Source organism: Salminus brasiliensis, chromosome 24 (assembly GCF_030463535.1).
Source record: "Salminus brasiliensis chromosome 24, fSalBra1.hap2, whole genome shotgun sequence".
Lineage (NCBI taxonomy): Eukaryota > Metazoa > Chordata > Actinopteri > Characiformes > Bryconidae > Salminus > Salminus brasiliensis.
The window spans coordinates 23586244-23658332 of NC_132901.1; the positions used below are offsets into that span (position 1 = coordinate 23586244).

The 72089-nt window shown below is 38.3% G+C and overlaps 2 protein-coding genes and 2 non-coding genes across 4 annotated transcripts; all 4 read left to right on the plus strand.

Annotated features, from left to right (window-relative positions):
• The first annotated feature begins 3222 nt into the window (after nucleotides 1–3222).
• On the plus strand, nucleotides 3223–11474 carry btr01 (bloodthirsty-related gene family, member 1). Its single transcript, XM_072670057.1, has 7 exons — nucleotides 3223–3834; nucleotides 5465–5560; nucleotides 5645–5878; nucleotides 7758–7905; nucleotides 9229–9267; nucleotides 9877–9903; nucleotides 10930–11474. Exons 1-7 carry the CDS (start codon nucleotides 3223–3225, stop codon nucleotides 11472–11474), a joined length of 1701 nt encoding a protein of 566 aa, XP_072526158.1.
• Nucleotides 11475–15279: 3805 nt separating this feature from the next.
• On the plus strand, nucleotides 15280–34436 carry LOC140546776 (adipose secreted signaling protein). The gene is made up of 6 exons (XM_072670175.1): nucleotides 15280–15352; nucleotides 22309–22414; nucleotides 24913–25049; nucleotides 25758–25908; nucleotides 29036–29161; nucleotides 31854–34436. Exons 2-6 carry the CDS (start codon nucleotides 22396–22398, stop codon nucleotides 31949–31951), a joined length of 531 nt encoding a protein of 176 aa, XP_072526276.1. The 5' UTR covers nucleotides 15280–15352; nucleotides 22309–22395; the 3' UTR covers nucleotides 31952–34436.
• A 2190-nt stretch (nucleotides 34437–36626) lies between these two features.
• trnal-cag (transfer RNA leucine (anticodon CAG)) lies at nucleotides 36627–36709 on the plus strand. Its single transcript has one exon. It is a non-coding gene; the product is annotated as a tRNA-Leu (tRNA).
• Nucleotides 36710–37997: 1288 nt separating this feature from the next.
• On the plus strand, nucleotides 37998–38080 carry trnal-cag (transfer RNA leucine (anticodon CAG)). The gene has a single exon. It is a non-coding gene; the product is annotated as a tRNA-Leu (tRNA).
• The last annotated feature ends 34009 nt before the right edge of the window (nucleotides 38081–72089 follow it).

Below are 72089 nucleotides of genomic sequence, written 5' to 3' on the forward strand. Positions count from 1 at the left end.
TGGAGCTATTCTAGGTAATAGAAGTTTGTAATGACACTTTTTAAGGGGTTATGGAAATGCAATCATGGTACAATTAAGAAAATGTATGAATAAGGCCTATAAAAAGGATAAAGTCCTTTTTAACTGCATTTAGAAATCATTGCTTTTTAGTGTCTTTCTGTGCTGCCGTAATATCTGGGATCTATCTGTCTATACTAAATGTAGTTGGCTTTCCATAATATAAGCTCCTTAAAAACAGTCCAGCAGTGTTAAACACATGGCTTCATTTCTTACTCAGCCAGTTACAGTCTAAATGTGCTGATTGGTTGTGACTACGGGATGGAGGGATGGGACGATGTGACAGAACTAAGAAAGAGTTCATGGATGATTACACCTGTCAGACTGGTTGGTCTGGTGGTCAGGTGTGTGTGTGTGTGTATGGGTCTGTGTCTGTATGTGTGTATGTGTGTATACACCGTGTGCAGAGGTATGCAGACACACCCTCTTTCACAAAAGTTTTCTTAATCGCCAGCCAAGAAGAGTATCGAGAGAGGAGAGCCGCATGGGTGAGGAAAGAGAGAGAGGGTGAAAAGACAGACGGAGCACATGGGAATAAGAGTGACGCCATTTCTGTCTTTGTAATAGGAGTGAGTAAGATAGCCAGAGAGAGAGAGAGAGAGAGAGCGAGAGAGAGAGAGAGAGAGAGAGAGAGAGAGAGAGAGAGAGAGAGAGAGAGAGAGAGAGAGAGAAGGAAAGAATCTAAAAATATCAAACTTGTTTAATAGTGGAGGTCCACTGAAACAGCATAAGCACAGGTAAGCTGATTTTCATGCCTCATTACCACATAATCAGTGTTCTGATTTATTTAACATTAAAATACTGATTATAACTGAATTGTCTCGAACCCTTTAAATATGCCCTAGCGTGTACTAAGCCTTTCTGCATTAAGGGGCATTACTTTGACTTTTTGCAGTGACTTTCATCCACTACTGATCTGAAATCAGACTGGTACGTTTTGTACAGGGTCACTTTCCCAAGTTCACACCTTAGAATTAGACAGGCCATTTTTGCTGTGCTTTTAAGGCGGACTTGTGGAAATAACCTCGTTTTTAATGTCTGATTCCTTCAGGATTAAAAAAAGGTGCTGTAGACTGAGCCTAGACTGACATGGCATCACAGTCATGACATATTGAACATAAGTGAATGAAGCTTGGTTTATATTTTGTTGCCAAAATAGTAACTTTACTGGGAAAGTCATGTTCATAATGTTTCTAATGTTTAACCCCTTAACACCCCCAGGCTTATTACACACTGGTGTATTATGTGTATTATTCAGTAACTACAGGGACTTCTGTACAAACTTATAGGGCTATTCTTTGATAATGGGTCCATAGGCTGTTTAAGGGGCTAATGTAATTCAGTGGTAAAGAGATTTTATTCCAAGAGAGTTAAGAGCATTTCTACTGGCACATTCATCAGAACATGTACAGTATATTATCACTGTCAAGCAAAAACCTTGTGTTTTCAAAACAGCAACTTTACAGGTGAAGGAAAAAACATTCTTTCAATGGAAGTCAATGTAAAATATCTTACTCCAAGTCGTTTAAGAGCATTAAAAGACCTGCTATAATTGAACACACACCATAACTTTATGTTGTTGTTTTTTTGTTTTTTTTTGCTGTGCACATTGGAAGCAAACACTGGTCTGAAACCAGTTTTTTTTTTACCAGTGATGATCTATAAAGACTGAACATCTGTCAGTGCCCAGGCCTCTTGTCTGCACAGTTTGTGGCTGGTCAGGCTTCATTCCAGAGTTTTCATCAGATTTACGTAACAAAACAAACTGTTCTTTATCTTGTCAATCTGCAAATGCCTGTGAATGCTTCTGATACAGCTGGCTTTTACAGGACACTCATTGGATAGTTAAGAATTCTTGTGTTTTAGACAGATGGTGCTGTGGATATGAGGGGTACAATCTATCAGCAGCTGTGTGCCTCTCAAGTACTGTGATGAGTGGTCAGTGCTTAGATTTGGAGTTTTAATGTTTTCATATGCCAAGTTATCTCCACACATTGTCAAATAGTGATGGTTTGACCATGAATCAACACCATTTCCACTATTTTTGCCCATATTTATGAGGCTAATGTAGCTAAAATGTAGTGAGAGCTTATACCCACCAGTTTATAGCCACCAGATTTTCAGTTTTATTTACCCCTCAACAGTTCAAGGCTTATTACACACTAAGGCATATTACTTAGTAATTACAGGTATTTCTGTACAAACTGATGGAGCTATTCTCTGGTAATAGAAGTTTGTAATGACACTCATGGTACAATTAAGAAAATGTATGATCAAGCCCTATAAAAAGGATAAAGTCCTGCAAAGTTAACTGCATTTAGAAATCATTTATTAATAGAAGGTTTCTTAGAAATGTAGGAACACTATATAAAATCTAGCTACAAAACATATTTCAAAAAGAGATTTGAATATCAAATCTTTGTCCAATGAATAAACCAGCTGTGGAAATGTATAAACTAGTTCATTTAAAATTACATATAGTATTTATATCCTTTCGGATCAGTCAATATCTGATTAATATTCAAGAGCAAAATGGGCATTTTACTTGAGCCCTGCTGCTAGGGCTGCACAATACATCGTTTCAGCAATACATCGAGTCACATCACAGGATGCACAGTGTCATGTAAGGCAAATTAGATCGTACACATCGTGGTACATCTGCATCTACATCTGCACTGTTCATTTTCCATGACATATCAAACAGATGCATTGCAATTTATTGTATTGCAATGTCACTATTGCAATATTCTGCAGGCCTATCTGCTACACAACATGGATGTAACCATGCTATAGATATGTTATGACTGATGTCATACCCTGTCATAACTTGTCATGTCTTGTCATTTTTATAATCTCATCAAGATACTCTTTATAGACCTAGCCTGTCATGACAGCATAATACATCTGCCATGACATGGTTATGTCAATGTACAAGTTTTACCATTTGGAGATTCTGAAATCACTATTAATCAATCAAGTAAATAGACATGCCTTAGGTTGAAAGGCGGTGTGGAAAGATCCTTATATGGTTCTTGTTCACAATACAGTACAGTACAAAAGTACAGATAAAATGAAGGCTTCAATGTCAGATAGTCTATGATATCCCTCTTAACTTAAACCCTATTCTATTCCACAGTCTTCGACAGCTTGTCTACTACACCTGCCATGTCCATTCCTGTAGACTTGCTGTCAGAGGAGCAGTTTTCCTGCCCCATATGTCTGGACATCTTCACCAACCCAGTGTCCACACCCTGTGGCCACAGCTTCTGCTTGGCCTGCATAACCTCGTACTGGGATGGTCGGGGCAAGGCCTGCATCTGCCCCCTCTGCAAGGAGAGCTTCCGCAAGCGTCCTGACCTACACATCAACCGCACCCTCAAGGAGATCACTGAGCAGTTCAAGCGCATGGCTGACAGCTCCGAAAGCACAGCCATAAATCCTCAAGCGCCCTCCAGCACCGACCAGAGGCCTGGTGTTCCCCTTCGACCAGGGGAGCTACCTGGAAGTCTACTGACAGAGATGAAGAGCAGGTTCCAGAGAACGTCATCCAGTGGGAATTTGCTGGCATCACCGCCACCATATGACTCCTGCCAGCGGAGGTTCAGCACTAGCGGGTTCAGTGTGGGTGGCTCGACCGGGTCGCCGTGCCCCAGGCATGGACTGAGCCTAGATTTGTTCTGCAAAAATGACCAAATGTGTGTGTGTGCAATGTGCATTGAGGGGGAGCATTACGGGCATTCTGCAATCCCAGCTAAGCGGGAGATGAACATAAAGAAGGTGAGTGTTTGCTGTGTGTGGAGTTGGGAGAAACAATGTGAGTATAATGGGTGTAAAATGCCAATAATATATGGAGGACAAATCTATGCAAACGAAACCCCTGAGAAACACCATTTATTGTATTTTTACTAAAAATGAAATAAGCATTTAAACAGCTTCTGTCTCAAATTGCTGCTGGGAAATAATACAGTGAGATACAGTAATCCATCACAAATCCACATTTGTATACATATGCTACCAAATATAACTTCAAGGACCTAGGTGAAGGGATCTAGGTGAAGGTAAATAATAGAGTACACTCCCAAAAGGAATGCAAGTAAAAAATGTGGGTCTAAATGGTAAAGACCCATCAAGACCTTTATAAGTTTCTTCACACTCATGCATCTGTATCACAAAAGGGGTTATTTATGGAACCAAAAGTGTTCATTCTATGGTAGCACTCAAATAATTATTTGAATCACATTTTCTTAACAGTGCAGTGCTGACTTTATATTACATATCCCAGCTTAGAAATCCAGAGTCAGTCATGCTACAACACACCTGGTGCAAAATCAACCCCACAACCCTGATCAATAACCAATCACTCTAACCATAGGGCCACATTCTGACAGACGCCCCTCTCAATTATAAAGATTGCATGCCTAAAGTTCCACACAAACGCCCCCATTAGGTGAAAGCCGAACTGTTAATAATGGGTCAGTATCAGCCGATCTGTTAAAAATGGTAGCCTGAAATGCCATAAACTGATGTGACACTGTTGGCTCTGTATTTCTATATGTGGAGTAGAGGAGTGTTTGAGTAGAGTGGTTGAGCATAATAGCCTGCTTTTAGATGCTTATCTTGAAAGCTTAGTAGCCTTTGTGGTCTATTGCATGGGCCATGAGTTGCAAAAGCTTGGAAATCCCTGGTCTAGCTGTACCCATCTACAGTTTCCATGCATATGCTGGAAACAGGTTTGACTTCATAGCCATTTTCTGCATAGATGGGTAAACAGTGTGCCCAAGTTTGTGGTTGTTAAGGTTCCAATTCCTTGTGGTGAACTCAGAAATGCTTGAAAAGTTTGAGGAAAACGTCCCAACACACCAGTTTTGTTTTCTGGAGTCACAAGCAGTCCCATGGGTATCTTTTGTGCTTTCAGCTTTAAGCTAATGTAACACATCTGCTTGCATATTTAAGTAAATCCATTTATACTGTATTAGGAAATTAGCCAATATAAATAAACAAAGACGACATGTTTAATCCATTAGTTATGCCTGAATAATGAAGTTTGAGTTGTATTAGTTAACTAGGAGTGTTAATGAATGTGCTATAAAGGTTTCTTTGAGTAATAAATCCATAAAGGAAGCACTTTCCAAAAATGGTTTCCATAAAGAACCAAGCCTTTTTTAGGAAACCTCACATGATGAAGAGGCTGTTTGCCAATGTGAAGGTTCCTCACACTCACACATATCATTTACAAGCTTGGTTCTTCATGGAACCAAAAATGCTTCTTCTATGGCATTGCTCAAAGAAGTAGCGCTGTAGGAGGATGTGCATTTGTATGACCTTACCGGAGAACGTATGTGCAGTTGGAGAGTGTGTGGTTTCTGAAAATGGAAATGATTGTATGTGATCTTTATATCTTGCTCAGTCTCAACTGGGAATCATGGAGGGAGAGCTGCAGGGTTTAATCACGGCCCGAGAAAAGAAGATAGAGGAAATTCAGATTTCACTGGCAGACATACAGGTGTGTATCTCAATGTCAAACTCGTCTTTTGCAGAATCTCACTAAAATGACTAAAGTTGGTTTACTTTGCACCCTGTTCCTCAGGCGAATGCCCAGCAAGAGGCAGAGGTCACGGTCAGTATGTTCCGTGTCCTGCTCAACTCTATGGAGAGGTGTCAAGCTGAGCTACTAGAGGTGGTGCAGATGGGCCGCATGGCTGCAGAACTCCGCTCCCAGGCCCTCATCCGAGACCTTCAGGAGGAAATAGCTGAACTGAAGAAGAGGAGCAGTACCCTCACCCAACTCACACAGTCCACTGACCAAATCAGCTTCTTCAAGGTCAGTTTTTTTCTGACCGCAAATCCAGGAGATTCTTTTTTATTTTAAGCTTCCAAGCTACTAAGCAGGTTAGAGTTCCTGTTCATCTGGCACCACTGCATGTCTCCCCTCAAAGGTAGTTAGTGAAATATGTGATCTTTGAACCTTTAACCCATGGAAAGTTCTAGACATTATAGATGAGCTCAATGCTGATCCTGTCTGTCAATCACTTGATTTCTAAGTGTAACCTCGCCTTCTTACGATAAGGGTATTAAAAAAAGGAAAATAAAAAATGGGCCACTAATAGCACTGGGGAAACGAACTGAAATTAGACACTGGAGATGGAAAGACAGTCGAGAGGAGGAAAATGAGATGGAAAATGGGCTGTTTTGTCATTAAAACACATGGGAATGAGTGGAGCCACACACATCACCCTGCAACCAGCCAGCAGAGGTGCTAGACCTGTGGTTGCTTCACTTTTGAGAGACGTTGCACTTTCCATGTTTTCTGCAGTCACTGGCCTAACCAATTACATTGAAAAATATAAAATGATTAAGAAAAGTAAAATGTCTAAGTCCATCTGAACTTACTGTCTACAAATGTACCTCATCTGCTTATTTTCATTAAGAGTTAAAGTACTGTGTTAAAAAGCTGCATCTCCTTCCTGGCAGCTTCTATTTCAGTTAAAGTGAGGATGACTCAGCTCCTTTCACAGCTTCCTCATTTACTTCTACCTTTCCCACCTCCTCAAGGTTACAGCTGTCATCGCATTCATTTCAGTGCTTTATCTGTGTGATTATCTTTTTCCATAATCTAAAACGCTGGTCTTGCCAGCTCTGCTTGAAGAATGACTCACACTCTTCTTGTATACATGTTTTGAAAAAGATAATATTAGAAAATATTACCCTAAATCTCTTCTTTTGGGAAATCTGTAATTGCTTATGAGATGCTGTGGGCTACTCTATTACTGGTGATTTTATTTGTACCTATACTTGATCAGACCCCTGACAACAATGCTGAAGATGCCTGTAGACATAGTTGAAGCCATTCCCGCTGCTAAATTTAAGTAAGTCTTTTACTCAAAAGCACTTCTGGTATGGTTGGAATTTCACAAAGTATACCCAGACCCAGTCCACATTCAACCTTCTTCTTATCTGCTTCTTCCTGGTCAAGGTCAAGGGCAATCCACAGCCTGCCCAGAACAATTGGGCACAAAGCATATTATTTTTTTTCGTTGCAAGAGTGTTAAGTCATACATGCTTATTGTGGTTGTAACATGGTGCCATCCCTTAAGAGATAAGAGAATCTCTAATTTACTCTTTAGGTTGGACATAAGCATGCTGGATTTTGCTCTACATAAACGGCCATCGCCCTCTCAAGGCCTTGCAGGCTTAGGGCCTAGTCTTGAATTGTATTTCCTTTTAATGGAAATTTTCTATTTATAATGTTATGTAGCCAAAGCAAAGAAGCGAACCTGCTCTGTGCGCTAGACCTGTGGTTACTTTTGAGAGACGTTGCAGTGTCCATGTTTTCTACAGTCATTGGCCTAACCAATCACATTGTAAAATTCTACCAGATCTTTTAGTCTGAAGGTTAATCCTTTAGACTGGACCAATCTAAGCATAATCAAAGAACTAACTGAGAAAAAAACCCCCATAAATCTCTATTTCCTCTTTATGTTGGGCATAATTTGAATTTTGCTCTACATAAATAGCTATTGCCCTCTCCACCTGCAGGCTCAGGGCCTAGACCTAGTCATGATGAACTACTTTGCCTTTTAATGAAACATTTCTATTTATAATTTTTTCAATTTTTGTTTTTTGCATTTTTAAATGTAAAGTCACTTTTAAAAGTTGATTTTTATACACACACTTATCTTTTTTGGTCTCTCTCTCTGCAGACCTATTCTTCCCTGTGTAGTCCTCCTCCAATGAAGACCTGGACGGAAGTGACCTTGACCCCTGAACCAACAGCAGGAGCTGTGCTGAGGAATGCCACTCAAATGGTGGAAAACCTCCAGGAGGAGCTGAAGAGGCTGCCACAAATCTGTGAGACAGAAATATTTAACATCATTACTAATAATTTAATTCGGATTTACTATATTATCATCCACTCACCAGTCAATACAGTTCATTTTTGGAGCTAAAGGGGAGATTCCACTGATTTCCCAAAGTATTAACATGTAAGACTAAAGAAAGTTTGGTGTGAAATGGCACTTTGTAGAGATACTAACTTGAATTTCTTTACAGTGGTGATGATAGGAACCAGGGGTTACCATGACAACACAAATACTCAGGTTTATTAACTATTCTTTAGTAAACATTGAATTGAGGAAATGCATTACAAGCTGCTAAACCCTTCAATTTATACCACACTACAGCATGAGTACACAAGTATCATGATTCAAATTCAGTGGGTAAACTGAGTGAGCTTTGTTCAGACATAATTCAAAACATAATTCAGGTCTCTTCAACCTCATCACTCTAACCTCTCACAACAGCTTACGAGAGCCCTTTATGTTTACTGATCTGCAAGCAATTACAGTCCTTTTGTGAGTGTATAAAAGGATTAATATCCTTAAGCAGCTTGAAGGACTCTATGGCAGTGAGTTGTGTGGAATTGTGAATGTAAATATGCAGCACATAACCTTCCTATTATGATTGAATAAAAATGAACTCACCAGTAAGAACACAAACCTGGACTAGAGGGGTATGCAGCCCCCCAGCATTGAGCTGTGGAGCAGTGGAGAACTGTGTTCTCTGGAATGATGAATGGAGCTCCATCCAATATTTTTTTGGGATGAGCTGGGGAGTTGGCAGTAAAGTGGGGTGGTGATCATCCAACATCCTGACCTTGCAGAATGCAATCAAATCCTAACAGCAATGCTCCAAAATCTAGAAGGAAGTTTTCCATGGACAGTAGAGACACTTACTCCAACAAAAGCAGGATAAACTCTTTTTAATATCCTTGATTTACAAAGAAACAAGCAGGTGAATGAGCAGGTGTCCCAATACTTTTGTCTATATAATGTACAAATAATGTGTTATTTGCATGAATTACATGTAAACATTAATTATGACAGAAATGGCATAAATTAACCTTGCATAATAATATAAAATATAAGATAGTGACCCTTTAATACATTCAATCTCAACCTTACATTGAAGTTTGTGTTTAGTCTCTGCATTTGGCTGAACCTTTCTCTTTATATCCTTTAAAACATGTCTATACTTTGTCACCAAAGCAGATCCAATGCTTGACTCGTCCCTGAAATATTTACAGTATGTTTACTGTGCACAGTCTTGTCATGCTGTCCATGGGTCATAGTGTCATGACGTCACACACTGGTATGTGCTTGTTGTGTTACACAGGTTTGCGCTCAGCAGATTCGTCCCCAAACCGTCAACCAAGTGAGTGTCAGCTATTTGAATGACTAAGTAGACAATCAGCATAAAATCTTAAAGGACCAAATCATGCAAATTAAATTTTTCCTCTCTTTTTTTTTGTAAATTTTGCTTAAAGAAAGGCATTGATGTAGTATGTGAACAATGTTCAAGGTCCTAAACTAGTCCTTACAGTCCATACATGGAAACTAAGCTGCAAAGCATTATTGTAATAATATTTAATTAATTGATTAATTAATAATGATTTAATTAATTTCTTCTTTGATGTTACAAAAAACAATACTTTCACATATACTTTTTGAGTGAGGTACCTGGCAGACTGTCTAACTGTAAATTATGAAATGTTAAAAAGAAATGTAAACATGTACAAATTCAATATGACAGTAATAATGAATAATAGTAATAAAAAACACAAGAAAAATACATGATATGGACCCTTAAGACATTTTATCTTCATTCAGTTTCAACACTTGCAGAATTAGCACCCCCTTGTGGTACCTTTAATATGTTATACACAACAGCAGAACTTTTTACAGATGACCTGTTTTAACATTTAAGGATGTGATGATCTGATATTTTACCCAATACCCCTCATATCTCTTCTCTGGCTTGCAGAAGCGTGGAAAGTGGAAGAGTATGCATGTAAGAGTTTGCTTTCTTTACTTTCTTCTGCTTGATCATAAAGATACACCTACTTTACTGGACAGATCTCTTTGGTCATATTAGAAAAGAAATAATATTATATAAAGCTGTTTGCTTATCTGGGTTGTAAACAATTCTTTGCTTGTTATTTTTGCATACTTATTTGTAATTATGTGTTATTTATTTAAAGTTATAAAGTTAATTTCAGTTCATTTACTTGCTTGCTTACACATTTGGTTATTTGTAGATTATTCTGTGTATTTCATAGAATAATCTACATATACAAAAATAACATTTTTCATCTAGAGTTTTCTATTTTTAGTGAAATATCTCGTGATAAAATTAAAGATTCATTTATTTTCCTGTAAGCAATTGTAATTCAATTTATGACAAATATGTTAATGAGGGCCTGTATGGGTAGCCCAACCAGAAAGTATTGTACTCAGGTTCCACATTGGCCTCATATATGAATGCCCTCCAGGGTCAGTAATAAGACAAGAAGGGATTAAACATGAACCCCATCTGGGTTGTACACTGCATACAGGGCCTAGATGGGATTAATGTGGGCTGCCTATTTGGGAAAACCCAACTGGGTCTCAGTAACAACACATTTCCAACCCCTTTCAGAGCCCTGTGTTTCCATTTAAACTCTAACAGAACATTAGAAATTAATGATTGGGCTGGTTTTCCCCCACAAAGTTAAGTATTTCATTATAAAATTATATATTTTTTCTCATATAATTTTAATAATTTCAATATTTCCTTAGTTAGAATTAGCATATCTGTAAGGTTACCACCAAAATAACTGCTCACATAAACTTTAAACACTACTGTGCTGTGATTAAAAACTGCTATCATTAGTTTTGGATTGTTTCTCATGCAGTAATACCACAAACTACCCCAACTGCTGTTGGGCATGTGATGTCGGGTGTGATGTTTAGCTGCTAACTTCTGAAAATTCATAAATCAATTAAATTAACCTTTAAACTTGAGAACTAGAAATATTATTTCTTGATTGTTTTTTAGTGGATGTCACTCTGGATCGAAACACTGCCCACCCACGGTTGATCATCTCCGAAGACTCTAAGCAGGTGTTCTGCAGCGACCGCTATCACACAGTGGCGGACACTCCGGAGCGTTTTGACCGCGTGGTGTGTGTACTGGGACACCAAGGCTTCAATTCAGGTCGCCATTACTGGGAGGTCCTAGTGGGAGAAAAGACGGACTGGGACTTGGGCATAGCCAGGCGCTCCATCAACCGGAAAGGGAAGATCTCCGTCAGCCCGGCCAACGGCTACTGGTTCCTGAGCCTGCGTGACAACAACGAGTATGCCTTTCGCACCGATCCATCTACACCAATTTCTTTAAACCCCAAGCCCCAGAAGATTGGTATCTATGTTGACTATGAGCAGGGCCAGTTGTCTTTCTATAGTGTAGACGCCAAGGCAATTATTTTCACCTATGTGGACTCCTTTACTGATACGTTACATCCTTTCTTCAGTCCCTGCACTAACAAATCAGGCAAAAACGAAGCACCCCTCATTATATGTCCCATCAGTCCAGCTCACTGAGGCTTAGCTAAATAGCTAAAGCCTTGAGAGAAAACTTTGGCCTATCCACTCTTGATACAGGCCCACACTAATCTCTGCCTTGCAAGCCTAGACTACTGGACCTTCAGTTTGAGACAAAATGCCAAAACACACAAAAAAACCCACCTTTAGTAAAATGGAAATGTTGGGGACACAACTATGGGATTCTAGTAGCATGTTAGCACCAATGTAACATTTTAGATGTTTTAGTAAAATACCTTCAATGTTTTATTTGAAGCTTAATATAATGTTAGAACAGATATACAAACCTATATTTAACTATACCCTGTAGTAGTTTAGGGAGACTCCTTCAGGACAGAGCCCAGAACTGCCTACTGACTGAAACCTGGTTACACCAGGTTCATATTCAAAGTCAGTGATGTAGAGTGACTTTTCTCACAAAATTAGGTCCTACCCACTGGAAACCAGACATACCTGGTAGCTTTCTAATTATATTGATGTGTAATTTGACTCATCAGGCCTTCAAGGCCAGCACCTTAAAAGAACTGATCAGCTCACCAGCCCTTACAGAACTCTTTAGCCATAATGCTGGTGGCAGTTTAAAATACATCCAGTAGGCGGCATCCGTGTATTAACAGTGTTTGTCAGTGTTGGTGCAAATGAACTGAAATAAGACACTAATGGTGTTTACATGCGTTCAAAAATCCGTTCATCTTCATCTAAGGACAGCTGGATTTTAGCTCAGTAATCAGATTTCTCAGTGCATGTACACTCTTTGAGTAGAGTTGTCTCGGATTTCTCGGCGACAAGACACTTTTGGAGCGACGCTGAAGCCAGCAACATGATCATGATGATGAACAATCAATATTCTTATTAAATATTCTTCATCTTCTCAATGATGTGTGGTAATATTGTGGCTCATTGTGCAAAGGAGCTGTAGCTGTGACAGTAAATCACAGAGCATAATGTGTAAGGTGTGTAAACCAAGAAACCAAGAAGGGGTCAAAATGATGTGTTCAGAAATCGGCTGATCCAGCTGGATAACACTTTAGAATAAGCTACTAATTAATGCCAACGCTAAATATTACAGAAAAAAATACAATATTATTACATTTATTGTGACTTACTGAAGATGCCATGTTTACGGAGCCGGGTTGAAGGTCCTGTTTGGTACCTGGTGAGAGATGTGGAGATTTAAGCTCCACATCTGGGTGTTTGCCAGCCACGACTTGAAGGATGAATGTCATGTTTATAGCAGGAAAAGCCTGTTTTATGGGTCATGCTGATGGACAAATCATGCACTAACAAATATCTGTAGTTTTCACAGCTACTGTATAATGAACACATTCATACTGTAGAACATGAATACAGCATGTTACTGTAGACCTGCAAAGATCTAAAGATCCTGTAAATCACAACACTGTAATTGTTATCTGGACTGTTGTCAGCAGTCTCTCTTGCTAATGCTGCATGTTTCGTTATTTCCAACTTTATTTTTTATTGTCACGCAGACAGAAGGACGTCTTCATACCCTCCATAACTATATATAAACTCTGCTGGGGCAGTGATGGCTTAGCAGTTAGAGCACCAGGATGTTAACCGGGTTGTGGGTGCCACTGTTGGGTCCTTGGGCAAGGCCTTTAACCCTCTCTGCTCCCGGGCACAACAACGATGGCGTTCACTGTCACTGTGTGTTTGTTCATGGATAGTATAAAGGCCAAATTCCATCTGTGTCATCTTCACTAATGTTGAAGATTGTAGTCTGATAAGTTAGAGGATATACAGAAAAAGGCACCCAGTCTTTTAGATAAACAGACATATGCTAGTGATCTGTTAGTGCTAGCTACCTCAGCTTGCTAACAATACTACCCAAGCCTTTTTCAGCTTTTGTCTTTAAGCTGGTAAACAGTCAGTCTGTAAAGATGTAAAGATGAAAAGAAGCATTTAAACCTTTTATGTCCGTCAGTTTATACGAGTAGCAAGTGATAAGGAACTTGAACTCGAGCTTGAACTGGAGCTCCCCCTGTCGCCATTCTGTGGTACTGCATTGCTACGTATCGCTAGCTACACAGCACTTAGCTAGCACGCTAGTGTGCACAGCATTACATTATCATCAGTTTGGTGTAGGAGTAACATTACTGGATGAATGTTTGTGTATGTGCTCGTGTGCATAGCTGGCTAGCTACATGTGTTAGCTAGCACTAGCTTGTGAAGCATGTCACATGTTTTTCTCTTGCTAGCTCCAACAGAATCTATGAATCTTAGTATCTATGTATTATTATTTTTTTAATGTAAAAAATGAGACAATAAATGTTTGTGGCAAAAACAGTGTCTTTATTTGACATTATAGAATTACTTTAAAAAAGGTAAAGGTGCACGTATTTGTCACTGTACACTGTACAGCGAAATGTGTCCTCCGCATTTAACCCATCTGGTAGTGAACACACACTCACATGTGTAGGGGCAGTGAGTACACACACACACACACCCAGAGCGGTGGGCAGCCAACTCCAGCGCCCGGGGAGCAGAGAGGGTAAAGGGCCTTGCTTAAGGGCCCAACAGTGGCAGCTTGCCGAGCCCGGGAATCGAACCCACAACCCTGTTATCGATATCCCGGCGCTCTAACCGCTGAGCCACCACTTTATCAGTGTTTGTTTACAGGGTTAACATGAACACAGTAATGCGTTAATAGCTTTTATGTGTACAGTATGTATTAGGTGTACATACTGTGTAACTTGCTATTGTCACAGTGTGAGGAGCTTGAAGGCTGATGTAAATGCAGGTATTTGGTGAAGATAAAACCAAACCAAACAAAACAGAACAAGGAAATGCAAACAAGGGTACAAACAAAAACAAAAACCAGCCAAGCAAACACACTGCGACCCACCATGAACAAAAAACAACATGATCACATACAAAAACAGACAAAGGAAGGCTGAAACAAAGGGGTACTTATACACCAGGTCTACCAAAGGGGCGTGGCTAGGGAGGAAACACAGGTGGGAACACTATTGAATAGGAGGGGCTAAAACAGACAACAAACAAACAGAGCCATGTGCCTGAGAGCTTATGTCTGTTTAATAGTGTTTCTTTTAACAGCTATACCTTATAATACATAGCCTATAGATTCTTTACCTGATGGTTGTTCAACAAAAATAGAGGAATGTGTTTTTCATTAAATATGATTTTTTTCAGTTCATTTAAAAACCAAACGAGCTATATGTATTATAGTAAGGATGTTTGTCAACTACCATTTTAATCTAAATTTTGCTTATAATTTAAAATATTTGTATGCAACATTTTCCACTGAAAATATTGGAATTTTTAACCCAATATAATGTTCATAAATTACACCACATCGTCCTATTTAATGTAAAACGTGTCCATAGAAGTGACCATAGTTGCAGACACAGACATTTATGTTTTGCTAAGAAATCCATCACTGGCCCTATAAAGTAACCTGGGTTCATTATTCCCACCCATATTCCGCCACACTCCACCTCCTACCCGTCGATTGGCTTGCAACACTCCTCTTCACCTCGGATTGGCTAACAGCATCGAGTAGTATACGCCCCCAACCTGGGAATATCTACCTCTAACCAATCCCAGCGTTGAAGGTGAGAGAAGCAGCCGATAGGAGCGCAGGCTGTGGCTGGAAACGGGTGGGAAACAAATAGTCCCTCTGCGCTGCGTCAGCCAACCGCATCCACGGAGCGCTCGGACTGCAACTGATTATGGATGCTGGCGGTCAATCATAGCGCAGGAGGGAGGGGTGTGACGGAAAACGGGTGGTTTGGACCAACTGTGCCGTACACTGCGTCTAGGACAGCACAGATCGAGACACAGCGGACGGAGTGGAGCACACGCCTTCATTCATCCCACATCCATCAAAGCAGTGGGTAAGTGGGGTGTCTTATCTTCGGTATGATCTGGTGTGTTCACAGTAGATCTACGAGTGGAGAAGCTTAAGAAATGTGCATGGATATGGATTATGTGTGTTTACCTGTGTGTCCCTCATAACCTTATTGAAGGGGAGTGTAAATTATATAACCACAGATGAGCAGCATATCTATATCTATCTATCGTCTATCAATTAATCAATCAATCAATCAATGAGTCCATCAGTAAACCTATGTATATATATGTATATAACATGAATCAATACACTGTATCCAGTTTTTGAGCTCATAGTTAAGTAATCTAACAGTCCACAGCCCATACTGGCACACCAACTGTCCGCTTCGTGTCCCGTTGCTCCCCTGCATCTGTCATCCCTGCCATAGCTTTGGCATGCAAAGATAAACCTGCACTTATGATAATAACCCACCGCACTGCACTGAAATGATTGTTATTATTTTTAAACATGGTGCTCTGCCTGGTACCTTCTGCTTCTTATGAATTATACATCACTGTTTCCCACTGCTGGTCCTCACATAACTGTCCTCAACTGCACACTCTACTGTTTTCCCTGCTCTAACTCACCTGACTCGCTGAGTCCTCAGCTCGTAAACAAGCCCTTCGTGGCATTAGAATGCATGAGTTGAACAGACAGAGCAGTCAGATGTGAAAGGCATGCTTATTCACCTCGTACAGTACAGATTGTCCCAAAGCAGCATTGCAGAAGTCAAGGTCCGGACCTCTAAGGAGCAATCTGAGAGCCACAGAGGCAGGTGGCAAAACACATTTAGAGTGTGAGGGAGGAATACTGTTATCGAAACGTACAAAAGTGGGATAAACAATAGTTCTGAGATCCTAAGAGAAGGAAGATACTCCTCCAGTGCTTAATGTTACAGATCCATTTAAGACCTGATTATATGTTCCTTTGGTGTTTACAGGCACCACAGGTTTTTGAAGGACCATTAATTAACAGCGGTTCAAAAGTGGAGTCCGGGGTTTTACTCGAGTCTTAATTCAAAACACATTTCAATATACGGTTGAGCAGTGGTGGCTCAGCGGTTAGAGCACTGGGCTGTTGATAACAGGGTTGTGGGTTCAATTCCCAGGCTTGGCAAGCTGCCTCTTTTGGGCCCTTGAGCAAGGCCCTTTACCCTCTCTGCTCCCCGGGCTGGAGTTGGCTGCCCACCGCTCTGGGTGTGTGTGTGTGCTCACTGCCCCTAGTTCACTATTGTGTGTGTGTTCACTACCACAAATGGGTTAAATGCGGAGGACACGTTTTGGTGTACACTGTACAGTGACAAATACGTGCACCTTTAATATTTGAATTTGATAATATTGTGCAATGTAATAATAACATTCTAATGAACCAGTTTAGCAATAAAAAAAAGTAATAACATTAATAACATGTATCTCATTCAGTCTTAGCCTTAACTCTGACTCATTTTAAGTCTGAGGCAAGGCTGAGACGAATTGAGAGAGAGTGAGAGAGTCCAAATGAAAGCAAGACCAGAGTCCAGACCTATTCAAGATAAAACCCAGTTGAGCATTAGGACAAGTCAAGAATGAGCACAAATGAGAGTGAGCTAAAGTCAAGCAAGAATGAGACCGAGTCAGAGTGAGACAAAGTGGAAATGACTTAGTTGGACCTTGTTTTGACTGTGTCTCGCTTCATTTGAACTTTGCCCTGACTAAATTTATTTGGGCAGGTGTGAATACAGTACAGGCCAAAACAACTGCACGAGACCCTTAAGAAGAGGTGGTCTCGGTCTGGTCCCAGTTGATCTCTGAAGTGGTTTATTTGTGATGAGAACGTGATCTGACGTGATCTCAATCCGACCCAACCATCAGGTGTGCTCCACAAGTTTGAGCTAATCAGCTCTCGTAGCCAGGTGCTCACCTGATCTACTGCCCGGATAACTAACGTTACTAGAGCTATGAACTAATGCCATCTCTGAGGTTGGTCCATGATAAGCTGCACAGAGATCTGCACTAGTCCAGAACACAGGACCTTCTGCCTTTACTTTCTTGCTCCACCCCAGACAGGTCTGACCAATAAGAGAAGAGAATGTTCTCACATGGTTTGTGGTGATGCATTTTGGTGGGCTTGGATTTTTACCTGCATGCAAAACAAACCAAAACAAGGGGAAGACCCTCCAAGTGGTAACTGATTTGGACCAGAGCAAACCAACTATAGGTGTCTCACTCGTTTTTGAAGTCAACATTGACTCTGGAAACAAGACGTTTTTTAGCCATGCAGGCAATAAGGCGAAGCAGTCACATGACAAAACGAACCAATCACACAACCCCATATTCGGCATGCCAGCATCCGCTTGCAGCGAACCCCAGACCACTGATTATAGAAGGACGCCCTCAGTCTCACTCCCAATTAAACTCTGCCTTGATTTGGCCTTGTCTCTGACTCACTCCCGTTTCTTCTGTAGACTTGGCTTTGACTCAATCTTGACTAATCTTGAACTTACCTTTGGCTCAACCAAGCTGGTCTTGACTGCAGCCCTAGTAGGATGAGCATGAGACAGCTTTAAAACTGGAACCTCAGGGAACTCCAGAAGCAGTATTGGGAAACACTGTCATATATGAAGGATTCATACTCTGACGCTACTGACTTGCCCAGATCGTTTCTCCTACTTGTCAGATAGGAGCGTACTCCTGGGACACATGCTAGATCATTAGAAACCGGCATCACGTCTACAGCTGTTCTTCCTCCATTCACTAGTGATTAGGGTTACGTAAACCCCTTTGTTCCCTTCGGCACGTCAGACCGGATTTAAATGAGAAATTTTAGACCCAGTTAAAGGGCCCAAAATAACTTTTCTTATTCACAGAAAAGCTCAGGTTGACTTAAGCCTCTATGATTTGTGCGTGAGTCCTACTATCATTCCAAATATCCAGGCACACAGCTGGCCTGGCATAATAACACGGATTAGGCTCAAAGATTTCCAAGTTAACAGGCTGGTGTTTGGCTGTTAATTCCTTCCTTAGTTCCTGGGATGAGAACTATACGTTTTAGGACAGGAAACGCCTCATTAAAAAGCCGTCGGCATCAGAAAGCAGATCTCAGATATCAAGACCTCACCTGTTTTGTTACAGGTGGTTGCAACAGTGATTTCTAGGTGGTTGTCACTGTGTTGTTAGGTGGCCCCTATGGTATCCTAGGTGGTTGCTATAGTGTTACAAAGTGATTGCTAGGTGGGTGCTTTGGCAGCCCTGGTAGTTGCTTATGGTGTTACATAGTGGTTGCTAGGTGGTTGTTTTTGTGTTACCAGGTGGCTGCAATGGTACCTCAGGTGATTGCTTATGGTGTTACATAGTGGTTGTTAGGTGGTTGTCATTGTGTTGCTAGGTGGCTGCCACCCAGGTGGTTGCCTATGGTGTTACAAGGTGGTTGTTATTGTGTTGCTAGGTGACTCTCCCAAGTGGTTGCTGTGGTGTTGCTGAGTGGTTGCTAGGTGGTTGCTATTCTGTTGCCAAGTGGCTGCTATGGGATCCCAGGTGGTTGATATGGCGTTACTAAATGGTTGCTATGTGAGTGCTATAGTGTCACATGTGGTTTACTAGGGTCTTGCCAAGATGTTACTGTGGTACCCCATGTGGCTGACTGGGTGTTACTAGTGTATTTGTATGACTGTGACATGAATGAGGTGCACAAACGTTTCCACGTCCTTCTTAGTTCCTGGGATGAGAACTATAAGTCTCAGGAGAGGAAAAGCCTTATTAAAAAGCTGTCAAAGCGATCAGCATCGGAAAGCAGAGGATATTAAGACCTCATAATTTCCGCCAGGCACAGCCTTATAGGAATTAATTTTATATACTACGGTAATGTTATACGCTCCAAAAGTAGTGTGTGCAGTGGTTTGTATAAATGTAGTAAATGCAGGGACAGCTTTTCTGGGCTGTTAAAAGCATCTAATTTTACTGACACTCATAAACTTTGCTCTGAATGGTCCCTTGGTGGGATTCTGCTGCATCTTATAAATAATTAGCAGGCCTGGCTCCGTCCCATGACGTCCCTATTAATTCCAAATTCTGTTGAGGGTCTCCTCCTGCAGAGTGTTTATCCCATGGGATTATGTTTTAAAAGCCAGCATGATAGCTCATTATTCTAATTGGAATTAGAAAGATTACAAAGGTTCTCAAAACTGTGAAACTGTAGGCATGAACATTCAAACATGTGCACAACATGGACAAAAGTATTGGGACACCTGCTTATTCATTGTTTCTTCTGAAATCAAGGGTATTAAAAAAGAGTTTAACCTGTTTTTGTTGGAGTAACTGTCTCTACTGTCCAGGAAAGAAGGCTTTCTTCTAGATTTTGGAGGAGCACTGAGGATTTGATTGCGTTCAGTGACGAGAGCGTTAGTGAGATCAGGATGTTGGATGATCATCCCACCACCTCATCATCCCCAACTCTCCAACTGCACTGGATCTCAAAAGTACTGGATGGAGCACCATAAATGTATTCATTGGTGTCAGCAATGGGTGCAACTTGAAGTAGCTTGCATTCATTAGAAGGGGTGTCCACAAACATTTGGCCAGATTGTGTGGCTAGCTAGATTTGTTGTGTTTGCTTGGTCCTTTACATGTTGTTCTAGGTTATGTAGCCAAACTGAGGACTCTCAGACTTTCAGGAGGTGCATGTTAGAGCCCATATTAGCTGTACATCAAAAAGACAGGAAAAATAGCTCAACTGTTTGCGTAATAACTAATAGTTAATTTAGAAATACGGTAAATAACTATCATTATACACTAAAATTGATGCTAGAAAAGATGCTAGATAGATCAGAGCATTCAGATTGGAGATCTGCCTCCTTGCGTTATCTTCCTAAGTCTCAGATAAAAGCAGTGCTTGTAGGGATGTACCAGTGTGTGCTGCTAAAAGCTGAGCATAATGGAGCCTTAACCTCCTGGGAACTGGGATGGGCATAACTGATAGTCGCCATGTAGGTTGTGTCCTTCTGAAAAGTCAATCTTTTCATCCCTTTACATTTATAAGCTCACTGCACTGGAGTCAGAGCTGAACTCTGTAGCTTCCCAGGCTAAGCAGCAGTGAAGATTTCGGACCAGGCTTCACCTTATCTGACCCCAGTCATGAAAAGCAGAAATGGTCCAGAAACAAGGCTTGAGTTCCCTGAGGCTTTGTGAGATTATCACTGGTGTTCAGAAGGTAAAACAGTCGCACAGCTTAAGTGGTTCCTAATTGGTCACTAAAGTGATTGCTAAGCTCTCCCCGAGACAGCAAGATGTTGCTGTGTTACCCCATGTGCTAGGTGGTTGCTATGATGTTGCTAACCGCTTACTATAGTATCATAGGTGCTTGCTATGGTGTTGCTAATTGGTTGCTCTTGTGTTGCTAGGTGGCTGCTATGGTATCCCAGGTGCTGCTATGTGGTTGTCATATGGGTGCTATAATGTTTAATGTCTAGATAGTTGCTATGGTGTTACTAAGTGGCTGCTAGGTGGCTGTCGTTGTGTTGCTAGGTGGCTGCTATGGTATCCCAGGTGATTGCTATGGTGTTACTGAGTAGTTGCTAGGTGGTCGGTATTGTGTTGCTCAATCGCTGTGATGGTATCCCAGGTGGTTGCTATAGTGTAACTAAGTGGTTGCTAGGTGGTTACTATTGTGTTGTTAGGTAGCTGCTATGTTATTCCAGGGGGTTGCTATGGTGCTACTAAATGACTGCTGGGTGGTTGCTATTGTCTTGGTAAGTCACAGCTATGATATCCCAGATGATATGGTTGCTAGATGGTTGCTATACTGTCTCACATGCTTACTAGGGTGTTTTCAAGATGTTGCTGTGGTACCCCATGCGGCTGACTGGGTGCTACTAGTGTATTTGCATAATTTGGCCTATATAATAATAATATAAAAAAGATGAACATGCCACTTCTAATGTATCACTCTAAAATACTAGCTTTTCTTGTACTTGTCTTTATCTTTTTGGCATGGATATGACATTGGACAGTGATTTGGCAATACTTTGAAGCACAAGGCACTTGATTAATCAGTCTGTCCATGGCTGTGCTGCTTTCTCCCATTCTCCTGGAGCCGCCAAAAATAGATGAAGGAAAGGAGCACTGTTTGAACTCACGTCGGCAAGGCACCTGCTAGTTAACTGTCTTCTGCCAGTCATGGAAAAACTGGGTTCATGCTTTATCTTAACCGCATTACAGTGCATACATGGAAACGGAGATGCAGAGGCAACCTGCATTTCAGTTCATCATGGTTGTAATGTCACCACTCCGCAGGATCACTGTGCATATTTGGAAATCGCACTGCAAAGGCAGATTGTTGCCATATTCACTGAGGTTGTGATGTCACCAATCACTCTTCAGGTTTATTTATTTAGATTAATCAAAATAAATTTTCAATAATAGCATCATTTCAATTCTTTCGTCATAGTTGTGATGTCCTGACTCCTCAGGATTACTGTGCATATATGTAAATTATTGTCACCTTATTCACTATTTCTGTGCATTTAAGTTTATCATGGTTGTAATGTCACCACTCTGTCTTCAGGTTTACAGTACATTTATGGAAATAAAGCAGCAATAACAGCTTGTTTTCAGTTACAATCCATATACTGAAACAATGAAAACAAGCTGTAAAGGCAGCATGTTTTTATTGTATTTATCATGGTCGTAATGCCACAACTCACTCATATATAGCTATATATTCATATATAGCCACCAGTTCAGCTAAGGGCATTTTAGGAGGCCCAAACATCCAGGGGCTTTTTTTTTTAGTCCATATGTAGCAGTTTGTCCTGTACATTTAGGCTGCTGTTTTCATTTTATGAGACACAACATAAAAAATGTTTTAGGGGATAAATAAAGGTTGTAAACTGCTCGTCTCAAAATAAATTCAGTAAATAAAATCACACAAATGTAGAATATGTGTCCTTTAAGACTCAAAGGTAATTGTCTCTTTCTCTCTCTGCAGGAGTCGGACAGTGAATGGCTGGTCATTAGAGATGCTGTCACACTGACATCACTCTTCATCACTGGTCTTTCTTGGCTGTATGTTGACATGGCAACAGGAAGGAAAAGTCAGTGGCCATTTGTGTGTGTGTGTGTGACCGTGACTGAATGTTGCATGCATAAATAGGTTTACTCAGGTGTGTGTTAAAACCTAATCTTAATCTTAACCTCTTAATCTTCAGTTTTTTGTTACTAGAGTTACTATGTAGATATGAATTTCTCATACTTTATGGCATGTTCATTACTATATAAGTTCCACTGGAGATATAGAATTTATTGAGAGACAATATGCCTCTTTCTAACATTACTTTCTTATGGTTTCAGCCATATAGAAAGTTAGCAAATGGTCATCTTACTCCTTTGTTTGTATGATGATCACTCTTTGTCTGCCGACCTGAAGTGGTCACTCTCCTTTGTCTGTTTGACTGCCAACTGTATGGTAATACAATTAACACACCTTTGCAGAGAGTCAACACCTTGCTCCTTTGTTGTGTGATGATCATCAACCCCTCCTAATGTTGGTACTCCAAGTACCCTCCAAGTACACCCCCCTCCTACCCCTCCTTAAACTCCTCTTCTTCATCATCCTTTCCCCTCCCACCATTCCCAATGTATGTAAGGTTCTCCCGAAATATCCCTAATCAGACTGGATTGGACTAGACTGTACTGGGTCAGACTAGACTAGACTGTCCGTGATCAACTAAGCTGTGACCATGTGATTTTCTGTTTGCACATGAATAAAACTCCAACATTAAAGATCTAGTCTCCTGACTCCTGAATCTGCCTCCTGTAGGCCGGATTTCTAAGTCTCTAAGGAGACTTTCTTTGTCAATGTACCTAAAAATAAAAACAGAAAAAAATGATTGGTAATTTTCAATGAATGTTGACTTTCTGTCTGTACAAATGTAGTGTCCTGACAGATATCCTTCAGGTACAAGTTTTTAAATATCATATAAAAATAGTGCACCACCATTAAAAGTGCATTTGTTAGTTTAGAAACCCAGCCAACACCGCAGAGAGGTGGAGGTGGGCCGAGGAGAAGATCAGACTGTGGTCAATTATAATAGGACTTCTGCCACTTTGCAGTGCTTACAGAGAGAGGGTCCAGACTGGTGGAGGTGCTGTAATGGTGTGGGAAATGTTTTCCTGGCGCATATTGGGCTGTTAATCATGGCTTGAATGACACTGATTGTTTGAGTATTGTTGCTGACCATGTGCATCCCTACATAACCATGCATATTCCCATAATCATAATGCATCATGTCAAAAAGCTAAAGAGGCCTATTTTATCTATCTTCTTAGGTGAGCTGTCATCCACGCACCGCACAGATTGATTTAGGGCGTGTCAGTGTGTCTTTGCTATCGTAGTGATGGGAAAAGTAATTCGCAAAATTTATGCACTAAGTCTCTTAATGAATCATGGGTGTGTTTTGGGCGTACTGTGCAATGAACCAAATAAGCATGTCCCTATAAGAGCCAAGGGCAGATTTGTGCAGGGGTGTATGTGCATTGGGTACAGTTAACCAAGATAGCAAAATGCCAGTAATTTACCTGAACACACTTTATTTCGAGACCACCACACCCATCGGCATAGATGTATTCGCAAGCACCGTTGCTATTAAAACATACATTTACACTTACATTTACGGCATTTAGCAGATGCTCTTATCCAGAGCGACTTACAAAAGTGCTTTGCTATTTAACCAAGAAAAACCTTAGCCATTCAGAATAGACTAATAGTTCAAATATACCTTTAAGCTTTAGACATTACTAAGCACAAGTCAGTAAGGTGACCATAGTACTCTGCTATTTGTCCAAGTATTCTCAGAAGAGGAGGGTCTTCAGTCTGCGTTTGAAGACAGCGAACGACTCTGCCGTTCGGACACCCAGGGGAAGTTCGCTCCACCACTTCGGTGCAAGACAGAAAAAAGCCTGGACGCTTGTCTTCCACGGATTTTGAGGGATGGCGGGTCGAGCCGAGCCGTACTTGAAGTTTGAAGGTCTCTTGGTGTGGATCGGCTTTTGACCATATAGGCGTAAGGCGTGGAAATAGGCCCAAAGTCTCTTAAACTGGTTTTATGACATGTTTAGAGTTCAGTGTTATTCAGTGGTCCTCCCAATCACCAGATCTGAATCTAGTAGAAGACCTTTGGGATGTGGTAGAACAGGTGATCCTCAGCAGAAAAGTGCTTCTGAAAAATCTGCAGGAACTGTGTGACTCAATCTCAACGTGAGCCAGAATCTCATTGGAATGTTTCCAATGTCTTGAAAATTTGAGGCTATTTTAAGAGATTAAGGAAACCCTGGATCAAATGTTTTCATTTTCAGATGATGATCAGAACACATTCTCAAACATGTGTCCAAACTTTTGACTGGTACTATATATTTATATTTTTTATGCGTACATTCAGTCTTTATCCGTTTGTTCTCTTTCTTTCTCCCACTCACAGAGAAGAGGGTCTCAAATGTGTGTATCATCATCTCTGCATGAGTTCCTAGTCCATTCTTTCTCTCTGATTATATGTCTTTTTCTCTCTCTTCCTCCCACTTTCCCTCACTCCGACAGGCTCGACATCTAAGGGCGGAGGCGTGCGGTTTCCTGACGAAGCGGAGGAGGACCCACTCAGCGATTGCTGCAACGACACCCAGCAGGACAAGGTCATCACCGCACAGACAGAACCAGATGGAACGTACCTGGTCAAGGTGAGCAGGGTCAACAAATCCACAGCTACATGCCCACTCTTTCCCAACCTTCCCTCTTATATCAACGTCCTTTTCACACAGTAGATAAGCAACTGCATGAGATTTTAGATTTCAGATTTCAGTCATACATTAAAACCACTGACAGGTGGAGTGAATAACATTGATGATCTGGTTCCAGTGGCACCTCTCAAGCAAGTAAGCAGTCAGTGTTGGAAGCAGAAAAAAATGGACAAGCTTAAGGATGACTTAAGGATGCAGTGGTCAGTACCTACCAAACGTGCTCCAAGAAAGGACAACCAGTGAACCAATTGGGCAGCCAAGGCTCACTATTGCGTATGGAGGGCCCACCTCACAACTTACAGGACCTATAAGATATGCTGTTAACATCTTCATGCCAGATACAACAAAACACCTTCATAAGTCTTGTGGGGTCCATGTCTCAAGTGGTTAGAGCTGATTTGGCAGCAACTTTTGGGGGGCAACTCAATATTAGGCTGGTGGTTTTAATGTTATGGCTATAAAGAAAATGTTGTTTAGTTTTTTGAAGTTCTATAAAGAATCTACATCTACAAGAGTTACCCTTTATATCCCTTTAACCAGGTAAAGGTCAATGTATATATTTAGATGGTTCTTTGGGTTGTCATTATTGTATATAGAACAATTGCCTTCATTAAAGAACCTTTAATGACTTGAACAACATCTGTGCAGGTTGGATTCCTAAGAATCCAGCACAAGTACGAGATCAGCTTTACAATCCCTCAAGTCCCCACTTTGGGCAAAGACGCCACCCTATCCCCTGCTCTTCGGACCACGCCCAAGCCACGCCTCCGCGCCACCCGAATCATACCACGTCCTGAAGGTATGCTTTCCTGTTCTGACAAACTTTACCACACAAATCTTACAAAGCAGTACTTGACAGTCAGAGTTCCTGCCTTCCTGCTGATTTCCTCCCTGGATTCATCTAAAAACTGTCCTCAGAAGTTTTTGATTAGCTATACAATCTTATGTGGCTCCGCTGCCTTTTGTGGTTCCTAAACGCTTCCACTGTTCAATAAGTAAACCCCTCACTGTTGATGGTGGAAGATCTAGGATGGAGGAAATTTCACCAGCTGACTTGTTGTTGCTGATGCAGCGGTGGCTCCTATTACATACAGAACCATGCTGGAGTTCAGTGAGCTATTTAGAACCACCCATACCTTCACTAAGAGGTGTGTCCCAATACACTTGTCCATTCAACGTATGTGATAATGAAATCTGGGGCATAGCTTAAGTGCAACAATTAGTCGGAAAAGCCAGATCAGAATATATGTGATCCAACTCAGTCTTCATCTTACAGCTGCATTGAAAAAGATGTCTGTTACTATGGTTACGCTTTGCATGTTTTATTTAGGAGGATGTACAAATAAGCATGGGCGGAGTTGGGAAAAGGAGTCAAATGGGTGCCTTCAAATGGATTGAGTCTCTTTACCCTGTTTGAGTTCTTTTTCTGGTATTCTTCTTCACGACAGGTGAACTTCTAGAATTAAGATAAAGCCAGAAATCTACAATTCTTTATTATTTTCAAGTTTATTCAGCAGTTTCGGTCAGTAAAAAGATTTTTGACCACTTTTAAGAGCTATGTTGGAGAAGAAACATGCATGAAAGAAAGGGGAGGGTTGGTGATCACTACATTACAGTACCCAAGACCACAAAGCTAGTCTGTTTAAGCCCTATTAGCTTAGTTTCAATATAAGTTTCCATTGCTTATTAGCTACATTAGCATTGTAGCTCCAGTTCAAAATGAAAGAAGCAAGGTTCAGATATGTTTGGGATAATTTGACTACATTCAGGATGAAATTGAGGATTCCAGATAGGCTCCGGACCCACCATGACCCTGAAGAGCCAGACGAGACTATCCTATTGGAGAGTCAACACTCTGGCTGGTTCTCCAGCTTTGTTAAAATATTCTGCTTCCTGAAACACCCCTCTGTTCTTAAATGAGCAATCACTTCGCAAGACCCTCATGTCCACTGTTATCACCAGAGCAATTCTTCTTGATTGAGGGTTTCAGGCATTTCCTTCAGGCCCTGTTTTTCCATCTCTTCATTTAGAGCAGACGTTACTTCTGAACAAACTTCTTGTGATCTATATTTGGGCAGTCTGCGTAGTTCTGACTCCAGACCTAAAAACAGAGCCATTATTGTATGATTGTAATCTCAATGTGGAACAGTTTATGTGGGTGTCAGATCCTGTTAGCACTCTCGACATCCAGCCAAGAGCAAGACTACAGGCCGAGATCAATAACCACACTCACCTTTCACTGTTGCATCGATCCTTCTGCAAGCTGGAACACTGTAGGTGTATTAATGGCAGCATAATTTTTTCAGCAGGTCAATACTTTCACCACGTTGTGAGCCAGTAGGAGTGTGTGTTTATATGTGTGTGGGTGTGTGTCTGGGTGTGTGTTTTTTATTTATTTATTTATTTAAATATGTCAAGAATATAACACAGGGTTTTAAAAGCCCATGGCCTATAAAATAATCAGTGTGATGATTGAATATGTTCCATTTATTTTGTTTAATGCTATGAACGATTGTCCTGCTGCTTCTGTTGTTTCTAAACATCCTGTTTGGTATAAAAGTGTCTGTTCTACTTGTTTCAATTCTACAGCTTTGTTGTGGGATATGGGTTAGTTCCGTAATGCCCACATGTCCCCTGATGCTTTGCCTCTCAGTCTGCTGTTTCTCTGCCTTTCATTCTTGTTCAGTCCTTAAATGGGTTTGTGTGTTGTGTATTATTATATTGTGCTTTGCCTCTTTATCTGCCATCTTCCTTCCTGTCTATCTCTTACAAGCCTTAAACAGGTTTGTTGTGTACTTTTGCATTCTGTCTTTTCAACTTATAGACATGGACAATCAAAAACAAAAAGACATACAGATAGAAAACATCAGTATGTGCAGAAACGCATTCACAATAGCAAAAACATTTACATGCAAAAATCCAGTAGAGCATTATGTGATGTTGTTGCATGTACTTGATATGTAATTTATAACTATTTGTTTTGTCACTGCCAGAAACCAACAAAATGTCATCAATAGTGCACATTTTTACTTCTCTGATTGTAACAATAATAAGACCAATCCAGACTGCTGTCTGATTGAGCTTCTGCTTTTGCATATGCAAAAAAACATAGTGTATCCAGCAAGAACAAAAGCCTTGTTAATGCTTTTTAACCCCTTAAACAAACTATTATCAAAGAATAGGCCCTCCATTTAGTATAGAAGTCTCTGTAGTGGTTGCTTCACAAAATAATGGCTTTTAGTAACTTTTACTATTAATTCAATACATAACTTAGTGCATTTCCACTGAATTCACATTATAGAGCAGCCAGTAAAACATTAAAATCAGTAAATGGATGAATTTTTATATAAGATTATTTTTTATATAAATCCTCTGACCTCTAAACTGTAAGAAAACAACATTTCGAATGAGAGCACTTTTTATTGTTACTCTTATTAAAAACACGTACAAATAAATAAAACTGCTTTCTGAATAAGCTTGTGCATTCATTCAGCATCCAACAAAAATAAAAGCCTTGCTTATCTTTTGCCTCTTTTGTATACCAATAAATATTAAATTGCCTCTGTCAACAGTAGGCAATAGCTGCTTTACAACACAATGGTTTTTAGTAACTTAATTCATTAATACATTACATAACTTTATGCAATAACACGGAATTCAATGATGAGTGTGGAGCAGCCAATCAGACATTACCGAATAAGTAATTCAACAGATTTTAAAGCCATATTTGTTATTTTAATTTTTGTATATTTTCTAACAGTGTATATACCTTTATTTTGTACCACACTGGTACGTACGAACAACATTTCAATTTGGCGTTTAGTAAGTTTTCCAAAATTTCAGTTCTTACATCCCGTCATGCACTCTCTCACCCCTTCTCCCTCTTTCTTCCCATTTTCCCTCCCCCCTACTCCATCTGTGTGTAGGTGGTGTGAAAGTAGTGTGTGAGTACAGTGCACAGCAGGAAGGCGTGGTGCAGGAGGAGCTCACTCTGGTTAACAGGAGTAGGAGAGACAGCAGTGTTCGAGTGAGAGTACAGGCCAGAGTGATGGGTGAGAGACACTTGTACACACACACACACACACACACACACACACACACACACACACACACACGTGCATGGTCTTACATAACGGCAGGGAATGAAAGACTTGCTTCACAAACACACATCATCACACACGGCTGCACATAAATGCTGGCAAAGCAAAAAATACACACAGTACACCAACAGCAGAATTTTATCTAATGTTCAATATTATTATTATATTATTCATAATATTATTGTAAATAAAGTGATTATAAAGAGTGGTTTGGTGGGAAAACCATGCCAGAGTTAGACTTCTTTACATTGGTGGTGAATGGACCCAGATGTCTAAAAAGTTAAATGCCTCTAAAAGCCACATCACATGAAAATGAATTGCATTAAATGGGGATGAATACGCTGCCTGATGCCTGAGACTTCATTTTGCAATAGGTTCGAGGAAAAACAATATCTTTATGATTGAAATAAAAAATCAGTGGACTTCCTCTTTAATCTGAAGTACCTAAAAGAAGCATTTGGCTCTTCTATCAAAATATCAAAAAGCTGCTTTTTTATATAAAGCCTACAGCAGACCAGATGTCTTCACAAAGACATGTTTTGTCCCCACAAGCACCTAAAACAAGGCCATTGCACACATACACACACAGACACACATGCCAGCTGGCTTGTCCTCTTGGTCTTTGTCATTTGTCAGCGAAAGCTCATAATAATCCCGAGTGACGTTTGGACTTCAGCCGGCACACTCATCTGTCTGACCTGCTTGTACTATACTACAATATAACAGTGAAACCAGCCCGTGTGTTTGTGGGAATGACACAACAGTGCTTCCTAGTGGCTGATTCAGAATCATGTTTCACTGTTATAAAACAGATATTAACTCTGAGTTACACCTAGCAGCTTAAGTAATCCTCCGATTTTTCAAAATCTTAGAATTAATGGTTGAGATGTGAACAGGGTCATTTAGAGTGGTTTGGTCTGAAATGCTTTGCTTTAGAAATACATGCAGGGTCAGAATTATTCATAGCAGTGGGGAATGGAAGCAGAGATCTGAAAGGTTTAAGGTCAAACATGTCATTTCTTTAATAATCCATCCCTGGTGGAGGGGTACAAATAGGGCAAAATAGTCCTCAATGAATATGGGTGTATAATAAGAGTCAAAATCAGAGTATTACAATATTGTGTGTTTTGCAATACTGTATAGATTCTTAAAGACACATTATGGATTTTTAATTCTTATTGTTTTTTTACAATGAAAAGATTGGTGGGAGGCTGTAGTTCATTTAGTGCTGTGTTTAAACCCTGAACACTAGAGGGCAGTGTTGTTCTCAGTGTCTTCAAATCCCACTGTTCTGATTGGTTAAAAAATCCACTTTTCTTTTGTGTCTTTATAATATGGCAGTTTTACTGACATTTGTATCATAATATATGGCAGTGCACTGAATCATAATCCCTTTATGATAACATTTAGCAGGTGCTCTTCTCCAGAGCGAATCACAAAAGTGCTTCACTGTTTACTCAAAAGAAACACCTTGTATCGCCTAGAATCCAAAAGATCCCTCTAATCTTAGATACTACTAAATACAAAAGTCCGTATGGAGCCCACTATACTCAACATACACTGCACTCTGCCTAAGTACTCTTGTAGTGCTCTTGGAAGAGGAGGGTCTTCAGTCTGTGTTTGAAGACATCGAGCGACTCTGCCATTCGGACCCCCAGGAAAAGGTCATTCCACCATCTCGGTTACCCACAATATGTGATACATATCATATCGCATATCATTCTTACCAGTACACAACTCTACCTATGTATATACCATACCATATTTTACCATATTATAATATTTTCTAGCATATTTTCATATTTTCTCTATTTTACCATCAGCATTACCTAGAAATCTCAGAAACACTTGTAGATTGTCAATAAAACGGTTACATGTGTGATTTTAGACATGATGACCCCTGCTTTTAATCACCACCACTGTAAAGAAGACAGAATTAGTAAATATCTCTACAATGAGGACGCCTGTGTATGTTCATTTAGCTGAAAATCTATGAATATGTTGCAAGATGACAGTGTTTGTTTTACATTAGTTCTATAAATAATTTATATAATATTTTTCATTCTATTTTTTTATATTCTCATTTTTAATGTGATTTGTTTTTTATATTTCCACTATTTTACATTTATCAACATTACCTAGAAAACTCAGAAACACTTGTAGGCGTAAAATGAAAAAATTAAATGTCTAAGTTTCTGTTTTAGACCTGATGACCCCTGCTTCCAGTCACCACCACTGTAAAAAAGTCAGAAGCAGTAAATGTCTCTATAATAAATATGTCCAGTATGTTAATTTAAATGAAAATGAGATTGGTGTGGCACAACAGATAGCACTGTTATGACAAAGGCTCTTTGTACTTGACAGTAAGCAACTACACCATGTGAGAGACTGGGTGACTATGCTGCACTACACCAATAAGAGTCCTTGGGCAAGACTCCTAACACTACATTGGCCCACCTCTGTAGTATGAGTAACCTTGTAAGTCGCTCTGGATAAGAGCGTCAGCTAAATGCCGTAAATGTAAAAAAGCCTTGTGGTATTAAGGGGTTTTATGCATGCTGTCAAAAGCTGACTGTGCCACACTGGAAATGAGTCACCATGAACATCCCCTGACACTGGCTGTCCTTCCACCTGACTCTTGCAGACCGCCACCACGGAACGCCCATGTTAGTGGAGGGTGTGCGCTGCTTGGGGACAGAGAAAGAGATCTCCTCGAAAAGCAACGACCGAAAGAAGATCTGACCACAGTCGCTCCCTTCCTACCTATCTTACCAGCACAGACTGAAACGAAGAAATGAGCACAGTGCATGTGCCTCGGGATGTGCTCAAACCCCAACCGTTCCCAACTCCAACTCCAGTGATCCGCAGAACATGGCCTTTTGAGGTTGAAGCCAAACAGTACCAAACCTACTCCATGGCCCGTTAATCCAGACAGGCCTGGTGTTGGAGATGTTCCAGTTGTGAGAAGGTTACAATAAAGAAAGGCCGTTTAGTGGATCACAGGAGCTGGAGTTGGGAAATGTGTAGAGATTCAGTAACGAGAACAAGCAAAAATGAAGACTCCTGCTCAAGGATAGCCAGAAGCGTGGCATGTTCGGGTCAGTCTGAACAGCTATGAGATCTCCAGGGAACTTCTGAGTTGTTACGGTTGCTGGGAATGTTGGGCAAAGCAAGTTTCAGGTATACACAATCCAACTCTTTCTAAATGTCAAGTGAGAACCCGGCTGAGGGGTCGTGTTTAAATGGGAACAGAAGTGCAAATGGTACGTTTAGCTTTAACGTGAATCACAGCTTCATTTTGTTGGCATGTATTAGGTTCAGCATTAAAGCTAATTAATAGAGAACACTATATTGAGTGTATTCACTGTATTTCTGCTGTGCAAAAGTCTTAGCAGCCAGTTAAATAATAATAATAATAATAATAATAAAACTGCTTTTTAATTGGGCACTCTGTGTTTATTAGCTTGGAAAAACACTAATATAATAAATTAGTGCTGTCACCTTTAACACAGTAGCGTTTTTTACACAAATGAATCCTCTTACCAAGTTTGGCCCCAACCTCCTGCAGGTCCCTCTCTTTACAGGGCCTAGAGACATATTAGCGGTTTTACTTAGCGATGTAAACACTGCATCTCTACTGTAGAGCTCAGAGGGTAAATTACACTTTATTTATGCTGAAATATGGATTAAATCTAATAACTAACTCACATTATCTTATTCACACACACACACACAGCTGCACCTGTCTTAGCTCTTAGCTTTATCCAGCCCAATGACTGGTCATCAATTTATCTCTTAAAAAGCTGTTGAAGCATTTTCTCTATTAAAGCACCTGTTTCCGAGTTTCTTCATGTTCAAGGCTGAAGTTCTCCACTGGGATATTAGAAGAAGAAAAAAAACAGACTCCTCTAGACAGTTTATTAGGAATACCACACATTTACTTGTTCTCCCACCCGAAATATTCAAGGATGTGCTAGCTAGCATTTTAACTGTAATTTAACTTTAATATATAAAGTATAAGATTCTTGAGGAACCTTTGGAGGTTCTTCAGTGAGAAACTGTGTAGGAACCGCTTAAGGTGCTTTGAGGAACCAAAGCACCTCCGAGTAAATGTTTTTTTTTTGTTTTGTTTTTTTTAAGGTTCCTTGAAGGCTCCTCAAAGCATCTTAAGAGGTTCCTGCACTGTTTTAAACTGAAGAACCTCTAAAAATTCCTTAAGGAAATTTAACAGTGTGTTTACCGTTTCATCTCATACAGTGTATCCTCCATGTTACTGTGTGTCTGCAATATTATGGAGAATACACATTGCGTTACACTGCATTGGTTAACCATTTCTAAACCAGCTCAGTAATATTTGTAGTTGTCAGTTATCATCCAAAACCAATAGTTTTGGTCATATTGGAGGTTTTGAGGTGAAATCTCTAAAAATCCCTCAATAAAACCAGCTACTTTATGTAGTTCTTTAAAACTCTTGTTACTGTTTACTGCGTTATTTGTTTTTTTGAGATTATTCTTATGTAATATGGTGTTTTCATCAGCACAAATACACACTTCCTGCCCAGATTAATGGTTGTAAACTATTGGCCTAGGTCTTTTGCACAGTACTGCATTTCTGAATGTGTTTCCATTACATATCCACCCTTACGTCGAATGACTCCCGCCTGTTCATGCCGTACGCAAGTCCTCTAATAGTAACACACAACTTACTATCTCTATTTCCACTATCTTGTCTATTTTGTCTATTTCCTGAACACTTCCTTGTAAAAGTCACTATGTCGCATTAGGAATGCATGCTAGGCTTTCAGACAAGTCAGTCAGCAGGAAGTTTCAATGCTTTTAGAATGTGCTGTTAGAGATATAATCAGGGCTGGGTTGTGGGGTTGTGAGACTTTGTGGGGCAAACAAACACTCATATACAAGGATGTGGTAGTAGCTAGACTACAGTCACATATGACTGATTCTGTACATCTGCAGTAGAGTCGGCCAGTAATTTGGGTGTATTTCCAGAGATTTACAAGTGAGGATTTTTTTTAGGTTATTAAATATGTCTCATGTTTGATTAACTGTGGACCTATCACTTCTGTATATAATATGTTTATTATTTATGTTAACACCATCATTACATCCAATGAAAATTCTCCTATCTGTCTTATTTCTGCTTGCACTGTCATTTTGTTGAATGTAGTCTGAATGCAATAACAATTAATTAAACAGAATGGTACCGATATATTTATTCCAATTTATTTTCCATCCAAAAGACTGAATGAAGCAAACTAGAAACTTTCAAATGTTTTCTTTAGGTCTTCATTTGTGATTCGAAAGGTAGGAGATTGTTCCTAAAGTACTACTAGTGTCTTCATAAAGACAGTTCACTTCCAGCTTTGGTTTATTTAGTGTTTGAATGCTTAGCTTGATTCTGTTTCTCCTACATTTTGCTTGCCCTAGTAATGCTAATTACTGAAAAAGTATGAATGTCATATCAAATTGTTCATTATAAGATGTGAAATACTTTTAAAATGAAAAAACTTACAAAGGTACACTAAGACGTTCTTAATTCTCAAAAACAAATTGTAAGAAGTCTTTTAAGAATCAAGCTAAGATGAAAGTTTTTCATCTTAAAAGACTTCTTACAGTTGGTCTAAACAAGAAAACCAATATTTAAGACTTCCTAAGAGAATATTAATGAACTTCCTAAGATTTTTCTTTTTTTGAGAATTAAGAATGTCTTAGTGTACCTTTGTAAGTTTTTTCATAGGAAAGCTTGAAGATTTGAAGATTTCATTCCTATATCTATCTGTAACTACAACATGAAATGTTTCATAGCTCAACTTTACAGTTTTTCACATCCTTCTGAATATCACCAGGACATTTTGCCGATCTTCTCAATCCCAGGTGTCCATATTTTCCAGGGTATGAAGTCAGAATCCTGCTGAAAAGAAAGAGATCACCTCAAAAAAACAATGACAGACATATCTCCAGTTCCTGCTATCAACAGGACATGGCTTTTAGGAGTTAGAACTTAATATGTAAAAGTAAAATTCTACTGAAGAGTCTTCCTAAAATAACATTTAAAATGTGTTCTCCACTAATTCCAGTGCTGTTTCTTTAAATACTCTTGTTAAAAAGAGAGCCGCATCTTCTTTTCAGCATCCTAGACACCTGCAGATGCTTTGTTAACTTTCTTTTGAAAGCTTTTGAGCACAGACACAATAACCCAATAGTCTGCAATAGTTTCATCATATATAATGTGCTACGTCAGCCCCCTGAAATAGGAGTAAACATACCACCACAAACTTAAAACCTCCAGTTTCAAATGAAAAGAAAATAACATATAAAATACAAATACATACAAATAAAAATACATTGATAGATAACAAAAAGACATTTTAAACATCTAAATACCTTATAACTAAGACTCCAAGCTGCAGTCGCACACTGTGCCCACAAGAAGGCGATATGAGCCTAAAAGGATATATATATATATATAAGGATATATATAAAAATAGGCTATTTATGGCTTAACTTGTTGTTTCCAGTGTTGTTTCTTTTCTACTCTTGTTTAAATCAATCTTGTTTAAATTTCTCCTTAATGATGCCTTTATAATGTTATTTTGGGTGGGAACTGAAACTGCTAGTTCTTAAAATGAACCACAGCTTCATATTGTGTGCTTATTTCACACTTTACATAAAAGGCAGTTATCGATAGCCAGTATAGAGGACATTTCTTCATTTCTTAGAGAAATATGTGTAAGTGAGCTTATCTTACATATTTTCCTCGAATTCCTCATTTTAAACATCTAAATAACTTATAACTAAGACTCCAAGCTGCAGTTGCACACTGTGCCCACAAGAGGGCGATGAGCCTAAAAGGATATATATATATATATATATATATATATATATAAGGATACATATAAAAATAGGCTATATATGGCTTAACTTGTTGTTTCCAGTGTTGTTTCTTTTCTACTCTTGTTTAAATCAGAGGCACCTCCCTTCTTTTCAGCGCTCCAGACAATGACAGACGTTTTGTTGGCTTTGTATTTAATTGTGTCTAAGAACAGACAGAAAAAATAAACCTCAGAGAAGAAATACCAGGGCTTGAAAGCCTTTATAGGACTTTGTAGCTGCCATAGATACACAGGAATGACTCTTAGAGATAGCTAATATAATGGATCAACACGTTAAACAGGTAGTAATCATTGATAAAGACGCTGACTGATGTTGTAATGGCACTTTACGTCCACAAGCAGGCAGTATGTCACGCTGATATGGTCCACATACACGGTACATGAATATACAGCAGTTTATTAGTAATATAGCTTATTAATCGCTAATCAGCGATAGTTTACAGATTTGAGTCTTTTTAGTGCTGCTCAAAATTGAAAAGCTATTATTCCAGCCATTAACAGCAGCTGTCAGGATGGCCGAGCGGTCTAAGGCGCTGCGTTCAGGTCGCAGTCTCCCCTGGAGGCGTGGGTTCGAATCCCACTTCTGACAATACCTTTTCATCATTTTCTCCTTAATGATGCCTTTATAATGTTATTTTGGGTGGGAACTGAAACTGCTAGTTCTTAAAATGAACCACAGCTTCATATTGTGTGCTTATTTCACACTTCACATAAAAGGCAGTTATCAATAGCCAGTATAGAGGACATTTCTTCATTTCTTAGAGAAATATGTGTAAGTGAGCTTATCTTACATATTTTCCTCGAATGCATCATCTTTGTTTGTCCTGTTCACAAATCCTATAATAAGCATTTGACAGCTTCTTTTAAACTCACAATACTGTATTTGTACTGCGCAATACTGCATACGTCAGTAACCCAGTGTTTCTCATTGTGCTTGCTTTTCAAAGAATGTCTGAGAACAGAAACACTGAAAAAGAGTGCATAGAGAAGAAATACCAGGTCATGGAAATGTCATCATCAAGTCTTTCCACACTGGGTCGCCACAAAGCACTCAGTAGCCTTCCTCCACTAATCAAAGGCTGAGCTCTTACCATTGTAGCCACTTTCAATGAATAGTGGACAGGTGTTAGCATGGGCACTCTGACTGGTCTGCAGCCACACTGCCCAATCAGAAGCAGAGTGTGTTGCAATCCTCCTGTAACCATCAGTAAGCATTTCTGTGACTTGTGGCACAGTAGCACTCCGGCCGGTTTAGGCCCACCATATTAATGAGTCTTAGGGACCCAACACCCTGGTTTGTGGACAGTTTGTCCCTCCTTAGACCACTGTCAGTAGGTATTCACCACCGCTGACTGGGAGCCCCCCACAAACCTTACTGCACTGCAAGTGAAATCCTCTTACATGTGGTCTAATATTTAACATTTTGAGATTGTTGTAGTAATATTACAAGGTTAATTCACTTATATTTAACTTACAAAGAAAATTATTCTTAATTTTAGATAGCTACTTTTCCTTTGAACCAATCTGCCAGTGGAATAAGACACTTTCAACAGATACAGTTTAGCCCTACAACGATGTAAAAATGAGAAATATCAGATATTTAGACTAAATATAAGAGGATTCACTTGCTAAGGTTTCCTTTTTTGGGGTGTAGCTAGCTAGCTAGCCGTTTGGTCTAGCATTTGGCAAACGCTCATCAGTACCGTAGCAAAGTAGCTAGCTAATGCTAAGTTGCTACCAGCAGTGGGTTTCTTTTAAACGTCTGGCAAATGTAAAACACGCGGTATTAATACTCATTAATACGACAAAATAACGTTGACCAGAAGGTTGTGGATAGTTTTCTACAAGTATTATGATTTCTAGGGGCTGCCATCACTGTCAGGATGGCCGAGCGGTCTAAGGCGCTGCGTTCAGGTCGCAGTCTCCCCTGGAGGCGTGGGTTCGAATCCCACTTCTGACAATAACTTTTCTCCTTGTTTTTCCTCATTAAGCGTATTGACCAAAAGCATTAATGGGTTGTAAAAATGTTGTTTGACAATAACAGTATTTAGATAAATAGTAATCACCAAGAAAAATATAAAATGAGTAGTCCTAGTGATGTGTACGTATATGACTGCAGACCAGGGTTCCCCATTTCATTATGTTATTCTGAGGATGGCATCATTTTCTGAGCGGATGACTTTTATACTTCCACTCAATTTATTTCTAGAAAAGAAAATGTGTGGGTGTGATCATAAGGCAGAAATTAATGAGCTCATGGCCTTTCTGGACTGCAATACCAACTGTCACCACAAGGTCCAACAGTAGTGGATTCTATAGAAGGACATTTGAGAAGATTTCGGATTTTAACGACTCCTAAATTAATTTCTAAATGTTGAAAATATGACCTTAAGGTTAGTGTAGTAAACATACACAGAAACACTTTATTCGGAGTGATCCTTTGTAGTAGCACTAACACATCAACACCCTAACCTTAACTCTAATTTCCATCCAACACCTAACCCTAACCCTCATCTTGGCCCTAATCCTAACCTCAGCCTCGCCCTGGCCTTTAATCCCTACCTAATCCAGTAAAGCTACAGTTCCAGACTGGTATCAGCAGTAGGTTGAGGATGGTTGAGATGGCCTCTATTAGAGCTGTTAGATGATCAGTGATTTCTCAGGTGAACATCTACAGATCTGAACCTGGACTTTCCAAATAAAGTGAAGAACAGCTGAAGAGCAGTCTTCAGTAAAGGTGTCTTGATAACCTACTGAATGCTGCAACATCACTGAGATGGTGTTGAGATGTTACTAAGAGTCGGATGAGTGTTTATTTCATCTAAAAAGGAACTTAACCAAACAAAGTGTGACTAAATATTTACATTTACATTTACGCCATTTAGCAGACGCTCTTATCCAGAGCGACTTACAAAAGTGATTAGCGATTTACCCAAGAAAAACTTTAAAAATTTAAAGATACCTCTAAGCTTTAGACATTACTAAGCACAAGTCAATAAGGTGACCATAGTACTCTGCTATTCGTCCAAGTACTCTCAGAAGAGGAGGGTCTTCAGTCTGCGTTTGAAGACAGCGAGTGTTGGACTCTGCTGTTTGGACACCCAGGTGAAGTTTGTTCCACCACTTCGGTGCAGGACAGAAAAAAGCCTGGACGCTCGTCTTCCACGGATTTTGAGGGATGGCGGGTCGAGCCGAGCCGTACTTGAAGCTGGAAGGGCTCTTGGTGCGGGTCGGCTTTTGACCATTGCCATCAAGTACAGAGGGGCTGGTCCGTTCTTGGCTTTGTAGACCAGCGTCAGGGTTTTGAATCTGATGCGGGCAGCACGATTCTTCAGCAGGAAGATGCAACACATTTATAATTACTGCCAAATCTGTTAAATTAGTGATTTACCTACAACCTACTGACACACCATTATCACATTATAATTTTTTTGTTGAGTTTTGTTAGTAACTCACCTGTTTTTGTCTCTCGATGTGTGGAATTTATGTTTTTGTGCTCAAACAGGAAGTTCCTCTTTAACCTTAAATCAGATGGGCTTCAAGTTCAGCTTGGCCTCCAGAATGCCGATTCTCTATGTATTAATAGTGGCAGTGTGGCTAGGTATAGCTTTAGACTCCAGGCCGGTGTGGTTCTATGGTTATGATTATAAGTTTGTCAAGTGATTAGATCTGTGAAGTGAGTCTGCATGGGCTGAGTCTGAGACACCAGACCTCACTGTTTACCCCTCCAGAGGTTTCAAGGGGAGTTGAGTTGGGGGAGTTGAGTTGATGAGGAATGAGTTGGATCTGAGTACCCCTGTGAAGATCATGGGGGCTAGTGGGCTATTGGAATTAGCATGAGGGGACTAGACTGGGTCCTATATGACCCCAATGATTAGGTGCAGTTCTTTTGTCTTCTTATCCTGTTTAATTTCATTATTGACTGAGCCTGCTATTCCAGTAAACCCCAACACTATTGTGTTTCATGTCTGATGAGACTAAATCAACATTTTGAAGACAAATAACTTTTGTTTGAGCCATGCTTCATTTGTGCAGCACTCAACCCTTTTTTTCAGGGCTGATAATGGTTCACCTTTCTTCCATTGAAAATGACCTGCGCATTGTCCCCAATAGCCTTAAGGGGAACCCGGCAGAGAAAATAGATGGCATTGTCTCTCATTGTCAGCAAACATTGCTAAGTCAGTGGCGTCTTGTTGTCCTTTCTGTATTATTTCCAGGACTCCAAGTTCTTCCTACAGAATCAGGCTCCAAATAAATGGTCAAATGTATTTAATGGTGCTTATTTTAAGTGTGCCTTTTGTTCTCACTATTACATCTACACCGTGATCACGGCTGGGCTTTGAGAGCTGGCTCATTTGCTGAGCCGGACATTTCTTTGACAAATTGGTAGACAAGCATGGTCTGCATTCATTCCCATGGCAGCTGCTTCCAGCCTTTGTTCTGAGAAACCTCATTCCTGTGGGGCAGGTCAGACTGGATCAAACTAAAGCAGAAACGAGGTTGGACTGACTGGTGGTGACGGAGCATACGCAGAGTGCATAAACTTTGTGATGGCAACAAATTAAAAATACAGAATAGGCATGACCCTTTTCTGGTATGCAGGCATCACTTTCGGAGCTCAGTATCATGCAATGCAGCTGTTGGGTGAATGCAGATAATGCTTTCATTGTATAAAACCATTGTGCCTCATTCACCAACTTTTCCTAAGAAGAAATGTCCACTATGGCCCAGGGGTTGCAAGCTCAATTCCTGAGTCAGGCTGAGTCATTGCCAGTACAAAGTTTGGAGAAAAAATGAAAAATTCAACAAACAAATTAAAGAGGAAATACGTTTAGAAGACCTGCAGATGATTTACGTATTTTGAAAACTAAAACAAACATGTATAGCAACATCTAGCTTTCTGAGCAGATACCATTAGGCTGAATTATTATGGTCTACAGCAAGTCAGGGAAGGGAACTGAAGGGAACTTCAGCCTGTAGTCCACAAGGTGGCACCTAGTTCATTAGATCTTATACTTGCTGTAAAGTTTGCTCTTCTTCACGGTAATATATTTACAAAACCACACACTCTGAACAGGCAAACCCATAACCATAAGCTTAATATTCCATTAACAATGATTGACCATTATGATAAATCTATAATAGCTCTCCTTTCCCTGGTCTTACAGAACTTAAGACTTAATTAATATGCATTTTGGATACATTGTAAAATTTGCGAAAATCTATTTACCTATCTATTTGTCTATATCCTAATTAAAGTATAGTTACACTTTATATTATAAAATGTAGGCAACTTTAAATATAGCATATATTTAAATATATTTCAGAATTAAAATAATAGATATTTTAGATATTGTTGCAGAATTCAGCCAAAGGGGTGAACAAAAGGGTTTTATGGGAGGGATGATTTGGAGTGTTTTTATGATATTAAAAACAAAATTGTGGAAAAAAAACTATTCAGATTTTGCATAGAAATTAAATTGTTACCATTTTTAACAAAAACGTTTTGCACTGCTCAGTACTTGATGGCCATAGGCAGGCTATGTTAATTATGTGGGATTATATGTTAATTATATGTGAATAAAAGCCACTTTGAGATCCTCCAGACCTACATTTGTGTCATCTCTGTGTTGTCACTGTGGCCATGGATGGCCAAGGATGGTGCCACAACAGTATTTATTGATTTTATATACATGAATGAAAAGTCCCACTTTGTTCTTGACTTAATATCTTCTTTACTAATAGAGGTTTAGTAACAGAAGTTTGTTGGGAACTGATATCAGCAAAAAAAGTAAAAACACTACACTGTTTTAACACATTTAAATACATGCAAAAATATTTATATTTACATACACAGTTGGATAGCTGTGCAGTATTTGACCACCTTAAATAGCCTATGGACTGCTGGAAGGCCAAAAGACAAACTTCTATCACCAAAGAATAGCCCCACCAGTTTGTACAGATGTCCCTGAAATTACTAATTAATAATCAGTACAGTGTATAATAAGCCTTTCTGCATTACGAGGTTAATGACTTTTAAGGCTTTAAGTAAGTTAGTATAGAATTATTATTATATATATATCTTTGTCTATATATCACTACACTATAAACTATATGAGGTTACTTGCAAAGCTAGGAATTTGATTAATTCACTTTATCATTTAGATTAGATTGTACTGACTTACAAAATCGAATAATCTATTATTTTCAATTATTGTCCATAGATATTTCCACATGTACATGCATGATTCAGAGATGTGATATAATATCATAAAACAACTTCTCTGGTTATTAGGATATACTATATCAGCAACAGGTGCACCTTATAGCTGAATTCACCAGTTGTCTGGATACTTTTGAACATCCTGTCTGTCTGTTTCAATCACCCAAGCCTCAATTGTTCTCCCGGCAGCTGAGGTGGATGCCCACCGCTCCAGGTGTGTGTTCTTACTGTCCCTAGTCATGAATGTGCATTTACTGCCACCAATGAGTTAAATGCAGAGGGTGCATTCTGTTGTACTGCAGTGAAACAGCTGTACAGCTGTGTGTTTTTAAAAGTTTATTTCTGTTGATTTTTTGTTCTGGGGTGTTTGCCATATTTTCTAATACTTTCTTATAATAATATGTAGGTTAGGCAGAGGTGCTTGTTGTTGAAGAGTGAGTATTCTGATGACATATGATTTCTTCATTTATTTATGCATTAGATATTTGAGGCTTATTTATTCATGTATAAACATAAATAATAATATATAGTGTGGTGGTAAGGAAGTGGAGACAGGGGTTCAACCTCTCCAGTGTATAAAAGGGTTTGCTCACAAAGGAGGGGAGACACGGAAGTGAACACTATGGCATAGACAGGTTTATGTGGGCGTTGGGGATGGGTTTTGCATGAATAAAGGCCACTTTGCACCATATTTTATTCATTTTACTTTACATTAATAAAAAAAAAAAATACCACTACGTTCATTTCATAATCTCTATCCTAACTGATATCACCAAAAAGTGAAAAATCAAAACATTATACACAGTTCATTCAGTTGTTTGTTAGATTTGGCTAACAGTCTTAAGCCTCTTTTTGTCCAAACTTTAGATGAAGTAATGCATTTGACTAGTTGCTACAAGCTGATTGGCACAGTATAAAGAAATCTCAAAGAAATCTGACAGAACCAGAAAAACTGTACTTGAGAAATCACTACTGCGTCATTGGAAACACACCATGAACTTAAGGCAGGTCTGTCTGTTGGAATGTAAGTAAAATGTGTGCGATGGAAAGACATATTTCATATTGGCACACATTATACATATTCCAATTTTATGAGAAGCATATGACATTTTTAGACTGGGCCTATTGGTACATTTTAAGCCTGTTTGTGTCCTAGTAAGCCCAATCATTGCTTTATTAAATATAAAGATGATTATTTGTTTTTAATCAATCAAGTATAAAAACAAAAAAAGACTTTAAAAAAAAGATTGATAACAAACACTGAAACTATAAACCATTTGTAATAATGTGTTGAAAGGGTACAACCATCTACAAAAGGTTTTTTTTTACCATGCAAAGAATCCTTAAAGCAGTCAAAAAACATTTAAGCATGCCAATGATGCCTGAGTTGTCACAGCTCTACATAAAACCAATGCCTTTATTAAATAACCTTAGAAGAATCTTTGCTTATGAGTGTGGGGCTGCTTCCTCCATTAGACTAGCTGAGGAAGATTTTGTCAGTGTACTAAATATCTAATTTCATATGTATTATTTTATTTATGTGTTCACTCATTTATTTCTGTGCTAAATTCATGTTGCATTCATGCTATTGACAATTTACATGTCAAAATTGAATTATTAATCAATTAATAGAATCACTCAAAGGTATTTGAAATAAAATCCGTTTACATTGACTTACAGTGAAAGAGAAGTGCATGACTTTGATCATTGTTCTGTTTTACTGAATGTGTCCATGTACCTCATTATGATGTGTGGTTCTTAAGAATTTAATAAAACAATAATCCACACTGTCCAGGCTGATGATATGACTATGGACTTTAGCAAATAAGACAAAGAAGCTAAGCTCTAAATGAGAATATATTTTTAAATTAGATAAAAGGTAATTAAGTTACTTCTTAATCTTAACAGACATAAAGTATGTTATTTCAGATAAATGTAAAACATTTGTAACTCTTTAGAATACAAGTACAAGTAGCTATAAGATATGTGGGCTTATTAGGATTTAACTTCCTCTACACGCTTGAGTATTACTACTTTTGTTAAAGCAAATGTCTTTCATGCCACTTGGTTGGCCAATCATGAGAAATTCACAGGACGTTCCAAGTTAAATGATGTGTTTTCTTTTCTGGCTGACAATACCAAGGTGCAGTTTCATGCAACAATGCGAGCTGCAAATGAAAACATAGCAAGCAGACACTAATGGAATAGTTTCAGTTTTGATAAGACTTACTTTACTTTACTATTAAATCCATTTCCAACAAAAAACACTATTACCACCATATTAATTGTTATGTTACAATAGCAGATTGTGGTGATGCTCCTTCCTTGTTCTTGCCACTGGTTTACAATTACACATCGTATTGGCTGTCAGTCCTTGTTCTGTCATTCTTTGACTAGGAAAATAGTACAATAAAGCTTAATGAGTGGACATATCTTTAGTCATAGTTATAGTATGACAAACCAGGCCTGCGTTCAACAGTGTATATACATTTTTGCCTCAAAGTCCTATGACAAAGCTTAGTAACCAAAAGTGTTACTAATCTTGTAATAAATCCAAGATGGTGCCTTACATTGGATGTCTATGTTACTTTTATTGCACAGATTGTTGCTAGCATCTTCATTTATGACCAACAAACACTTCAGATCACCACAAACCAGACTTTTACAAGTTTTACAACACAGATCCTTTGTTTGTAAACACTGAAGAGGCGCCATATATCTGGGCCACCTAGCCACACACAGGCCTGGAGACACCGGCAAAGAGGAGTACAGGAGGTACAGAAGCAACAAGACCCGAATTAGTGTGGTGTGGGGAAAGAGAGTGGACCATCTACCCACCCAGAGAGAGCAAGGCCAATTGTTCTCTCTCAGGCTCCAGGCTACTGATGGCAGACAGCATGACTAGAGATTTAAATTAGTGATTCTTGGGTCCACTATGGCTGGACCACTTAGAGCTTTGAAGGATACTTGAATAAAAGGTTAAATGAAACACAAGAGTAGCTTCTTAAAAGGCGCTAACATACATGTTTCAGAAAGTTTCAACCTCAGAAAAATAAATAAAACATTTTTATTTTATTTTTTTTAATTAAAGGAAAAAGCTATTTTGCACTCTGCCTATTTGCACTATGACTATTTGCACACCTGTACAGATGTTCTTTTCTGTAAATATATTTTCAGCTCTTTATTATCTTTAGTACTTTTTACTTTTTTAATTTATCCCCTACCCTATTTATTGTTTAGTGTCATTTTCCTTTAGTTTAAGACTGTGTTCTGTTTTTTTCTGTTACTTGTCATAGGTGTTGCTCTCACCAAGACAAATTCCTTGTATGTGTAACATACTTGGTGAAATAAAGAGATTCTGATTCTGATTCTGACTAACTGGCCATGCGTAAAAAGAATTCCTTGCTTAGATACTCAACTATCTTGACCCTGAACAAAATATTAATAAAGCCCTGTCCTGCCACTCAGCATTGACCCAAAAGAACAGAAAAAACATGGTCAATGGCCATTTTATGTTAATTATACATATTTACCTAATAATAGACCTTAGAATGAACCTCAAACACTAAATTCTCACAATTTCTCAAAAGATATCTAAGCTAGCAGCTGTTGTGATAGAGTGTAAAAGCAAAAACCCCAAACATTTAGAAGGTATTTTTTTTATATAAATGTCACATATTGCCTGTCTTTGGAGAAGGGACAGGCCTACAATATTTTATTTATCCAAGCCTGTCAGTCGGTTTTGCTTACAGTTTCCTTATTTCATGAAAACATCAAAATCCTTTATGTTTTTCTAAGCAAAGAAAGATTATTACGTTACAATGACCAGGCACAAGTAACTTTGGAAGTGTCGTCTCGGTTCGTCTTCCTCTGGAGATGGACTTGTTATTCAAAAAGGAGAGTCTGTAGCCACCGTCTTTAGTTGTAACAATAATATATTTTATTGCAATCGAAAGACAGTGTGGAGAGAGTCTGCCAATTCTGGGTGCCCTTCGGTCTCTCTCTCCCCGACTTAGGAATACCTTGAGTTTTTATACCTTATTTCACGCCACATTCTGTTGGAATGTTGCCATATATGGAATGTTTACATTTCATCCATAGGGAACAGCCATTAGCTCCCCCATTACCTAAGTGGTCCATGGTCACTTCTGGACAGCGTTTAACTCACTGACACGTCTGCCCAACGGGATGTCCAAATCTAAACAGCATCTTATGTCTGTTCAATTTGTGTATATTTGGTCAAGAAACGGGACCCCCTTTCTTTTCTACATCTGCAAAGCCAATGAATATACTACAGAAGCCCACCACCCCTGCAAGCTTTCCCTGTGCCAGTGTCTGCAGAAGGGGAGCTTAAACACAGCCAGCAAGGAAGCTATAGCTGGGAAAGTGAGCAGGAATCTGGGCTAAAAGCTAACCCTAGCTGGTCTTTTACCATTTCTTTTCTCCGACATCAGTGCCCTCAAAAACAAACTGGACTATCGTACACTACAGCTAAGTACATTAGACGGGGAGCTCACAAGCATCTCAAAAGGAAGTCAAACCCAGGGAAGCACAGCTAGTATTTGTGCTTGGACAAACTGCTAAAGCTAGCTGACTGGCTACAATCTTTTCAGCTAGCTTACTGCACACTGCACCATAAGGACAATGAGAGAACACTGAGAGGACAGTAACACTGTAAGGTAAGACTCAGGAATAATGGAACAAAATAGTTACAATGTTCTTGTAGCAGAGCTAGCAACAAAGCTATGCTATGCTTTATGGCCCGTGTGAGCTGCTGCAGTGCCATAAACCAGCCAATACATAAGCCCCCCCCCCCCCCCATTAAAGGACAGTCAGCATGTTTCATTTTGAGGTAACATAACAGGGTTGTAAATGGGTGTGTAAAAACTACAACTGGATTTTTTTACCCCACCCAAATTCACATTATTTTTGCATCATAAATTATTTGCCACTTTTAAGTCAGACTAATGAAGATGTGTGTTCTTTCTCTTTTTCTCGAAACACACGTCAGTAAAGGGCTGTGTGTACATTGGTTGGTGAAGCATTACTATTACAACTTTCAGTTTCCACAACCTTTCCAGAAAATGAGCTGAAAATAGCTTTGCATGTGATTGCATGAGAAGGCAGCGCTCTTTGAAATCTTGATCAACTGGTTTAGGTGATGTTTTTTTTGGTGTGTGTGTGTGTGTGTGTGTGTGAGTGTGTCATGCAAAACATATGCTGTGAACACTGCAATAATCCTAATTTAATTTTGTTCTGATAATTATATTAATAAAGCTTTATTTAGGTGGTCAGCGTATCTGCTGCCATCAGAATGAGATTTTGTAACCCATGCTAAACTTATTACTTATCACAGTTTTTCCTGCAATCATGAAATCAGTTCATACCTCATATAATTACATACCCTGCATGTATTAATACTGTCATACGCCAGCAGCAGGCAGTGATTAATGTTTAAGTGCACAAAAGGTAGATAGACTAAAAAGGTTTGTTGATCTGTATATTGTTAATGACTTCAATTATTGTATTTGATTATACACGTTACCAGCAGCACCCCTATTCAAACTTTTCTGAAGGCAACATGGCTTATCAGGAAAAGTATACTTGTCTCTTCAGATATCTATTGCATTCTTATGTAGAGATGCCTACAGATTAACCTAACAGTTAACCTAATATAAATGCCTAGATCTTCATTATCCAGTGTCTAAACCACAAAGTGGTCTGAGTAATAAAGCTTAGGAATAAACCATGTCAGACCATGTTATGTTAGGTATTAAAACAGCAATAAAAATTGCTAATGAACTAGTTTGCAACAGCAACAGTTTTGTATGCATGTTTTTTTTTTCATTACAGTTTCAGTACAGACATTTACGACTGTCTGTCCTGAGAATAAATACAATGGCAATAATGGCAGTCTAATAACAGTCTAAATATAACTACTGGTCATAATTGCTAGTACATTCCATTACCGACACTGTCAATTGTAACCCTACCAGTCTACCAATTTTCAGCAAAGATAACTTGTTCTGTACACTGGTACACTAGCTTATACAGAGTTTTGATCACTGCTGAGTGTGTGGATGAAATTGCATCATAGATGATTTTGGAACAAACTGGTAATAGCCAGAATGGCTATTGTCACAGAATATTACACCAGTTATAATATTATTGTCAGTGTCACAGGCAGCAACACAACCCCATAGCTTCACAGTTGGGGTTCTTTTCATTAATGTCATGGTGTGTTAGGCCGGACCAAGTTAGATGAACACTCGCAGAGATGGAACCAAAGCAAGCAGATTTATTAACAAAACCAGAATAACACAAAGGGGCAAGTGAGGCAAAACCGAGCAGCAAAGAGTGAGTACAAGTGATAAACAAAACCCAAAAATGACAAACGAAATGGCGAACACAACAAACCTGGGACTGGGAAGAGTCACCTTTGCTGTTTGTGGTGAAAGAGTTCAATATTTCCAAATATTATCTGCCTTTTTTCGCCACTAAACTATCATGCAGGTTCTTGGCAGTCATAAGGAGTTTTGATTTGCTTGTCTTACCAGCATATGATCAGTTCTGCCCAAGAGTTTTTTTTTCCAGGTTCAGGTCTTCCAGATCTCAACCTGATCTCAACAGTTAACACGGAAGTGCTATTTCTTAATAACATTCGGTACTGTAGCAATTACAAACTGACTTGATCTTATGGCCTTCCCTTGCCTAGTGAGCATTGATAACTTTTATTTGTAGATCTTTAGTTCAGTTTCTAGAGAAGTTCATGGTTGTGGAGTGTTTGCACAATACTTGAAAGGACAGAGGCTTGGAAATGTAATTCGGCTAATGGTTTAAATTGCAATTAATGGCATATACAACTACATACAACTACAGTATACAATACATAGGTCCTTCCTTCCTGCTGCCTTCAGACTCCACAACCAGCACTGCTCCCAGTGGACCACATACACACACACTTAAACTACACACACATGTTCAAGGAACAGAGGTCCCTCAATGTAAAAATACTATGTGCAATACCATCCCCCCCACATGTGCAATTAAGAGTCATTTGCAATAACCTGTAAATAATATTGTTATTGCTTTTTTACTTCTTATTTATATTGTGTATATAGTGTAATTTATGAGAATTTACCCACTGTGGGACTAATAAAGTATTATCTTATCTTATCTTATCTTACATACAAACATGTAGAAATAAAGATGCTACAAAGGACACAGCAGTGCTAAGGAACAAGGAACAATTTTTGTAAAACCCTTTACTTACACGTATCTTTTACAAACACCCTTTGAAGCACCTGTTTTGTTAAGAGTGCTTTCTCACACTGCCTGAATCTCAGTAAGATAAGATAAGATAGTCCTTTATTAGTCCCGCAGTGGGGACATGCTTCTAATATACGTATATACTTATATACTTATATACTTAGCCATATGTCTTTCTATAGACCTAAAACAAAACTACACTGAAGCAAAACCTGATCTTATGAAGAAATGAAAGTAGAACCAAACTGATGTTTAACTCCTTCAGTATGAACAATAAAATGTTCTTGTCAGAGATGCAAGCTTTGATTATTCTTGGAAGATTGCCCACTGACAACCAGTATGTTTTCAGTTTTTGATTTTATTTTGCTATGACTGTAAATACAGACTTGACTGGGCCCTACCCTTCACATATCAAGCAGGGAATATCAGCACAAAGGTAAAAGCTTATTCATTCTTCATTATTCAGCAGCCAAATAAAATACAAGTTGACATTCAAGTTTATCTTGGCATAGGTGAATAATTAGAGTTTGGTACATGGAGGTGACAAACCGTGAACCTTCAACACTGTTGTGTCCTTTTTCATACATACATCAGCAAGACGCAGTTATAAAACTGGTAAAACCCCACACTGTAACAGTCTGTTTCATTCCCAAAAAAGTACACACATAAAAAATCCTATTAAGGCTAAACTCAACAGCTACAAAGGCCACAAACCAACGCTAAAGCCAATGCTCGCCAACCACGTGAAGCAACACTCCGAGAGGGGCTGATCAGAGGATGTGCTGCTGGCAGGCATTTGCGGACAGTGGTCGAGTCGTGATAGGAGCAGCGAGGGTTGTTTCTGTATATTCTGTATACAATATTGGGACACCCACTCATGTGTTGTTTCTTCTAAAAGGTACTAAAAAAGGTTTTATCCTGCTTTGGTTAGAGTAACTGGCTCTACCAAACTGTACTCTTGGCACAGTGTAGTCATACAAATACTGTTCTCCTGACAACCGCCAAACCCAGACTCGTCCATTGGATTGCCACACGGAGAAGCATGATTCGTCACTCCAGAGAACGTCTGCCACACGTCTCCACTGCTCTAGATGCCAGTGGCAGCGTGCTTTACACCACTGCAGCCGACGCTTTGCATTGCACTTGGTGATGTATGGATTGGATGCAGCTGCTCGGCCATGGAAACCCATTCCATGAAGCTCTCTACACACTGTTCTTGAGCTAATCTGAAGGCCACATGAAGTTTGGAGGTCTGTATTGATTGACCCCAGCATCCACTGACCCTGCTCTGTCCTTTTTACATGGCCTTTTTAAGTTGCTGTCATTCCCAAATGCTTCCCATTTTTTATTATACCTCTGACAGTGGAATATTTATGGTTTGAACCCTGTAGCTGCACTGTGTACACTGTGTAAATAATCATGGATGAATGGACCAATAAAATGCTCTAAAATATTTAAAATAAAATTATTTAAAGTCTTATTTTAAAATAAAATGTTATTATAAACTTATTTAAAGTCATGTAACTTATTAAAACCACTGTAAGTAACCGATTTTCTTTCTGATGACAGGATGCACCTGATCATATGTGTGTGCATTATAAACATTCTCTCGTCATTTCCTGTGATGAATTCCTGTGAATACGATGTGTTACATGCAAATTTGTGAATGTGAAATTGAGGAGAATATACTGTAAAATGGAAACTAAAATGGCTATAGAACAGAGATAATGGGAGAGGGCAGGAGGAAAGAGTGGAGAAACCGGTTTGGTGATCAGAACTATGTTCTATGTCTGGAAAGGTGTGGAGGAAGCAGAGCATGATATGGTATGAGCCTCTCTCAGTCCACAAGGTATTTCAAAGTTTTTAAAGAAAAAAAAACCCCAATAAAACACATTTATCACAAATATGAGGAAACAGCAGTCATTTCTTCCTCATACGTGTTCCTCAGTAGTCAGCCATATTGTCTATGAAAGCATGTGAGGAGACAAGGTAATAAAAGAGGGTCTTGTACCATGTGAAAGGGTACAAGGTGGTGTAGTGCAAATGAATGGTATGTGAAATGCTGAGATGTTAGCAATGTGAGTGCTCAGTAAAGCCATGTTCTGAGATAAGGAACTGCTTGTTACTGGAAGTTACAGGAAATAGTTGTCATACTATTGTCAGTCATAGAAATTCTTCATGAGAGGCTATACTGATGTCCCATGTTAGGTAAACCAGTAAGCTAGACAGGCCCTGATAATGGACATACTGTTAAAAGATAGATTTGCTCAGTTTACAGGACTGTTTCTAAACATTAAGTGACATGGCCCCCATGTATCCATCATAATCATAATATTTTGTATTAAAGCGTGAAAAATAATTCAACAACCCCATTGACTTATCCGGCTCAACCTGCGTCAGACTAGCTGCCCACCCTCCTGCCACTGCTACCTTCCTAATGACTATTTTAAAGGTTTCCCTTTAACTATCTGCCACTGTTATTATTATTACCACCATTTATCATCATTACTCTCAATACTTTTACTATCACTACTGATGATGATTATATTTATACTGTATTATGATTATGTTGCACACCTGTGCAGTGTAACAGTTTTACTGGGTGGTACGGTGACTTGTATCAATAATTTCAACTAATAATAAAAATCAACTAATTCTGATCAGAGGAGGATGGATCCCCCATTTATTTTATCAGGGGAAATAAACTAAACACAATAAATGTTATTAAACTAAATTCAAGCAAACAATCTTTAAAGGTGCCTTAGAATGGAATACTGTATTTAACTAGACATATTTTAATAATAAGAGTTTGATATGTGGAAACAACATACTGGGAACCTCAACATAAACACACGTAAGGAAAACTGGGCTAAAGAAATTGACCTATAATTGACCATATAACTATAATTGACCAATTATATTTACAACCTTAAAATGTACATATCCAACTACTAGAGAAAATCCATTCATGATAAACGCAGTGGTTACTTCATGGAAATAAGAAAGTGATTGCATGGCTGGAAAGCAAGCAGGTGCTAGCTTTGTGCTTGGCTAAAAGCAAACCTTACCAGACTCTACTGCAATCTTTTCTACTAGCTTACAGAATACACTCTGTGGACGCAGAGAGGACACAGAGAGGACAGCAATACTAACCAGTAAGATGGGAATAATTATGACACATTATTGTTCTTAGTGTTAAAAGCTATGCTAGGTGGATGCGGACTATCTCACTGCTGCAAACCAGCCAATAAAAGTGGAACTTACTATATTTTTTTCCCACAAGCCCAACATGAAATATAAACATGTTTGTTATATACTTACAAAACTGTATATTCTGACAAAAATAATATGGTGGTAATTACACATGCAAAACTTTAATATATCAAACCAAATATACATTTTATACATTTTTATACATCGAAAACAACCTAAAAGACTTAGTACTTTTGATACTTAAAACATTTAAAGTCATTGATTACCCATTATTGAACTTTTAACCATAAACAAATATCTTGTTGCCTTAGAAGAAGGAATGCTAGTCTCTTCAGAGCCTAGAAAAACCTTGTCTGACGATTCTGTTCTATAGACCTTTTGGTATTTTCACAAGGGTGTGAATGTGAATTAAGTGGATTAAGGCTTTTGTGTATTCGTCATTCTGATCTGCCTTCCAGATTCTTGTACTAATGTGACATGCCAGTCGACAAAGCATGCAAAGTCCTCCAGACTAGTTTGGATCTTCAGTAATGATAAGCAAAAAAGGCTATGAATATATGTCTTTGTTGTTAATCAGTTTGATCCTACACTGTAAAATATGGGGGAACTATATGCTATCCAAGCTCTGCAAGATATGCCTTGTCTTGTGACAAATATTGCTTCTTGGCAGAACAGAACAGAATAGTGCAATTTTCTCTTGACCTGAATAATAGCACACATTAAATTTTCATATGTATAATATTTGATTTTAGGTCATGTTTTACATGTTATTATTATTTCAAATTATGTTTGCAGATAGGATAACACCTTAGAGTCTTCTCATATGAGGAGAGAGAACACACATAGGGATGTGAGACTATTTCCACATGCAAAATGTCTCCAGATAGTCCCAAAGTTTGTTTGCATTCAATTCTCAGTGATACTTGATGAATGCAAGATGCAAGCAATTCACAACAACAGTTATTGTTAGATTATGTAGCATTAAAATTCATTTCGAGTTGAGCAACATTTTGAGGGCATTCTGTGTGTCATCTGTAGCTTTGCCACTTTTTCTTAGTCTTGTGCAAAAGTATGGCCATGCCTGGTAAAATTACACATTTCCTAAATTGAAATAAGTGAATTAATCCTCAACTTAAACATAAATATTTTCCTTTTATTTTATGAATGTAACATAAAGTAAAAAAAAAACATTTAATGTGCCTTTACTTGGACCACACCACAGATTCTTTCATTAATTAATTATTTTATATGTTATCGTAAGACACTAATTATGTTTTATTTTTTATAATTCAGGGTTCAGCACCTTCAGATATACCTAAGAACGTCAATAAAAATCCTGATTTAATTCATTTAGAAATATGACATGTCCAGACAGTCATGGGCCTGGAGGCCAAGTGTGTTCCTTTGACATGGATAGCTAATACATAAAAAATTCTGCCAATCTGGTTTTGTGGCTCTCATTTCGAAACGTAGGGCAGTAACTGTATATCCATAATTATGTGACAGGATTAGGTGGCAGATAATAGACAGAACTCCAAAATACAAAATGCTAAGTGTGGCTTTTTATTCGGATTTCCAGCTGACATCCTGATAAACTTTATTCTCTGTGATGATCCAACAGATAATTACATCAGATAATTACTGGCATAGTGCTATACCCAGAATGACCTTAAAATTGAAAGAGCTTAAGAACTTGTTATTCCTCATCCACAGTAGATACTTAGCTGAGACAAATTGCTGAAATACTTGATGGATCAGGTATGCATTTCTATTATATCTCCACATCATTATGTCTAATCTGAACTGCAGTCGGATTGGTCGAGGGGAGTTTACTTCAAACAAGTAAGTCAAGTTTGCCAAGCCTCTTGATATATTCCTATTTCAATTGTTACCTGTTCCTCGTGCTCCCCTCAGTCAATGCGGCAAACTCATAGAGAAGGACTAAATAGTTGGTTTTCCACTACTTCTGATTCTAATCGATATCTGGATTTCCCGGATAGCATCCATGCTAACTCACTTGAACGGATAAAGGGGATCACTACAGGTGAGTACTTGCTGATGGCAAACTATGGCAACATTTCCATTGGTCTTGTGGTTTTAAAATGGTATTTAAAAAAAGATGACTTTACACATTTCACACACAATTTATGCTTTATTATTCATTTTGCACCTGTTGCATTTCCTCACCTCATTTTGTTAGCAATACACAACCATTTGAAACGTGATGAAGCACAGTCTCAAATGAACAAGGAAAAAGTGTTCATTTACGGTCAGAGCCCAAGGGTTTACTTTCTGTTTGCTCATGCTGTAGGTGAGAAATTCTTTTCAGGTTAGATGCCAGAGACAAGTCGCTTTAAGTACTTCATGGAGAGTTTTTGTAAGGTTAACATATTTAATCTTTAACGTATGTAATAGTCTTACACATTTTTGCTTTTTCTGAAATGTTTAGGGGAAGAGTTTATTTGCCCACAAATGAGTTTCTAAATTGACATGTAACTTCATGACTGTTAAGAGATCATCAATCAAATGTTCAAAACTTGCTACTTATTTCCAAATATAAAAGAACATTATGTAAACAAGGCATATGTACAGAATGTCTGAACTATTTGCTTTTAAGGAGAGGTACTAAATTCAAATTAGAATGATTCTGTACTGACAAATCATATTAGGCATATAGTTTTTAGCATATGTGGATTGATTCTTGGACAGAGCTTAATATTGTTATGCCATTAATTTAAACAGGAGGCAGTAGTTGTCATTCTGCCATTATAATAAATGAAAACAAGCCAATTCGATACTAAGTACAGAGTTAACTTAAGTCAGAAAACTGGTTACAGCATTCAATGCTCTAAATTGTGACTTTAAGGTTTGAAAGCGACATCCAGCAGATTCATAGCTAAAACTGGGACTACACTTTGGGAGGATCACTACCCAAATATTGCCACATTTCTTTTAAAAAGTTAATGCTCAGATCATGTTTCCTATATCAGATTTTGTGTCTTTGCAAATATCCTGTTTTCCTTTCCAAAATTAGCTATAAAAGTTAGTTTCGGTCATCCAAAAGCCTTATATGATATAGAGCGTCATGTGAATATCAGGCTATATTAAATAAAAATGTCCATACGTGATATACTATATAAAGGTGCACGTATTTGTCACTGTACACTGTACAGTATATGTCAGATATGTCATTGTAGGAAAAGGTATTCACTCTTTTCAACAGTTCCTCCTTCAGTAGCTCAAGCTTTACTATTTGTGATACAAAATATAATGCTTAGTGCAGTCTACCAACACAAGGTGAGCAATAGATTAGATTTCTGCAGGCAAATATCTAGCTGTATACATGAAATAGACTTTTTAATGTCACAGTGGTCCCATAGGTTTTTCATATTTTTAATATTAGTAAGAACCAAGAGCTCAAGGCTGTTCATTATAAATGTGTAAACTGCCTATTGGTTGACTCTGTACATTCCTTTGTTCTGATTGGAAGACAGTATAAGGTCATGCTGCCTGGTGTTGCAGCCACTTAATTGGTCATGGACAGTATAATTGCACCAGATCATTCTTTCCAAGACATGTCCAACAACTTAAAAATAATAAATAATAAGCAAAGCCACTTAACAGCCCAAGTTTATTGTAAAGTCCAACTAAAAGATCAATAATCATGCAATACATATTTATAGAAAAAAGATCAAATGAATACAATTAATCATGAAACCCCCGCTTAGCCACATCCCAGAATTCCCTCATAGCTGCAGTCTAAATTCCTCCGCCAAAGACACTGAACAGTGGCAGACACCTATTATATAATACATCTGTATTAACAGTGGAATCAAAATATTATGTTATTACATTTATAGAACCAAAGTGCAGATAAAATGAATACAATTATACAATTATAGAGAGTATGTATAGTGTTATAGAGAGTATGTATAGTGTTTGCTTAGTGTGCATAATGTGTGTATATGTATAGTATAAGTTCAAGTCTTTCCCTCACATTTACACATGTGTAATGTGACATGACAATAAATATAATTTATTTATTTTGGTTTGCAGTAGAACTGAAATATTATATTTTATAGCTTTTTTTTTTAGCAGTGGAACTGGAATATTATATTTTATAGCTTTTTAAACACCGGAACTGGAATATTATATTGTACCGCATTTTTTTTAGCAGTGGAACCGGAATATTACAGCTTTTTAAATATTGGAACTGGAATATTGTAAATATGTGTTCTTTTTTAGTACAGTGATGGATTTGATTAGATTTGATTTGCATTATTATTATTATTATTATTATTATTATTATTATTATTATTTACTACTCTGAGGGACTATCCACCTGTGATTTCACTCACCTTTGCACCTGTAGTCATGTAACATCACAATAAACCTCATTTGATTGAACCTCTAGAATGATTTACAGCTTTTAAACACTGGAGCCGGATTGTGATATTTTACATCTTTTTTTTAAGCAGTGAAACAGGAATATTACATATTAAAATGAAATAGTAGGTTATTGCCAGAAGGGCAGTGCACCACGGTAGGCCTATTTGGTCAAATACCTGAATTTGAACAAATACCTAATTCACAAGTTTATGTACAGTATGCTTGGATATAAAAAAAATACTACTAGATTCTTTACTTAGTCAGGCCAGTTGTGCAGTTCTAGATTTCACTCTCCATTTATCATCAGGCAAGATGCTGGTTTAAGTTATACTGGTTTCACACCAATTTTTGTCAGTGGTTACCCAGATGAGAGCAAGGTTAAAGGAAACTTAAGGCCTGTAGCTAATGGTAGCATGGTCCTCCCTTTGTCAGAATAGAGTAATGGCAGTTGCCTTTCTACAATACTCAAACGTCTTGTCTAGAATGTTTTTCATGTTTTTTTGATTCAATAATCAGTTTGGCCTGTGCAAAACGTTGAACCTTATAAAGTGAGCACCTATTGACCATGTTGGCAGAAGTCACAGCTTGCAAATGCCTTTTTAGCCAGCTACCAGTTGCAGAGGGGACTCTAGATCTGAGATATTATTGGATGATCTTGCTGCACAGCTTGTTTGAGGTCTATCCACAACTCTTCTGTAATATTTATATTCGGGGACTGTAAGTGCTAATCCAAAAGCTTCTAAAATGTTCAGCTAAAAGATGATCCTGTTGTAGAAGCCATCCTATTTTTTATAAATCTGCTTTTCCCTTCATTCATGCAATAGTGCCAATGCCACTGGAGGCAACACAATCCCAAAGCTTGATAGATTCAGCTCATGTTTCACAGTTGGCAAGCTGCTCTTTTCATAAATGCAGTTTATTGTTTCTTCATATGCACCTTTGGTGATTGTGGGCAAAAGGCACTTGTGGCATCACATTTAAGTTTAATCTGGCATCTATAGATGTTTTGTAGCATGTTTCAAACTGTTGAGACAGGATTGCAGGTAAGGTTTCCTTTTTCTGAATCTTCCTTGAGGATTATGTTTGTGCAAGCAATGCTACACAGTGGAACAGTTCACAACCACTCATATGAGAATACAAGCATATGACTTTCTCTATGAGTTTTTGGTCTTCCAGATCTTAATAATAATAATAATAATAATAATAATAATAAATAACACAGAATGCAGATCAAAGTGCAACAAAGTAAAACAAAACAATAATAAATAAAACAGCAAGGCAAAAAGAAAATAACTTACAATGATGTAAAATGTAATAAATATAAACATTGATAACAATAGTGATAAAATAATATGTATAATAATACAATTTGAAATAGAAAAATAGATCAAACTAAACAAAACATTAAATCATTTTCATATTTTTGCAAATTTCCCATTTTTCATATTTAATCACATTTTTCACAGATGTAATAAATAAAAGTCAAATGATCTAAAATAAACTAACCAGTTATGGTTATTATATGGAATCGAAATGAATATTGTTTTATAAGCCTTTAATGGTCTCTGCCTGATTAATATGTATGTTGATAAAGTGTTTCAGAGATGTGTTGTGGCAACGAGCTGTTTCACCTAATTTTTTGTACCTAATTTTTGGAACATTTAGGAAGCCAACATTTCATGAAATTAGAACATGATATGGAACACACAGACAGACATTTAGATAGGTGTTAATGTGCTTAACCATTAAGAGCTTTAAAACCAATAAATTCAATTCTAAAAATTCTAATATGCTCTCTCTTTCTTGTATGGGTTAGTATTGTTGCTGTAGCAATCTGAACATGTTGCCTTTATAGTCATCTATTGTAGTTTTCAGGAGCCCTATGAACAGTGAATTACAGTGGTATGCGTGTAGGAAAAGGCATGGATGTGTTATTTAGCATCATATAGCTTAAATGAAAGAAAGCTGTCTTTATGGTATATTATACATGTTATTGCAATTATAAGGTTGAATCACATATTACATCCAGATTCTTTACTTTACTTTACATTACTTTACTATCTTTTGTTTGCAGAGCTAAGTTTCCAATTTTAGTTCTTACCATCTTGTCATTTTCCGTGACAGGAATTTCAGTTTTTTTTCATTTACTTTCAGAAATGTTTTTAACATTCTATTAATCCAGTGACCTTGACCTCCACAGGTCCCCTGGGCTGCAATGACCTTATAATATTCTGCAGTGTAGAAACTGTAATCTTACAATTCTTTCTAACATCTTAAAGTATTCTCCTGTCTTGTAGGCATCTGTTTCTTTTATTTTTAGATCTTTAGACAGTTTCTTTGTGTAGCTCATAGTTGATGAGTGTTAGCACAAAATTTAATCTTAGTCAGAAAAGTTATAAAGTTTGAAAAGTCTATTAAGTTGACAGTCCAGAAAATAAATGGTGTTTGCACATGCCACATTAATCATTTAGATTTTTATATAAAAAAACAACTGCATTTGTTGAATGTGTGTTTCTAATGTCTGATTATCTTAAAAAGTCTGTGTTAAATGACAAAATGGTTACATTTGCATGCAGTTATATAACTGATTAGATTTGTAAAATCTGCATGAAAAATTTAAAACTATCCTAAAAGAAATGCTACTGTCAGATCACTCTAGATGCATTTACAAAAATATATATGCCCTGATCAGATGATATTTTGTTGATTTTTTTGTTGAAGTGTAAATAAGTGGGCAAATCCTCTACAAACTTAAATATAAGTTTAGAATAATTAACACATTTCCTTTGTTTATTTTGTTTATTAGTGTTTATTTGTTTAACATATTGGCATTTGATGTTTATTTCATTCAAAATACTAAACAAATAAACTGCATGTTTATAATTATGCTTTAGAATGTGCAGAAGAGTGGTCTCTGTAAAAATTACATTTAAAATTAACAACACCTTATCTGCTACATAAGGTCCATAACATGAAACACAATTGCATTGTTTGTTATTTTTTATATAAATGTTATAAATGTTAACCATTATAAAACTGAATAAATAACACTTTTCATTACATTTTATTTGGAAGTTTAAATTAAAGGATTCTACTTCTATATGCTGATACAATGAACAGATGTTTAGGCTGTTAATGACACACTATGTATTTCATACAGTCCCAGAAGTTATTCAGATGTTCTCATTTTACAGGGACAGAAAATGGGTCCCATGATGGTCCTTGCAGTACTAGTAGGTAAGAAAATGTCTATTTCTTCTTTGTGTTTTGAAAAAACAAAGCCAGTTTAATGTCTTTGATAGATAATTCTTAAAAAGCCTACTTTTGTCTACGTTAGCCACCATTTTCTGTCCTTTAATAGGCAGTTTACATGTTGCATTCATGTTTATGCATTGCATCAGTGTACACGTTTACAGTGATCAGGTTCAGTTACTTAGCCGCATGAAAGTGCAGGTGTAATCCCACCCAGGTCAGGTGGGTTTACCTTCTATAACAGAAATGATATGCATGTTTTTTTTGTGTATTTCAGGATTTCTGGGGATTGCCTCTGATTCTGATCAAGTACAGGTCACAGGTAATAAAAAGGACCATAGCAATTTTCCTCACTGCACAAGCATGCTGGACAAACAGAGTTGCAACTTTACAGGAACAAAAAAAAAAAAAAAAAACATCAATGGAAAAAAACTTTCAATGGAAGCCATTGTAAAATCATATATATTTTGAATTTAATTTTATTCCAAATAATTTTGGCCATTTTGGAGCCTTTCTAATGGTTGATTTGTCATGAACCTTTGACACAATGTAAGGACCACCATCACATTGAGATTCACATTGCCAAAAGGTGAAAAACAATAACAACAATAACATTATAAACATTTTGCTCTTCCTAGCATACACTGATATAAAATTAAATTATTTAATGATAATGATAATAAATAATGAATTATATTTGTATTATTTTGTAATTAATATGTATGTATATACACATATACAACATAATTTAAATCAGTTTTTGAAGATCAAGTGAAAAAAAGGTTTCCTCATGTTTCTTGTTTTCAATATTTTGATTTGAATTGCATGACCGAATCTAAATATATTCAATATTTAGATATATGGATATATATTTTAGGTAAATTACTAGAATTTCTATAATGTTCTCATGCCATTAGCATGAATGCTACTAAACTACATTTTGTGTATTTGCTAATTCAATGTTAAAATAACCCTGTAACTTTCAGCACTGTTTAAATAACAGTGCTGAAAGTAACAGGGTTATTTTGTCAGTACATTTTTTGGAAAAGTATTATAAGGACTAAATGGCATCTGCATGATGGAATCATCATACTATTAATTATGTTAAATTATATCAATACAAACATTAGTTGAATGGTTGGTGTTTTTTTCTCTTATACACAGATCCACCTCTGAGTTCACCTTCAGCCAACACCAGCATTGTAGTCCGGATCCAACGAAATGTACTGTCATTGTAAAAATATCTGTTTAACTTCTTAAATAAAGTTTTTATATCCTAAGGCGTATTATTCAGTAGCTACAGGGACTATAATGCAAACTAGAGTTATTCAACTTATGCAAGTATGCAATATATTTTAGTAATTTAAGGGGTTTTAATACAGTAGTGGCAGTGGACTTAGATCAAATAACGATGTTAATGTAAGATTTAATATCTCTGATATTGTATCTTGTCTATCAAAAGCATAAATATATAAAATGCAATCAGTGTCTCTTTCTCTCTATTTTTAAGAACTCTGCTTTTAAAGATTGGCCTGTGGCCGAACGAACAGATGTCAAGATTTTTAGGTAAGATTGCTGTAAATTATTTTTAGGTTATTACTTTGTTAACCTGTATAACTGTCTCTCTAAAGAAACATCTACAGATCTCAACTTTAATCAATTTAATTAACTTGAGCATATTATAAAAAAAGTATGTATTTTCAGGAAAGGATCAGAAGTCATTTCCAGGAGATACTGGTATCCATATATCGTCATAGGTATGCTTACCCAGAAAATTCAGTGGGTCCACGGTGGCATAGTTCAGTGGCATAACTCGGGGGGTGTGGGGGGTGATGCTAGTTGTGGGCCTGTAGTGACCTTTCCTGGGATCCTAATGTAGATACTGAACCTCATTTAAGCAAATGTTTTATCAATTAAAATATTCAATTCCAATAAATGTTCATTCCAATAATATATAAAAAGTATGGGGTTTTTTTTGGCCAGTGGCCTTTCAGACAAGTATACTACCTAATATTTCTTATTGTAAAATTGTTCTTTACTTAACTTTAAGTCATTTAAAATTCTACTGAATGTGCCACTTCATTGGTAAAGACATAAAAACATGACATAATCTGAGAATATTCCTACAACTATCTCAAAATGAGAAATTAAATATTTAGATTTTGGAACCGATGAGCCCACAGTTCATGATTTTTTTCTCTCCTGTTCGTTCAGGAGTCCGACAACAAGCAACTACACCAGCAATTACAACGTTTACAACACCAGTACAGATCTCATCAGAACAAACTACCACCACAATGACAGAAACAAGCACTGTACCATCAACAAAAGCTATTACACCACTGACAACAGAAGCCTCTACACAGCTGGAACCAACAGAGTCAATGACTGTTTCTACGTCCAAGCAATCAACAGTCCAAACATCTGCACGCCTGGACAGTACTCTGTCACTGGAAACATCAATTTCAACTGAAACTACAAAGCTGATAAAAACAACTTTGGTGGAGACCTCCCCTGTTACATCAGCAACGACAGAGTCTACGACAACGCCCACTGAAACAACAGGTAGAATTGCATTAGTTAAACAAAGTTAGTTAAGTTAGCTAATTAGTTAAGGGAAGGTATTTCACTAATGCACAATGTCTGACTTAATGGTAATACATGGGATAGGACTAATCATGTATTTTGTGGCCAAGGATGTACTCAAGGATGTCTGTACAAGGCTTGACAGTATATACAGCATTTTAAACTTTCTTATGATGAATCAGATATGTCTGAATTACACATGATACTTGTACAGATTGTTCCAGTCAGGATTTTATTGCAAACCAAAAAGGAAAAGTCATAGTCAATTCCTTGTATTTAACTTTTTAGTACTTCTTAGTACACCAACTACCTCTTAGTACTCTTCTTAGAACCAGAATCATTTTGGCGCCAGTTAAAGTAAGTTTAGGAGTGTTTTTTATTTGTCATTCCTCCCGGCAGAATAGTCAAATAGGTTGAGTAGTGCCACAGGTTCTAGATTGGATTGAGATATGGCATCATTGTAGAACATTCAGTGTTTGGGGCCACTGACCTACTGACAGATGAGTTTAGGCTTGTGCAGACATAGTAAAACTGGGTTTAAGTGGATTGAAGGCTTAAGGATTTAAGTAATTTGTGGGTCATGGGACAAACACTGACTGTACATGTGGATCACAGCCTGCAAATGTTAGAGAACCCCTGAATTCCTTTAAAGAACTAAAATGTTCTTTTGGGAACCACAAGGTATCTCTTCTATGTGATCATTTTAAAAGAAGCCAGTTGGGATCTTAATTTTGTTGAGTGTGCAGATCTGCAGTTACTCATGATATTCCAAATATTTTTACTATTTATTAAAGGGTCCTAAAGGTACATGGCAGGCCACCAAAGGTGGTTCGTCACCAGCATTGCTCCAAAGATCAGTTTTGACAGCTTTTTAAGAATGCATGTCAACAGCAGTATCATATTTTTATTTTTAGTCTGCTTCTGCTAATCTAACTAATACTTATAATATAAACAAACTGGCTATGTAAGAAGGGATACATACAAAGGTTAGCTAGTTCAGAAGTTCTTTTATTCACTACATATAATTGTTTTATTTTTGTAGAAATTATGACAACAGTAGCAACATCAGAAACTCCTTCTATTGATACAGCACCAACAACTTTAACACCAACGGAATCTACACAAGAAACTACCAAAGAACCAACAATAACACTGAAGTCCACACCAACACCTTCTGTCACACCAACAACTGTGACACCATCTGAATTTACATCAACAACTACCAAAGAACCAACAACAATATTGGAGGCCACAACAACACCTTCTGTCACACCAACAACTGTGACACCATCTGAATTTACATCAACAACTACCAAAGAACCAACAACAATATTGGAGGCCACACCAACACCTTCTGTCACACCAACAACTGTGACACCATCTGAATCTACATCAACAACTACCACAGAACCAACAACAACGTTGAAGTCCACACCAACACCTTCTGTAACACCAACGGTGACAGCATCTGAATCTACATCAGCAACTACCAAAGAACCAACAACAACAACATTAAAGCCAACATCCTCTGTAACACCAACAACTGTGACACCATCTGAATTTACATCAACAACTACCACAGAACCAACAACAATATTGGAGGCCACAACAACACCTTCTGTCACACCAACAACTGTGACACCATCTGAATCTACATCAACAACTACCACAGAACCAACAACAACGTTGAAGTCCACACCAACACCTTCTGTAACACCAATGGTGACAGCATCTGAATCTACATCAGCAACTACCAAAGAACCAACAACAACAACATTAAAGCCAACATCCTCTGTAACATCAACAACTGTGACACCATCTGAATTTACATCAACAACTACCACAGAACCAACAACAATATTGGAGGCCACAACAACACCTTCTGTCACACCAACAACTGTGACACCATCTGAATCTACATCAACAACTACCACAGAACCAACAACAACGTTGAAGTCCACACCAACACCTTCTGTAACACCAACGGTGACAGCATCTGAATCTACATCAGCAACTACCAAAGAACCAACAACAACATTAAAGCCAACATCCTCTGTAACACCAACAACTGTGACACCATCTGAATTTACATCAACAACTACCACAGAACCAACAACAATATTGGAGGCCACAACAACACCTTCTGTCACACCAACAACTGTGACACCATCTGAATCTACATCAACAACTACCACAGAACCAACAACAACGTTGAAGTCCACACCAACACCTTCTGTAACACCAACAGTGACAGCATCTGAATCTACATCAGCAACTACCAAAGAACCAACAACAACAACATTAAAGCCAACATCCTCTGTAACACCAACAACTGTGACACCATCTGAATTTACATCAACAACTACCACAGAACCAACAACAATATTGGAGGCCACAACAACACCTTCTGTCACACCAACAACTGTGACACCATCTGAATCTACATCAACAACTACCACAGAACCAACAACAACATTGAAGTCCACACCAACACCTTCTGTAACACCAACAACTGTGACAGCATCTGAATCTACATCAACAACTACCACAGAACCAACAACAACGTTGAAGTCCACACCAACACCTTCTGTAACACCAACGGTGACAGCATCTGAATCTACATCAACAACTACCACAGAACCAACAACAACGTTGAAGTCCACACCAACACCTTCTGTAACACCAACAGTGACAGCATCTGAATCTACATCAGCAACTACCAAAGAACCAACAACAACAACATTAAAGCCAACATCCTCTGTAACACCAACAACTGTGACACCATCTGAATTTACATCAACAACTACCACAGAACCAACAACAATATTGGAGGCCACAACAACACCTTCTGTCACACCAACAACTGTGACAGCATCTGAATCTACATCAACAACTACCACAGAACCAACAACAACAACATTAAAGCCAACATCCTCTGTAACACCAACAACTGTGACACCATCTGAATTTACATCAACAACTACCACAGAACCAACAACAATATTGGAGGCCACAACAACACCTTCTGTCACACCAACAACTGTGACACCATCTGAATCTACATCAACAACTACCACAGAACCAACAACAACGTTGAAGTCCACACCAACACCTTCTGTAACACCAACGGTGACAGCATCTGAATCTACATCAGCAACTACCAAAGAACCAACAACAACATTAAAGCCAACATCCTCTGTAACACCAACAACTGTGACACCATCTGAATTTACATCAACAACTACCACAGAACCAACAACAATATTGGAGGCCACAACAACACCTTCTGTCACACCAACAACTGTGACACCATCTGAATCTACATCAACAACTACCACAGAACCAACAACAACGTTGAAGTCCACACCAACACCTTCTGTAACACCAACGGTGACAGCATCTGAATCTACATCAGCAACTACCAAAGAACCAACAACAACAACATTAAAGCCAACATCCTCTGTAACACCAACAACTGTGACACCATCTGAATTTACATCAACAACTACCACAGAACCAACAACAATATTGGAGGCCACAACAACACCTTCTGTCACACCAACAACTGTGACACCATCTGAATCTACATCAACAACTACCACAGAACCAACAACGTTGAAGTCCACACCAACACCTTCTGTAACACCAACGGTGACAGCATCTGAATCTACATCAACAACTACCACAGAACCAACAACAACGTTGAAGTCCACACCAACACCTTCTGTAACACCAACAGTGACAGCATCTGAATCTACATCAGCAACTACCAAAGAACCAACAACAACAACATTAAAGCCAACATCCTCTGTAACACCAACAACTGTGACACCATCTGAATTTACATCAACAACTACCACAGAACCAACAACAATATTGGAGGCCACAACAACACCTTCTGTCACACCAACAACTGTGACAGCATCTGAATCTACATCAACAACTACCACAGAACCAACAACAACAACATTAAAGCCAACATCCTCTGTAACACCAACAACTGTGACACCATCTGAATTTACATCAACAACTACCACAGAACCAACAACAATATTGGAGGCCACAACAACACCTTCTGTCACACCAACAACTGTGACACCATCTGAATCTACATCAACAACTACCACAGAACCAACAACAACGTTGAAGTCCACACCAACACCTTCTGTAACACCAACGGTGACAGCATCTGAATCTACATCAGCAACTACCAAAGAACCAACAACAACATTAAAGCCAACATCCTCTGTAACACCAACAACTGTGACACCATCTGAATTTACATCAACAACTACCACAGAACCAACAACAATATTGGAGGCCACAACAACACCTTCTGTCACACCAACAACTGTGACACCATCTGAATCTACATCAACAACTACCACAGAACCAACAACAACGTTGAAGTCCACACCAACACCTTCTGTAACACCAACGGTGACAGCATCTGAATCTACATCAACAACTACCACAGAACCAACAACAACGTTGAAGTCCACACCAACACCTTCTGTAACACCAACAGTGACAGCATCTGAATCTACATCAGCAACTACCAAAGAACCAACAACAACAACATTAAAGCCAACATCCTCTGTAACACCAACAACTGTGACACCATCTGAATTTACATCAACAACTACCACAGAACCAACAACAATATTGGAGGCCACAACAACACCTTCTGTCACACCAACAACTGTTACACCATCTGAATCTACATCAACAACTACCACAGAACCAACAACAACAACATTAAAGCCAACATCCTCTGTAACACCAACAACTGTGACACCACCTGAATTTACATCAACTACTACCACAGAACCAACAACAATATTGGAGGCCACAACAACACCTTCTGTCACACCAACAACTGTGACACCATCTGAATCTACATCAACAACTACCACAGAACCAACAACAACGTTGAAGTCCACACCAACACCTTCTGTAACACCAACGGTGACAGCATCTGAATCTACATCAACAACTACCACAGAACCAACAACAACGTTGAAGTCCACACCAACACCTTCTGTAACACCAACAGTGACAGCATCTGAATCTACATCAGCAACTACCAAAGAACCAACAACAACAACATTAAAGCCAACATCCTCTGTAACACCAACAACTGTGACACCATCTGAATTTACATCAACAACTACCACAGAACCAACAACAATATTGGAGGCCACAACAACACCTTCTGTCACACCAACAACTGTGACACCATCTGAATCTACATCAACAACTACCACAGAACCAACAACAACATTGAAGTCCACACCAACACCTTCTGTAACACCAACGGTGACAGCATCTGAATCTACATCAGCAACTACCAAAGAACCAACAACAACAACATTAAAGCCAACATCCTCTGTAACACCAACAACTGTGACACCATCTGAATTTACATCAACAACTACCACAGAACCAACAACAATATTGGAGGCCACAACAACACCTTCTGTCACACCAACAACTGTGACACCATCTGAATCTACATCAACAACTACCACAGAACCAACAACAACGTTGAAGTCCACACCAACACCTTCTGTAACACCAACGGTGACAGCATCTGAATCTACATCAGCAACTACCAAAGAACCAACAACAACAACATTAAAGCCAACATCCTCTGTAACACCAACAACTGTGACACCATCTGAATTTACATCAACAACTACCACAGAACCAACAACAATATTGGAGGCCACAACAACACCTTCTGTCACACCAACAACTATGACACCATCTGAATCTACATCAACAACTACCACAGAACCAACAACAACGTTGAAGTCCACACCAACACCTTCTGTAACACCAACGGTGACAGCATCTGAATCTACATCAGCAACTACCAAAGAACCAACAACAACAACATTAAAGCCAACATCCTCTGTAACACCAACAACTGTGACACCATCTGAATCTACATCAACAACTACCACAGAACCAACAACAACGTTGAAGTCCACACCAACACCTTCTGTCACACCAACAACTGTGACACCATCTGAATCTACATCAACAACTACCACAGAACCAACAACAACATTGAAGTCCACACCAACACCTTCTGTAACACCATCTACCAAAGAACCAACAACATTAAAGCCAACACCAGCACCTTTTGTAACTCCAACAACTGTGACATCATCCACATCTCCACCAACAACTACCAAAGAACCAACCACATCAAAGCCAACACCAACACCTTCTGTAACTCCAACAACTGTGACGTCATCCATATCTCCACCAACAACTACCAAAGAACCAACAACATCAAAGCCAACAACAGTATCTTCTGTAACTCCAACAACTGTGACATCTAAATCTACACCAACAACTACCAAAGAACCAACAACAACAGCAACAACAACAACAACAACTAAGCCTACCACAGTCACAGTGATAACTGATCCTCCGACTGAAGACGAGAAGCCAGTGATTCTCAGATTCAGTCTTGTTATGGACTTTATAAGTGAGCTTCAAGACAGCTCATCAGTTGTTTACATAAACCTAGTTTATACTATTATAATTGAGGTAATTGCAGAAGCAGCACATTTTTATTCATTTTTGGGGTGATGGTATGCATCTACTGACTATTTTTATGTGTTCTTTTTTATTAGATCAATGCAATTTTTAAAGCAAAATATCCACAAACCTACAAACGATGCATTATTAATGGCTTTACGTAAGTATGTTTGTTAAAATTTTAAAACTGTTAAAAAATTTAATTATTTCATCAGTTGTACCAAAAATGTGTTTTATCAACAGGAAAGGATCTGTTGTGGTGAATTCAACACTTATCTTCTCCAATGAAACACTCCCTCCTTCTGTTGAGATAAAAAACACCCTTTATGATGCTTGGCAGGGTAACCACACTAACTTGAACCTTGTAAATAACACCATTTTTGTAGGTAAGTGTACATTATGATTTCTGAGGCTGGCTTTGTAATGGAACAACATCAAACATACAATTGATTCTTGATTTTTTTTTTTTCCTACAGACTCTGCAACCCCTACCACCACCCCGACCACATCCAGTACCTCTTCAGAGATGGTGCTCTATTCAGCAATGGTGCTGTTTCTCACAACTGCAGTTTTAATATTACATCACTTCAGTGATGTAATATAGTCCATTCAGTAATATAGTTTAAGGCAGTTCTATGTAATATTCTATATTCATTACCAATGAGGGTAATGTATATAGGAGTGTTTGAAGACCCCAGTCGACAAAAAGATTCTATTAGGCAAAAAGAGTGTCCAGAATATTGTAATATACAGTGTGACCAAAAATATATGTATATTACAATGTATGTGGTGCATTGGTTCAGTTGCATACTTTGTTCATGTTCTAATGAATTTACTAGTGGTACTGGCCAAAATATTTCAGAAAATATATATTTTTAAATGTTATCCCTAAACTGACAGGGTTGTTTTTACCCTGACCAAACACAACACAAATTATTTGAAGTGAAACTGAAATTACTTGGGAACAGTGCCCTGGGGCTAAAATCTAGTTGTGGGACTTTGGATATCCAAGACCATTAAATATGTAATAAGTCTGTATTATATATATTCTGCTGTGTATATTAATTTATTATTATATCTCCATGTATATCTAGGTGACACTGTAGATATGACCTCGCAGTCAACTAAGTTGTTCTTGTAATGGTAAAATATATATATGTTTTAAATCTGCCAACATGTAAAATAAAGTGTTATGTAGCAACAAAAATACATTTCCTGGAATCTGTTCTCCTTCTTTTTTGTCCAAACTGGTTTGTAATGTATTATTTTCTGAAATATTGATGTGTGACCTGATGGGTCAGCAAAGTAATAAAAAGGTAAGTGGTCTATGGCTGAAATGAAGTACCACTCAGTATTATTTTCAGCACTTTGTGCACTACTTGACAGCAGATATATTCAAAGGACATGTCCTGCATATAGATAATGAATGCTTTAAAGCACAGGTTTTAGGGGACCCCAATAGCCAAACTGGGTTAACCTATTGTTTAAGTATTCCCTCTTTATAATACTATACGATATTAAAAAGGGTTTATTTGACTTTTCTCAATAAATGCTATTTGTAAACATCCTGCTGAAAAAATCTGGTAGGTCAGCTTAGGTGATTGACCAGCATGGGTTATGCTTTCATTTTGGTTGTTTGATGGTAGCTGTTGTTCTCAGGTCGTTGTTTTCAGCAGCACTTTTTGAAGGGTTTTAAATAAACCATCTAAAAGAGGTTGTCTAGCATATCTTTAAAGAGGTTTAAGATTTAAGCATTTAAATGGTTATTTAATTTGTCATTGTCAACTCCTCTGCTGTGTTCTCTTCACTGGCTTCCTGTAGCTGCTGCCTGTATCAGACTCAAAACCCTGATTATGGCCTACAAAGCCAAGAATGGACCAGCCTTTGTACTTCCATACCTGATGGCAATGGTTAACAGCCAATCTGTAGCAAGAGCCCTCCAAGCTTCAAGTATGTCTCAGCTTGACCAACCATCCTTTAAGATCCATGAAAGAGCAGCAAAATTTGTAAGGTGTTAGCGCCCCCTACTGGACTAGCATGCTCACAAAAGTATGTTAGGGCTGTTTTTAAGGGTCGTAAATCTCTCTTGTAAAAAATAGGTATTCAGAAACGCTGCTGGAAACAATAGAAAAGCTGATTTGCTCTGATTGTTCTGCCCAACAGAAACAGAAAAAATAATTGGCCCAGTTCAAAAACTCTACCTTAAGTAAAATTTCCATCAATATTTGTAGCATGGGAATTTCTTACCCCAAGATTTGAAGCTCTGGAGATATGAAGATCTCTGAGTGGCATCTTCTCCAAAGCCTGAAAATCTGAAAATGCTCAAAAGGGGCTTTTGTTGATTTAGGAGGAGTCAAGTAGCCTCAGGCACACCAATTAGTGCTACCATGGTTCTTCCATAAATGTTTCAATGCCAAAGGGTCTAGGAATTTTATTAGGACACACAGCATCATGCCATCATGAACTCAAATACCAGCATACT

Bases quoted from the DNA above. Each gene is read 5' to 3' on its own strand.
- LOC140546776 (XM_072670175.1), top strand. The intron at 25,909-29,035 runs GTATGCTTTCCT...ATCTGTGTGTAG, and splicing joins AATCATACCACGTCCTGAAG to GTGGTGTGAAAGTAGTGTGT. The intron at 29,162-31,853 runs GTGAGAGACACT...TGACTCTTGCAG, and splicing joins AGTACAGGCCAGAGTGATGG to ACCGCCACCACGGAACGCCC.
- btr01 (XM_072670057.1), top strand. From the start codon at position 3,223: ATGTCCATTCCTGTAGACTTGCTGTCAGAGGAGCAGTTTTCCTGCCCC. The intron at 5,561-5,644 runs GTGTGTATCTCA...CCTGTTCCTCAG, and splicing joins TTTCACTGGCAGACATACAG to GCGAATGCCCAGCAAGAGGC. The intron at 9,904-10,929 runs GTAAGAGTTTGC...ATTGTTTTTTAG, and splicing joins GAAAGTGGAAGAGTATGCAT to TGGATGTCACTCTGGATCGA.